The 70,580-nt window shown below is 37.6% G+C and overlaps 11 protein-coding genes across 11 annotated transcripts; 6 read left to right on the top strand and 5 right to left on the bottom strand.

The window, feature by feature from the left end:
- Positions 1-8,272: 8,272 nt before the first annotated feature.
- LOC128508554 (gamma-crystallin M2-like) lies at positions 8,273-9,039 on the top strand. The gene is made up of 3 exons (XM_053479917.1): positions 8,273-8,320; positions 8,397-8,642; positions 8,727-9,039. Exons 1-3 carry the CDS (start codon positions 8,306-8,308, stop codon positions 9,000-9,002), a joined length of 537 nt encoding a protein of 178 aa, XP_053335892.1. The 5' UTR covers positions 8,273-8,305; the 3' UTR covers positions 9,003-9,039.
- Positions 9,040-14,687: 5,648 nt separating this feature from the next.
- LOC128508553 (gamma-crystallin M2-like) lies at positions 14,688-15,525 on the top strand. Its single transcript, XM_053479916.1, has 3 exons — positions 14,688-14,756; positions 14,862-15,107; positions 15,192-15,525. The coding sequence occupies exons 1-3, from the start codon at positions 14,742-14,744 to the stop codon at positions 15,465-15,467; spliced, it is 537 nt and encodes a 178-aa protein (XP_053335891.1). The 5' UTR covers positions 14,688-14,741; the 3' UTR covers positions 15,468-15,525.
- A 2,416-nt stretch (positions 15,526-17,941) lies between these two features.
- Positions 17,942-18,761, top strand: LOC128508547 (gamma-crystallin M2-like). The gene is made up of 3 exons (XM_053479904.1): positions 17,942-18,009; positions 18,114-18,359; positions 18,451-18,761. Exons 1-3 carry the CDS (start codon positions 17,995-17,997, stop codon positions 18,724-18,726), a joined length of 537 nt encoding a protein of 178 aa, XP_053335879.1. The 5' UTR covers positions 17,942-17,994; the 3' UTR covers positions 18,727-18,761.
- Positions 18,762-22,081: 3,320 nt separating this feature from the next.
- LOC128508563 (gamma-crystallin M2-like) lies at positions 22,082-22,916 on the top strand. Its single transcript, XM_053479928.1, has 3 exons — positions 22,082-22,145; positions 22,250-22,495; positions 22,583-22,916. The coding sequence occupies exons 1-3, from the start codon at positions 22,131-22,133 to the stop codon at positions 22,856-22,858; spliced, it is 537 nt and encodes a 178-aa protein (XP_053335903.1). The 5' UTR covers positions 22,082-22,130; the 3' UTR covers positions 22,859-22,916.
- A 3,135-nt stretch (positions 22,917-26,051) lies between these two features.
- LOC128508555 (gamma-crystallin M2-like) lies at positions 26,052-26,886 on the top strand. Its single transcript, XM_053479918.1, has 3 exons — positions 26,052-26,119; positions 26,224-26,469; positions 26,554-26,886. Exons 1-3 carry the CDS (start codon positions 26,105-26,107, stop codon positions 26,827-26,829), a joined length of 537 nt encoding a protein of 178 aa, XP_053335893.1. The 5' UTR covers positions 26,052-26,104; the 3' UTR covers positions 26,830-26,886.
- Positions 26,887-33,982: 7,096 nt separating this feature from the next.
- Positions 33,983-34,834, top strand: LOC128508556 (gamma-crystallin M2-like). The gene is made up of 3 exons (XM_053479921.1): positions 33,983-34,069; positions 34,153-34,398; positions 34,495-34,834. The coding sequence occupies exons 1-3, from the start codon at positions 33,983-33,985 to the stop codon at positions 34,768-34,770; spliced, it is 609 nt and encodes a 202-aa protein (XP_053335896.1). The 3' UTR covers positions 34,771-34,834.
- Positions 34,835-36,888: 2,054 nt separating this feature from the next.
- Positions 36,889-37,684, bottom strand: LOC128508566 (gamma-crystallin M2-like). Its single transcript, XM_053479930.1, has 3 exons — positions 37,653-37,684; positions 37,321-37,566; positions 36,889-37,224 (listed from the first exon to the last, which is right to left on the bottom strand). Exons 1-3 carry the CDS (start codon positions 37,659-37,661, stop codon positions 36,949-36,951), a joined length of 531 nt encoding a protein of 176 aa, XP_053335905.1. The 5' UTR covers positions 37,662-37,684; the 3' UTR covers positions 36,889-36,948.
- A 4,118-nt stretch (positions 37,685-41,802) lies between these two features.
- Positions 41,803-42,614, bottom strand: LOC128508565 (gamma-crystallin M2-like). The gene is made up of 3 exons (XM_053479929.1): positions 42,591-42,614; positions 42,232-42,477; positions 41,803-42,135 (listed from the first exon to the last, which is right to left on the bottom strand). Exons 1-3 carry the CDS (start codon positions 42,597-42,599, stop codon positions 41,860-41,862), a joined length of 531 nt encoding a protein of 176 aa, XP_053335904.1. The 5' UTR covers positions 42,600-42,614; the 3' UTR covers positions 41,803-41,859.
- Positions 42,615-46,681: 4,067 nt separating this feature from the next.
- On the bottom strand, positions 46,682-47,473 carry LOC128508552 (gamma-crystallin M2-like). Its single transcript, XM_053479915.1, has 3 exons — positions 47,426-47,473; positions 47,059-47,304; positions 46,682-46,974 (listed from the first exon to the last, which is right to left on the bottom strand). Exons 1-3 carry the CDS (start codon positions 47,438-47,440, stop codon positions 46,699-46,701), a joined length of 537 nt encoding a protein of 178 aa, XP_053335890.1. The 5' UTR covers positions 47,441-47,473; the 3' UTR covers positions 46,682-46,698.
- Positions 47,474-51,454: 3,981 nt separating this feature from the next.
- LOC128508560 (gamma-crystallin M2-like) lies at positions 51,455-52,234 on the bottom strand. The gene is made up of 3 exons (XM_053479925.1): positions 52,171-52,234; positions 51,813-52,058; positions 51,455-51,733 (listed from the first exon to the last, which is right to left on the bottom strand). Exons 1-3 carry the CDS (start codon positions 52,177-52,179, stop codon positions 51,458-51,460), a joined length of 531 nt encoding a protein of 176 aa, XP_053335900.1. The 5' UTR covers positions 52,180-52,234; the 3' UTR covers positions 51,455-51,457.
- A 2,975-nt stretch (positions 52,235-55,209) lies between these two features.
- LOC128508551 (gamma-crystallin M2-like) lies at positions 55,210-56,028 on the bottom strand. The gene is made up of 3 exons (XM_053479914.1): positions 55,983-56,028; positions 55,652-55,897; positions 55,210-55,555 (listed from the first exon to the last, which is right to left on the bottom strand). The coding sequence occupies exons 1-3, from the start codon at positions 55,995-55,997 to the stop codon at positions 55,280-55,282; spliced, it is 537 nt and encodes a 178-aa protein (XP_053335889.1). The 5' UTR covers positions 55,998-56,028; the 3' UTR covers positions 55,210-55,279.
- Positions 56,029-70,580: the final 14,552 nt, after the last annotated feature.

Raw genomic sequence — 70,580 nt, 5'->3', positions numbered from 1 at the left:
TTTTTTTTTATGTGTTTTGAATGAGAATGATTTTTTGACATGTAAAAATACACTGTTAAACATGCTTCACTTTGGGGAAATCATTTAAAAAGTTGACACAAGAAACTTTTGTGTGTCTGTGTGTGTGTGTGTATAAATATATGTGTGGGTTTGCTGATGCGTGTGCATGCCTCTGAGTTGGTGTGTGTCTGTGCTGAAGGCGAAAGACCAATTATATCTGGCATGAGCCTGACAGAATTCACCTGAAAGAGAAAAAGCACACCTACTCTCCATCTGAGACGACTTTGAGCAGCGCGATCAGACGCACGAACGGTACGCACGCTCGCACACTTCAGAGGAGCGCACTCTTTTTAGTACACAGATATCATAACGCGCGCGCACACACATACGCACATCAGAGAGGCGTGAGGAAACACTTCTCCCATCATCCTGTCTCTGGTTAACACTGGCGCTGGGTGTGAGAGTGAAAGACATACATGCATACCTCCGAGACCATGGTCAAAACCATGCTGAATTTCAGCAAAATGCCTGGGTTGAAGATTAACATTAATGGAAATCTAAACAATGAAGATTAAGTACTCAAGGCAGGGCCGGAGCGATGCTTGGTTAAGAGTGTGTTAAAAAAAGTGCCTCCAAACCTACTCGATAAAAACGACTTTTTGCTTTCTAAAGCCCTACTGAAATAGGCAACCTACAAGCTTTTTTTAGTAACACAACATTTTGAAGGCGTCTAGTTCAGGAACATAAATTTTTCATGTGAACCAGCTTAGAGCCAATCATCAGCTTCGACTGAATCTACTGTACACAGACAAGCTGGACTGGAAGGTTTAACCATCAAGGTTTTATCTTGATGGAACAATCTATGAAAAAATCGGTTAAATTCAACTTAGCAACTCATTAGATGTTTTACTATGATATGTACTATAGTATGGTAATTCAGACCTACCATGATAGCCACCACATGACGTCCTAGTCACTATGGCACTTCAATGGGTACTGTGTTAGTACTACAGTGTGTACTGTACTACCATGATATGTTGAATATCATGGTACTGTACTTACTGGGGACCACAGTGTCTAACAAAGTTTACCAGGTATTTAAATATGGTCCTTTTGTACATGTTGTACCATATTGGTTATGTTAGGGCACCTACTGGTGTGGTATGGTACATACAGTTTATTATAATTTTTTAAAGTATCATAGTACGTGTTCCATAGTACTGTACTACTATTCATACAGTAGTAGAACCATGTGCCATACTATAGTACATACAGTACACTGTTGTTTTAAAGTTTGTACCATGGTAAAACCATGTACAGCAAAATACGATGGTGAAGGTACCACTGGACCATTCTAAAATGTCTTATGTGAAGATCTTTTAACTTGGGTTTTCCTGCAGGTTGAAGGATCTTGGAGATAACTTGAAAATTTGAGAATGGTAGATCTCAACCAGAAAACACACCAGTAGGAGCATTATAATAATGATGAAAAACAAACCAAAAATAAAAATTAATTAATTAATTAACTCGTCTTTACTGTTTATCCTATACAGGGTTGCAGGAAGACTGAAGCCTATCCCAGGAAACTTTAGGCCCAAGGCAGGGTGTATCCTGGCCAAGGTGCCAATTCAACACAGGGCACACATGCACAGACCACCCACTCATTCACACACTACACAGGCTAGTTAAAACCACTAATTAGCCTTGGACTGTTGGAGGAAACCGGAGTACCAGGTGCAAGACAGACCTGAGGTGAGAATTGAACCTTATACAGTACCTTGGGGGTGCAAGGCGACAAAAAGAAATAAAAGATCTGGAAATATAGAAAACATAGAACTAGAAAATAAGGAACTACTACTAGCAGTTTGATCTGCAAAATGATAAAGACATGGACATTGTCATGGTCAAGTCCTTTGTTGGGTTTTTGAGAAGTGAAGTGATGAGCAAGTCATTCAAAGCAAAGCTGTTTTAAGATATTTAGGATCTGATGCACTCTTTAAGTTTAAGTAAGGCATAGCATTTCAACGAAAAACATAAAGCAGAATATTGTGTAGCTTCCCCTTCTGCCTCCTGGGGCAGCTCTGGCCCCTTGGGGCATGACTTCACAAGACCTCTTGGGTGTGCTGTGGATTCTGGCATCAGGACCCTGGTAGCGGTTCCTTTGGGTGCTGTTACAGTAGGTATGGCTTCTGTGGATCAGACTTGTTTGTCCTGTGGATGCTTGATCGGATCGAGATCTACAGATTAGTGATGGGTCGTTCATGAACGATTTGTTCTTCTTGAACAAATCTTTAACAGGACTCAGATGAACGAGTCGTCTCGGAGAGTGATTCTCCAGTCGAGTCTCCAGTCGTTCCATTTTTAGACACGTGACTCCCATAGACGCTATGCGGTGCAATAGATTTAAAATAATGAAGGTGAGCTGCTCATTCTGTTTATTATAATATGTCCTTGCATTGTAATAATTCCATAATTGGAACTATAGCCAAAATGTGTGTATGTAGACGTATTAGTGGTTGAAAAGGCAACATTTCTATTTATTTCTGATCAAAAAAACGAAATGACTGAAAAAAGATTCGTTCATTTTGATGAACGAGATTCAAAGAACCGAGTCACTAAAACGATTCGAACTTCCCATCACTACAACAGATTGGGATTTGCCCGCTGGGCCTGTACCTTAATTTCACCTATGCCTGGATAAATTAGAATTCTCGTGACAAGTAAAAATCAGAACAACAACAACAACAAAATGTCCAGAGACCAAATTTGAACCTTACAGCCTTGTTTGCATAATTGCCAGCGATTGCATGCCAACAAATAGGTTTTAGAATTGAAAAGTAGATTAGGTTGTCCAAATGTCATTTTCAAGCACTACAAAGTGCGACCCTTATAACACAAAAATAGAGGGAATCCAGACGAGCTTAAAGAACGAATAATAATAAAACCTCACTTACTCATCGTCTATACGCTTCGTCCTGTATAAAAGGTCACGGTGGTGGACTTAGAGTATAAGGCAGGGTACACCTTAGACAGGGGGCCAATCAACTGCAGGGCACACACATACACACTCATTCACACATGATGAGCAACACCTAGCTGCATGTCTTTGGACTGTGGGAGGACCTACTGGAGAAACCGGAGGAAACCCACCAAACACAGGGAGAAAATGCAAACTCCATGCACACAGACTCCAAGGTGGGAATCAAACCTGGACCCTGGAGGTGCAAGGCAACAGTGCTAACCACTAAGCCACCATGCAACCGCAACGACACCTAACCAGATTTCACAAACCGTAATAAAAAATGCTAGAGGCCGAGCTGATATGAGGAAATCGAAACACTCTCTAGCTATTTCGGTGCAAAACGCTATAAATACAACCAACGTTACCTTTTACATGCAGTCTATTTATGGCGTATTTTAATCTTATCCTGTGCGTAGTGCTGCAAACCCCATTCAAGTCCAAGCACAAGATGCTGTGATCTATTTCTAGACAGAGCAAGGTGCTTTGCATGATGACATTCTTGTGTAACACACAAAACACATTCCCGCTCCGGATGCTGCCGATTCCTGTAGAATCGTGTCTCAGCTCTCTCCAATAAAATACAAATATAATTTTATTATTAAAAATTGAAAATAAAGGAGAGGTTTATTATTATTATTATTATTATTATTATTATTATTAATTTTTTTTAAATAAATAAAGTCAACTTTTAAGAGTTGGAGAATATTCGGGGAACCGTATGATCCCCCCCCCCCTCCCCCTCCTTAGGGTTTGTATTATGTAAGACAAAAGACAGTTATAAATCCCACAGCTGTCATGCTTTTGCGTTAAAAATAAAATGCTGGTTTGGACTGCTTTCTGATATTATATAAGGCGTATTTCATCCTCTTGCACAGCATTCAAATCAAACTTTTGTTTGCTATCACGCTATTTTTATTCCCATCCAATATATTGCATGTAGTGCCTAAGTTTCTGGAGGCGGAGGTGGAGGTGGAGGCGTGCGGCGTTGTGCTGCTGTTTCGTGTGCATTATTTTTCCATTAAAGAAATAGAAGTTGATCCAAAAGACACGCGAGCTAACAGATAGAAGAAGAAGAAGGAAAAAAAAGGTCTCTACACATGCCTCAAATACAGAAACACACCAATTTAATCATGTTTACTCTATTTGCTACAATAAATACACACACACACACACACACACACACACACTTGAATAACTCAGTCACTAAGCATGGGTCTTATTGATCCAAAGAGAAACATAATAAATTTACACCAGGATCAGCTGTGATGTATTTGCAACTAGCAGTCTCAGCTTGATCTTCTGACCTTACACACACACATACACACACAAACACACACACACACACACACTATTTATTGAATGCTGGTAGGAACAGGCTCTTCTCCAGCAGTTCCTCAGGGAATGCAGTGATTATCTTTAAGTCTCTTGGTGTAGCTGACTGCTGCCTCTCATCCGCTCTTAACACTCCTATGTCTCCACATGAAGACAGATGAGTGTGTTAAAACGGACAGTCAGACCACCTCGGGGGGAAAAAGCACCACTCGGGGAAGAGCTTAACTCACTTAACGCTCGACCTTGGTCGTTATGGAGCTAGCGGAAAAATGGGTCTCACATCTGAGGAGCTTTCATTGAGACATCTTTTTTTGTGTCCTGACAAACACACACACACACACACACACACTCAGAACCCATCGTGCTAACTCTCATCCAGCAATGTTTTGTCTTTCAGAGGCCATGAATGGATCCTGAGCCTGAGTTGTCTCTACACATACAAGTATACAAGCTTTAAGACAAGTTTTGGTGTTTCTGGAATAGGACCATGCCAATTTGTTGTCATCCATCTCCATCCAATTCAGCTTACAGGCTGCTCTGGGCTGTTTACTGTCACTGGACTACTCGATGAATGACAGAAGGCCTACCAAAATTCTATCAATAGTCTCACAAAATGAGTCTGACTAAGCCTAAGCGAATATGCAGACATATGGGAATCCTCCGGGTTTAAATAAATATGATGAAGGAAGTCTTTAATGTGAGGCGTTGACATATGGCTTTTCCTGTACTTACTTTGTCATATTAATGCAACGGGGTGTAAAGTAATTCCTTTAAAAAATGAGAGGTATTATTAGATTTTGTCACAAAATCTTTCATAGACCATAATGTAGTATACGATATAGTCGTCCAAAATTGTGCAATTTTACACATATTGGGCTAGGGGTAGCTCAGTGGTTAAGGCATTGGACTACGGTTCGAAAGATCCCAGGTTCAAACCCCACAACCACCAAGTTGCCACTGTTGGGCCCTTGAGCAAGGCCCTTAACCCTCAACTGCTCAGATGTGTAATGAGATAAAAATGTAAGCCTGGATAAAATAATGTAAATGTAAATATTGATAATCCCACAAGGCAGTTTTATGGACATATGAATGTAGATTTGGGTGTAAAATAGATGATAAGAGAAGGATGTAGATTTTAATTAATGATAAACAAGGAAGTGTACAGCAAAGAAAAACTCCCTAAAATGATGGGCTCATAAGAAATTTTACTAGGGTATGTACATTGTTTAATATGGTAAACTGTAGAACATACTGTAATATACTGTAGTAGAGTACTATAGCACTTGGGTACTATGGTAGGACTATGGAAAACACAGTGGATTACCATCATAAGTACTGTAAGTACCGTGGTCATACTATGGTTTGCACCACAATACTTATTGAAGTTGGTAGCCACTGTGGTACTTAATAAGTACCACGGGACTCAATAAACTATTGCGGTACCTAATGAGTACCATGGTATTCACCAAAGCATGTGTTGTGTTATAAATACATTATTACCATAATGGTACGTATGCATAAAATGTATACATTAGCATTTAAGAGTATCCTAGTAAATGTTCGAAACTATCAAACAGTGCATGGTAGAATAATTGACCATACTATAGTACATTTGTACTAGTACTGTTGTACGTACTGTGGTAGGACCGTGTACCATAGTGTGGCACATTGCTATTACTATATCAGCAAAAAAGTATCATGGTACTGTCAAAAATATATTGTTAGACATTTACCAATACATCCATCCAGCCATTCATCTAGGAACCTTTGTAGTCTAACTAGAGACCATGGGGACCAACGGCGATTACTATTGTAATTATTCCTATTGTATATATTCCCATTCCAATTCCATGGTAGGCATTTAACCTAATCTGCATGTATTTGGACTGTGGGAGGACACCAGAGTACCTGGAGGAAACCCACCAAGCATGAGGAGAACATGCAAACTCCATACACACACCCCAAGGTGGGAATCAAACTTAGACCCTGGAGGTGCAAGACCACAGGCCATGGTAACCACGACAACCATGGCACCTACTGTATACTATGGTAAAATGCTTATGGGGAACCATCCTCAAAAGAGAACACATCTTCTTCTGGAGGACTGTGGATAGTTAGATTATAAATGACTGTAGTAGACATGTAGAGGGATACTGATGATAAGGCGTGGTCATGTTCAGCATTAATATTTTGTGAATAAGAGTCCTGGAAGAAGAAGCACAGGGCAGTTTTCAAGGTCACAGAAGAGGCTAAGTCTAACAGTATCCCGATCAGATTATCCCCTGATGTAAGAGTTGTCTTGGGCATTGATTGTTTTATGGAGGAGGACTTGGTATACAAGTTGGATTGTCCACCGGAGCAGGAAGTCCATGCAGAAGTAGTCAAGCGAAAGGAAACACTGCAGTAAAAAAAAGTATGTCACGTTCGCGCTCAGCCCAACTACAGCCCAAATCGTTCAGCGATTATGTTGCATTTTCCTTCTCAATTCTCAACACTTTCACGTTTCACGATTATGCGTTTTTATTGTCAACCGAATGGAAGTGATTTACACACAAACAGTGTTATTACCTTTGAGTGAAAATGGTTCAATAAATATGTGCACGGTGTGCAAAGAAGACATTTAGTGCCCTTTTTTCTTAAAGAAATTGTGTCATGGGTAATAAACACAGTTTTAACACAGTTCCAGAAATCGACCATAACCTTAATTGCCATAATATTGTACATACTGAGGCCAATATATACATAATTAATAATCATTTAATTCTTCAATCCTTCATAGAATTATGGACTCGATTTTATAGAGGTAATATCTTGTAATTTTATCTGGTAATTATGGGTGTAAGAAGTACATATTACAATAGTCGTTCCGCATGCTTTGTAAATTACCTTGTATCGTGAGTAAAAGCTGATTCAACTAAACCGTGGATACGTATGTAGAGGTGGTGGCCAACAATTTCTTTTTAACCTGCAACCTTATGATATATGATATTTGTTTACTCAATTACTCACTCACCATCTGTACCATTGTAACCTGTATACAAGGTCGTGGGGGTCCTGCAGCCCATCCCAAGGTGGTGTATAACCTGGATGGGGCGACCAGATCATGATTTAGATTTTTTTTTTTTTTACACTTTACGTCTCCTAATAAAAAACCTCAGAACTTATCCGAAGGACTTACTGAAAGACCTGACATATCTCGAGGGGGAATAGAAGTTCCTGTGTTGCACTCTCTCGCATCATGCAGTTCTTATTTTAACCTCATGGAGAGAATGCTCTACACTATGTCCAAATAAATGCTGAGACATCTTGGTCCCTCAGCAGTCAATGCCAAAAGTTTCAGCAACCCCGATCTTTCTGTCAAATAATATTAAAGTTGTTGATGTGTGCTTTTCTTTTCCCCATGATACTGAAATGCTAGCCCATTTCATTATAAATATGTGCTAATCAGTTTTTTATGTTAATTAAACTGTAGGATTAGAAGATATTCTTAAGTTTGGATGTCATCATGTAAGTAAGATGTAAAAAAAAATAACAGTGGACAAAACTAAATATTGAGAAAAATTATTAAAAAGTGAATGTCATGCCATTGTCTTTTCATGCTTGTTTTAAAACTGCACATTGCGTAACTCATTAAAGCAATGCAAAGTACCAATGCAAAGCATGTACGTGTCTACAGCATGTAAAGACCAGCAAAAGTGTGATATAAACAGATCTATTGTGCTGCCGATGGGACCCATTCTATAGATTTCTAAAGGTCTATTTTTTTTAACCTGAAAATGTAATGAAAGGTCTTCAGCTCTCCAGAGGCATCTATGCTGGGATGCTTGGTCAGTAAATTTTACAATAGGAGTCCTGTCCCATTATTTAGTCCTGGTCAGGTACAGTATATATGGCAGAGTTAAACCATGCATGGTGGCAGTTCATCAGCTTAAACAAGAAAATACAGCCATCATGACTATGGGGAAGGTAACCATTAAAAATAGACTCTTTTTTTTTTCAAGCAATTTTGTCTGCCTCATTGTGATCTTCGTGTCCCAAACAGGTTATCTTCTACGAGGACAGGAACTTCATGGGGCGCTCCTATGAGTGCACCGGTGATTGTTCTGATATGCACTCTTACATGAGCCGCTGCCACTCCTGCAGGGTGGAGAGCGGATGCTGGATGGTCTTCGACCGCACCAACTTCATGGGAAACCAGTATTTCATGAGGAGGGGCGAGTACGCTGACTACATGAGCATGTGGGGCTGGGGCAACAACTGCATCAGGTCCTGCCGCATGATCCCCATGGTACGTTATTTATATAAATTATAAGCCTTTTTCAGGATACATAAATAGATCCAAAAATGACAGTGTTTTTGATTTCCCCAACAGTACAGAGGATCGTACAGAATGAAGGTCTATGAGAGGGAGAACTTCATGGGTCAGACGATGGACGTGATGGACGATTGTGATTCCTTCATGGATCGCTACCACTGGTCCAACAGCTTCATGTCCTGCAACGTGATGGACGGCCACTGGCTCATGTATGAGCATCCTCACTACAGAGGCAGGATGTGGTACTTCAGGCCTGGAGAGTACAGGAACTTCAGGGACTACGGTGGCATGAGGTTCATGAGCATGAGGCGCATCATGGACTCCTGGTATTAAAAGTAAACTGAGCAAAAAATGTACAGTATGTGTATGTATACACATTCTGAATAAAAAAAAATTGTAAATCAGTAAGGTGTGTCCTTTTCCTCCGCCCGCCACAAAGACATTATTATTATTTATTTAAAATATATTTACAATATAATATATATATATATATATATATATATATATATTTTTTTTTTTGGGAAACACCTTAATTGGTCTTAGATCAGACAATTATACGTACATTGATAATAAATGTCAACTGTAAGGCTGCAAAAAGTAAATGCAAACATTTTTCAAAATTGGACTTTTTTCTTTCATAAAAGAAACAAACAAAACATCAATAAAAACGTTGAAGCATGCAAACTTATGCTAACAAATATCACTTCATAAGCCTTTCATCTTTGTATGGTTATGCCTCCTATGACAATAGTAGTTTTCACAAATCTCCTACTGTACAGTATATACTGTACAGAATATTATAATAAAACTGTGCAAACTATTTGCGGGGATGTAAAATGAGTAATAGAACACATCAAGATGATTTTTGGAATTTTTGTCTGTGTGTTTGTTTGTTTGTTTGTGCACGCATCATGTAAAACTATTAAACAAATTATAATGTTTTTTTTTTTTTTTTTTTTACAGGTGTATTTGGTTAAGCTTAAGGTAACATGTAGGCTTTGTTTCATTGCAATCGGCCCACAGAAAGAGAAAAAATTCTACTTTTTTCAATTTTGATGAAAAACCTTTAAAAAATCTTTAGTTTATCCAGTATACCAATAATATGTTAATATTGGGTCAGCAACAATTTCACAGTTAAATAGCCATATATTCTATTATTATATATTATTAGCCTATATATATATTTTTATATTTTCTTAGCTTTTTAGCTTTGCAAATCCTATTTATAACTTTCTAAAATAAATTGTTGTTCTTAAATTTGTGGTTTTTAGAGATTTATTTAAAATGGCTACACTTATATAATAAAAATTAATATTAATATTAATACTCTGTGCTGAAAGCTCTTGTTAAGTTATAATAAAATGGATGTACTATACAGCAATGAAAAATATTAACAATAATCAATTAAATTTCTGTTTAAGATGGAACAATTAGATTTTTTAATTTATTTATTTTAGATAATTAATATTTTATAATTTACTGTACCACCAGGTAAATTATTGTAAAATAATATTTTTTTAGAAGCTTGATTAACATAATTGTTCACAATTCATTTATGCTAATTGTTTCAAACCACAAATTACTGTAATCTAACAGATAATCACTTTTTTTTATTAATATTTTGGGAAAGTAAAGATTTCTTAGAACTAACGCTGGGTTACTTGCTGATTTTTTTTTTTTTTTTTTTACAACAGATTTTCATAATCTTTCATATTTCCTTTTGTCCTTTACTGGTGTACGTACTGTACATGGTGGAAAACAAGTTGATGTTAGTTCAACAGTTGGAGAGAGCTTGAACAAACTAGCTTGAACATCATGGCTATAGGCAAGGTAACAGGAAAGATATTTGTAACCAGAGTACACTGGTACTGTGTTTCTGAATTATTAACCCTATGCATTTGTCTTTGTTTTTATTTCTAATTTGCCTTTGTTTTTGATGCACACCTCAATTGCAATCTAGCAGCAATAACTGTGATCACCAGAATAAAACGCCAATAGCTAAGCCAAAGGGCATAGTCCAATATCTTAATTTTAAATTTTTTTTATTTTTCAAGTTTTAACTTAGTAAAAAAAACCTAAAACTCCAGGTGAATTCCAATACAAATTAAAAACTTTTAGATAGTTCGTCTTTACCTAATCACTTCAGCACTTCAACAGATTTATGCTGCCTTTCCAAATCCAGTAAGCAGTCTAGACTCGCTGCTCTGAATGTTTATCTCACAGTGTGGCTTTCCATTCATCTTCTGATCGCAGCTTGCTCGGCCAGACCTTCATGCTGGGAATGAGTGTTACAGCTTTTGACTGTGAAATACCATGTTTCTGTGTTGCTTCTGGAAGCTTTTTTAGGTTCAAAGAGCAGAGGAATAAGGCGAAATGGTCTCAAATGCATGTTAAGGGCAGCAGCCTTTACTGAACCTAATAAGTACCTGGTATCAGGAGAATCAATACCTGGTGCACACATGCCTCATTTGCAGGTTATATAGCTGTGGCTAAAAGTTGGAGAATGAGACAAATATTAATTTTCCAAAAGTCTGTTGCTTTAGTGTTTTTATTTTTGTCAGATGTTACTATGGTAAATTGAAGTATAATTACAATCATTTCATAATCTTTAAATAAAATTTACATTATTAGTTGACAATCACATTAAGTTTGTGCAAAGAGTCAGAGCCTACAGTGGTGACACTTTTAAGCCTTTGGTCCTGTCTTATGACTACAGTAGTGCGGTTTTAGATTATTCATGCGTGAGGTTGCTTCTCAGCCAAGGGAGTGGGCTCACTCACAATATTGCCTAAGAACACAGCCATGAATAAGGAATGATACAAAAACATCCTCAGAGATCAACTTCCCCCAACCATTCAAGATCATTTTGGTGACCAACAATGCCTTTTCTGATGTGATGGCGCTCCTTGCCATGAGGCATAAGTTATAACTAAGTGGCTCAGGGAACAAAACTTCACAGAACTTGTGGTCAATTGTCAAGAGGCGGGTAGACAAACAAAAACCCACAAATTCTGACAAACTCCAAGCATCGATTATGCAAGAATGGGCTACCGTCAGTCAGGATGTGGCCAAGAAGTTGATTGACAGCACGCCAGGACAAATTGCAGAGGTCTTGAAAAAGAAGGGTCAACACTGCAGATATTGACTCTTTGCGTAAACTTGATGTAATTGTTAATAACAGCCAGTGACACTTGCGAAATGCTTGTAATTATATTTCAGTATACAAACCTGATTTCTAAAAAGTTGGGACACTAGAATGCAAAGAAGTGGGAGTTTCAAATTTCAATATTTTATTCAGGATAGAATATAGATAACATATCAAATGTTGAAAGTGAGACATTTTGAAATGTCATGCCAAATATTGGCTCATTTTGGATGTCATGCGAGCTACACATTCTAAAAAAGTTGGGACAGGTAACAATAAGATAAAAAAAGTTAAATGTACAGTACATATAAGAATTAGCTAAAGGACCAACTTCTTAGGTCAATTGGCAACATGATTGGGTATAAAAAGAGCCGCTCAGAGTGGCAGTGTCTGTTTAGACGAATCAAAATTTGAAGTTCTTTTTGGAAAACTGTAAAACCATGTCATCCGGACTAAAGAGAACAAGGACAACCCAAGTTGTTATCAGCGCTCAGTTCAGAAGCCTGCATCTCTGATGGTATGGGGTTGCATGAGTGCGTGTGGCATGGGCAGCTTACACATCTGGAAAGGCACCATCAATGCTGAAAGGTAAATCCAAGTTCTAGAACAACATATGCTCCCATCCAGACGTCGCCTCTTTCAGGGAAGACCTTGCACTTTCCAAAATAACAATGCCGGACCACATACTGCATCAACTACAACATCATGGCTGCGTAGGAGAAGGATCCGGCTACTAAAATGGCCAGGCTGCAGTCCAGATCTTTCACCCATAGAAAACGTTTGGGGCATCAAAACAAAGGAAGATGCGACAAAGAAGACCCCCCAGATGTTTGCAGACAGAGGTAAACATGGCCTTGTCCCAACTCTTTTAAAATGTGTTGATGCCATGAAATTTAAAATCAATCAGTTTAATTAGCTGAAACATTTCACCTCATCTATGTTGTATTCTGAATAAAATATTGAAATGTGAAAATTCCATATCATTGCATTCTGTTTTAATTCACAATTTGTACACTGTCTTAATTTTTTGGGAATCGGGTTTGTACCATAGTAACATCTGACAAAAAAATAAAATTAAAAATCTAAAAACGCTGAAGCTTTGTGAAAATTAATATTTGATTCATTTTTAAAACTTTTGGCCATGGCCGTACAGTCTACTGTTGTTAGTATGAATTTGACACGGTATCCATGCTAGTCTGCTGGTACATGTACAGTACAGTACCATGTGTGTGAATAATGTACTGCACGTATATTATGCATGTTATGGTAATGTCTGTACTATATCATACATGTGGTATAGTATGCATTAACATACAGAATACGATACAAACATACCATATTAGATACCTGGTAAACTTTTGTCGTCACCAAATGGTCCACACCAGTGTACTACTACAGTATGATACCCAAAAAAGTGTCGCAGTACCATGATGCCTACAGTTCTATACCAACCATTGTATATTATGGTACAGTATGTACTACAGTATAGTTTACCACAGAGTTTAAACTCTAGTATGTACTGTATAACAGCATCTATATTCCGCATCAGACACCAGTAGAAGTCTCAGATCCATTTTTCAATGTTAGAAAAGCATAAGCAGTTCACTCTTGAGGTCTGTCATGTGCAATCTGGCAATATCACTCTCCTTAATAAAGCTGTCATAGAGACAATTACAGCAAGCTGTTATTTCTTTAAAGAATCATTAGTTTCATATAGAAAAAAACAGACAAATCTGTCTTTTTTACCGCACTGACAGTTCTGATGTTGCATAAATCATGTCATTTTCTGGATAACAAATAATTTTGGCGTCTTCTTTTGTTCCTGAATTGTCTACATGACCAGGTGCCTCCACAGATTCTGTATCATTTCATTAATTTTGAGAGTCATCATTCAATTTATGCTTGTGAGAAGAAATGCTCCCTTATGTGATTCTTTTCACCCTCTTTTGGATTGTCTTACAATTCTGTAGCATTGGATAACAAGTAATTTTTCACAGATTTAAATAGTCTGAAATGAATCCATCCAGATACACATGAAAAATCCTATACGAAGCCGAGTTATGAAAAATGCTTGCACTAATTACTTGTTTGGTTTAAAGTCTGAGAACGCTAAACTCAGCATGTTATATGTTAGAAAAGTAAATGTACACATTTTTAGCTTTATTATGCACAAAGGAAAGTTAGTCTTACATGTTAGACTATTCAAGGCTGTTTTAGTATAAATTTATGAGGAATTATATATTGCCAATCAAGCCTCACTTTACAACTAAATGTAAGTAGTGACTTTTTATTCATGCGAAAGTTTAATTCTGAAATTTTTTACCAGATGCAAAGGTCGCTCGTTGATGATCTAAATAAGTCATAATAATAATGTCTATAGTAACTTCCACGAACTCTAAATACCCAGAATTTGACTGCTTGTTTTATGAGTGTGAAGTTCTATTTAAAAGTTCACCCCATTTATTTCCATTAGGCGAGGTACTATGTTAATTAGGTACTATGAAGATGAAATGTCTGAAATCAAAGCCAATAATGGACTTCAAAGAAATGAAAAGAGAAAATAGTAACGTTTAAGGCAAATGTAATAAAAACTCTTAAAATCACTGTAGGTCAATGAAGCTGCACAATGAGAAACCATAGGTAAAAAAAACTGAGTAACAAAGGTTAATAATATTTCTAAAAGATGATGATGAAACGCTGTATTACTAACAATACAATTCTAAAGTCTTCTGGAGACCATTACAATGAAATGTAGCAAAAGCTCTTTAAATCTGTATGGACCCAGTGTTCTCTCGTGCTTGCTCAGGAGTTTGCACAATAGTGCTCCCATATTCTTTGGTCCTGGCCCGGTATAAATACAAGAGTTAAAGCAGGCAGGATGTCAGTTCACCAGTTGGAAACAGCCTGAACAAACCAAACCAGTCATCATGACTATGGGAAAGGTAAGATTTGTTCAACATAAAATCTAATTTGAAATAAGTAAAAGCAATAAATAAAAAAACCGTGCAACTGGTTCTAACTTCTTGTGATCCTCGTGTCCCAAACAGGTTATCTTCTACGAGGACAGGAACTTCATGGGGCGCTCCTATGAGTGCACCGGTGATTGTTCCGATATGCACTCTTACATGAGCCGCTGCCACTCCTGCAGGGTGGAGAGCGGATGCTGGATGGTCTACGACCGCACCAACTTCATGGGAAACCAGTATTTTATGAGGAGGGGCGAGTACGCTGACTACATGAGCATGTGGGGCTGGGGCAACAACTACATCAGGTCCTGCCGCATGATCCCCATGGTACGTTATTTATATTAATTATAAGCCTTTTTCAGGATACATAAATAAATCCAAAAATGACAGTGTTTTTGATTTTCCCAACAGTACAGAGGATCGTACAGAATGAAGGTCTATGAGAGGGAGAACTTTATGGGTCAGACGATGGACGTGATGGACGACTGTGATTCCTTCATGGATCGCTACCACTGGTCCAACAGCTTCATGTCCTGCAATGTGATGGACGGCCACTGGCTCATGTATGAGCATCCTCACTACAGAGGCAGGATGTGGTACTTCAGGCCTGGAGAGTACAGGAACTTCAGGGACTACGGTGGCATGAGGTTCATGAGCATGAGGCGCATCATGGACTCCTGGTATTAAAAGTAAACTGAGCTGACGTGACAAACACATTTTAAATAAAATCCGTTAATTCAATAAAGTGTTTTGATTTCTTTCTTCTTTTAAAATGTATTACAATTAAATTTACGCATTTGAATGGAATAAAAACTAATTTATATTTTTAAAGCACATGTGACCCATGACATTTTAATGCATGTTGATTTTCTAGCTAAATTTTAGCTAAATTTTTCAAAGCAGGTTAAAAATAAACATAAATTGTAACTGAAAATAACTGGACAAATTAGTAAAATTAAAACATGTAAAAAAAAATTTTTTACACTTAATAATTTAATATTTCCCTGTTATTTTTATCTGGCATATTGAAATTTACATAGTTAATAAATGCGAAATTCTATCAAAGTAAAATGTATTAATTTTTAAATCCTTAACTGTAAAAAGCCCTTCTAATCCTAACCCAGTCTGCGATTGACAGAGGTCTCAATCCTATCCTATAATCCCATGTCTCTAAAACCTTAAAAACCTCTACACACAGAAACTCAACAGCATTCTGACTTATTTTATATTGGTGGTTTTATAATAATTAATTTGTTAATATGAAGTGAAAATTATTCTGATAATTCAGTTTTTGGTCCAAATTCAAACTTACTGCTAGAAAATGTTAACCAATCACAGCACAAAATGTACATAAGGAAAATACATTAAGGGTCTTCTCTAAACCTGAATAAAAAGTTTGATATTTTTCACTTACCTGATCATTATTAATATCATCAGTAATCATTTTATATTTACCTTTTAAAAAATTTTTAAATATTTAAAAATTTACATTCAATGTGAGAACAGACATGTTGCTGGAAAAATCTGGAAATTACTTTCATGGAAATATTGACTATGTTGGTGGATTTTTATTAAAAAAGTAATTAATGTAATATAATAGCTGCGACCCTGAAAGCAAGATAAAGTGGTATAGAAGATGAGTAAGTAAGTGAGTGAGTAATATAATAGTAATTATATTAATATAAATGTTTTTAGTACAAACAATACAATTAATGCAAATATAAAGTGACAATAAACACATAATTTGTATAACACATTTAACAAGTATAATTTCTGTCTTCACACACATCATCATGTAAATTCTTCAAACTAATAAAAAAAGAAAAATAGTAAGAAATTATTTAAGCCACAGATACTGAATCAGGGCATTTAATTAATTAATTTGAACAATTTATTCCCTAAGTGCCAATAAAAATAATAGATAAGCAGCTGATAGTAAAAATCAGTTAGTAAGGGAATAGTAAGGGCCTTTGCTCAAGAGCTCAATAAGAAGTCAAAATTATTTGCCAATTAAACCTTTAAGTTGACAAATATGATGGGAGTTTAAGTCAAACCAGGACTAATATTGTGCAGAATAACAGAATACAGTCATAAAAGTGAAAAATTCTATTTATTCCCCATATAATCCTTTGCTACAGCAATGCACTTACCCCAGTGTTTCACTGGTGCTTGGACACCATCAAGGTAGAAAGTTTTCTTATTACTCCGGAGCCATTGGACTGCCTGCTTCACATCTGAAATGCTGGTCCCCCAGGAACTCCTTTAATGGCCCAAACATGTGGAAATGACTTGAAGTGAGGGCAGGCCTGTACGGTGGATGTGGCAATAACGTTCAGCCGAGTCCCTGTAATGTGCATGTGGTGGTGGTGAATGATTGTGTGTACAGATCTAAATCTTTTCAATACAGTCAGGGGCAGGTCTAATACTGGGGATCTATTATTGTGAGCCCTGTATCATTTTCTCTCATTCAGCTGAAGCCACAGTGTTGGAATTGAGATGCATTTCTCTCTTACATTCTTTTAGGCTTGATTTTCTATTTATTTATTCTGGCAACACACTAAGAGTTCATTAGACCAGTCTTTAGTTTAAATATGGATGGACATAAGTGTGTGGTTTTAATGTTGTGATTCTTTAATGAAGAACTGTCAGAGCCCGCATGTTTACAGACAGAATTCCAGCACATACTGTAGAAGATAGTTTAATTCATTCTTATGAACAATGTGAAGTTTTATTTAAAAGTTCACCCCATTTATTCCCATTGGGAATACTATTTTAGAAAATCAAATGCCCGAAATTAAAACCAAAGATGAACTTGAAAGAATTTGAAAGTAATAATAGTAAGGTGTAAGAGAAATGTGTTACAAACTCTTAAAAAGACTGTAGGTCATTAAAATGACTCAATGAGAAACCATAAGTATAAAACAACTGAAAGAACAATTAAGCAAAAAGTGGTAACAATATTTCTAAAAGATGATGATGAAACGCTGTATTACTAACAATACAATTCTAAAGTCTTCTGGAGACCATTACAATGAAATGTAGCAAAAGCTCTTTAACTCTGTATGGACCCAGTGTTCTCTCGTGCTTGCTCAGGAGTTTGCACAATAGTGCTCCCATATTCTTTGGTCCTGGCCCGGTATAAATACAAGAGTTAAAGCAGGCAGGATGTCAGTTCACCAGTTGGAAACAGCCTGAACAAACCAAACCAGTCATCATGACTATGGGAAAGGTAAGATTTGTTCAACAAAAAAATTAATTTGGAATAAGTGGAAGCAATAAATGAAAAACCGTGCAACTGGTTTTAACTTCTTGTGATCCTCGTGTCCCAAACAGGTTATCTTCTACGAGGACAGGAACTTCATGGGGCGCTCCTATGAGTGCACCGGTGATTGTTCCGATATGCACTCTTACATGAGCCGCTGCCACTCCTGCAGGGTGGAGAGCGGATGCTGGATGGTCTACGACCGCACCAACTTCATGGGAAACCAGTATTTCATGAGGAGGGGCGAGTACGCTGACTACATGAGCATGTGGGGCTGGGGCAACAACTGCATCAGGTCCTGCCGCATGATCCCCATGGTACGGTGATAGATCTGTAATATCATTTCTGTCTTAATTCATGATAAATGGGGCATTTTCTTGTTAACTGACACTTAAATTTCCCCAACAGTACAGAGGATCGTACAGAATGAAGGTCTATGAGAGGGAGAACTTCATGGGTCAGACGATGGACGTGATGGACGACTGTGATTCCTTCATGGATCGCTACCACTGGTCCAACAGCTTCATGTCCTGCAACGTGATGGACGGCCACTGGCTCATGTATGAGCATCCTCACTACAGAGGCAGGATGTGGTACTTCAGGCCTGGAGAGTACAGAAACTTCAGGGACTACGGTGGCATGAGGTTCATGAGCATGAGGCGCATCATGGACTCCTGGTATTAAAAGTGAACTGGGCTAAAGTGACAAAAGCATTATAAATAAAATCAGTAAATTGAGTAAAGTGTTTTGAGTTCTTTCTTCTTTCAAAATGTATTACAAATAACACATTTGCACGATTTAATAAAAAATAAAATTCAAAACTGATTCATAATTTTTTAAAGTTTAGGAAAAAAATTAAACTCAAACTGCAGGAGATGTGACCCATAATGTGACCTTTGACCTATAAATGAATTTCAAATTTAAAAAATTTAAGCAAAATTCATAAAAGCAGGATAAAATCAAATGTGAATTGTAAATAACTAAATAAAACAAGTAAAAATTATCTTCTTCACACTTAATAATTTTAAAAATGTTCCTCTTCTGTTATCTGCCATATTAAGGAGTACATAATTAATAAATGTGAAATCCTGTCAAAGAAATATTTATCAATGTAAAAATTGTTAACTGTAAAAATAGAAGCCCGTATTTTGCTGTTTTATCATAATTTATTTGTTAATATTAAATAAAAAATATTCTGATAAGTCGGTTTCTGAACTTACTGGCAGAATAAAATCCCAATCACCTGCCTAGAAAAACAAGTAAATAAAATACATTAAGTGTCTGCTCGGAACCGACATAAAGGTTTTATATTTTTTATTTACATTCTTATTATTAATATAACTACTAGCATTTTATATTAACCTTGCAAAAAATCTTAAATATTTAAAATATCACAATCATAATGAGAACACAACATAACCTGCTGGAATTAATTTAGTTCATAAAAATAATTAATAGGATGGTGAGAAAAACTAATGTACATTAATACATTAAACACATTAAAGTGACGATAAATAAATTCTAAAATCACAAATTCTGTGACAAGTATAATTTCTGTCTTCCCACTCTACATTTTTCATACAAATAAAAAAAGGAAGAAATGATTACACAACACATATCAGGGCATTCAATTAATTAATTTGAACAATTTATTCACTGAAGTGCTTATGAAATTATAAAGAAGCAGCTGAGAATTATGGGCTTTAATCAGAGGCATATTTGTACTGCCTATCTAATTTATGTCAAAAAATCTGGTCTCCCAGGAACTCCTTTAAACATGTGGGAATGGCTTGGAGCAAGGTCAGCACTGTACGGGGGATGTGGCAATAACTCCCAGCAGGATTCCTGTAATGCAAGTGGTGTTGGTGAATGATTACGTTTTTACATGGACAGATGTGTCTCTTCTGCACGGTGGCGACAAGTTATCCGTTGATTGTTCACTGAATGTACAGTACATGGGGACGACTGTAGTGGGCTCCGAGCCACCTCGGCTTGGATAGTTTTTTATAAATGTACTGTACGACCTTCTTTAAAATGTTTGCAATGTTTAAATGACAAACATTGCAAAATGATGAAATGATGTAAAATTTCTGACATTTCCAAATAATAAAATAATTTTAATTTAAAAAAAAGGATAAAATTAAATATCTTTACAAATAGCAAATTAAGGAACGAGAAACACAAATTTCCTAATCTCCCTTTTTTATATAATATAAACCTTTCAAAATAAATACCTACAGTAGGTAACCTATGTATGTTTGAAGAGTGTAAACTATTTCCTGTGTACGATATACTGTATATTCAGTCGCCCTGCAAATGGTTCAGCAGATAGAAAATAACATTAGAACACGTACAGTACAAGAGTCTCATTTTACAATAAACTGTGTCCAGCAGAACAAATGTGAAAAACTTAGATTTTTTAGCCTCTAGTTTATTTGATAATTATAGATGTTAACATTGCAACATTAAATAAAACAACTACACTAATCGTGTTCCCTTCACTGTCATCTGAAGTCCATGCTATTTAAAATACTAACAATTTAGTTTGACGCCATTTACATTCTAATTTCCGAGCGGTCTGTTTTAAAGAGCGTGTGTGATCGTTATACCAAGGAGCAAGTTTCTTATCTCTAATCATTTAACTGGAGCTACATTATCTAAGCTATGACGAAGTGTTGACTCTAGATATTCGGTCGCTTGATCGAGTTCTGTGAAATCAGATGGCGATCCAATCAAAGTTGATAACTCTGGAAGATTATCGATAAAGCTCTGTGTGGTATTTGATGTGAATGTACGTTTAAGGCGGTAGCGCGGCGCTGTGCGTACATTATTACTATGAGATACTTTAATCGAGACAAGACAGTGATCTGATATAACTTCAGACTGTGGAATTGTAATTATGTTTCTTATACTCACTCCGAAGGATAATATTAAGTCCAAAGTGTGACCTGCTTTATGAGTGGGTCCTACTACACACTGATTTACTCCTACTGAGTCCAGTATGGACATAAATGCTGCTCTCAGAGGGTCTTCTGGATTCTCAAAATGAATATTAAAATCTCCAGCAATTAACGCTTTGTCTACGGAAACGACAAGGTTTGAAAGGAAATCTGCAAATTCACAGAGAAATTCAGAGTACGGCCCTGGAGGTCTGTAAATAATGATTAGCGGAATCGTCTGAGCTGACTTTATGTTACTAAAGAGAATTTCAAATGCATTAAATTTAAATCTGTGTTTTTGTACGATAATTATTAGTATCTTATTGTAAAGTAGATTATTTAATCTGGCACATACCTGTTCATAGCATCGCGTTTTATCGCTTAACATTTATATTTTACATATGGTGCAGGTTAAACCTCAGGCAGAGTTAAGTACGGCAAAAGTTTCATTAAATACTGTCCAGCCAGTTTTGCATGATGCTGTAACAAAATCTGTCTGGACAGACATACACACATACATTACAGACAGACAGACACCCAGGCAGAAAATTTACTGAGACTGGTTTTTGGTCTTAGAATGATATAATTACTGTAAATGGGTAAATTCTGATCAATGTACAGACAAAACCTTTCTTTTATTTCTGTAGATACAGATACTATTAACTCCTATTATATGTCAAACCTGGAGCCAGAGATGGATAGACATAAGTGTGTAGTCTCAATATTCTGATTCTTTAATGAAGAACTGTCAGAGTCCATGTTTACAAACAGAATTCCAGCACATAAACTCTTGTTACAAACTCTTAAAAAGACTGTAGGTCATTAAAACTTCTCAATGAGAAACCATAAGTATAAAACAACTAAAAGAACAATTAAGCAAAAAGTGGTAACAATATTTCTAAAACATGATGATGAAACGCTGTATTACTAACAATATAATTCTAAAGTCTTCTGGAGACCATTACACTGAAATGTAGCAAAAGCTCTTTAACTCTGTATGGACCCAGTGTTCTCTCGTGCTTGCTCAGGAGTTTGCACAATAGTGCTCCCATATTCTTTGGTCCTGGCCCGGTATAAATACAAGAGTTAAAGCAGGCAGGATGTCAGTTCACCAGTTGGAAACAGCCTGAACAAACCAAACCAGTCATCATGACTATGGGAAAGGTAAGATTTGTTCAACAAAAAAATTAATTTGGAATAAGTGGAAGCAATAAATGAAAAACCGTGCAACTGGTTCTAACTTCTTGTGATCCTCGTGTCTCAAACAGGTTATCTTCTACGAGGACAGGAACTTCATGGGGCGCTCCTATGAGTGCAACGGTGATTGTTCTGATATGCACTCTTACATGAGCCGCTGCCACTCCTGCAGGGTGGAGAGCGGATGCTGGATGGTCTACGACCGCACCAACTTCATGGGAAACCAGTATTTCATGAGGAGGGGCGAGTACGCTGACTACATGAGCATGTGGGGCTGGGGCAACAACTGCATCAGGTCCTGCCGCATGATCCCCATGGTACGGTGATAGATCTGCAGTATCATTTCTTAATTCATGATAAATGGGGCATTTTCTTGTTAACTGACACTTAAATTTCCCCAACAGTACAGAGGATCGTACAGAATGAAGGTCTATGAGAGGGAGAACTTCATGGGTCAGACGATGGACGTGATGGATGACTGTGATTCCTTCATGGATCGCTACCACTGGTCCAACAGCTTCATGTCCTGCAACGTGATGGACGGCCACTGGCTCATGTATGAGCATCCTCACTACAGAGGCAGGATGTGGTACTTCAGGCCTGGAGAGTACAGGAACTTCAGGGACTATGATGGCATGAGGTTCATGAGCATGAGGCGCATCATGGACTCCTGGTATTAAAAGTGAACTGGGCTAAAGTGACAAAAGCATTATAAATAAAATCAGTAAATTGAGTAAAGTGTTTTGAGTTCTTTCTTCTTCCAAAATGTATTACAAATAACACACTTGCACAATTGAATGGAAAAAAACATCTAAAACTGATTAATATTTTTAAAGCTTTAGGGAAAAAAATTTAAATCATGTTCAGATTTGAAACTCAAACTGCAGAAAATGTGACCTGTAATTGAATTTTAAATTTTAAAAATTTAAGCAAAATTAATAAAAGCAGGATAAAATCAAATGTGAATTGTAAATAACTAAATAAAACAAGTAAAAATTATCTTCTTCACACATAATAATTTAAAAATGTTCCTCTTCTGTTATCTGCCATATTAAGGAGTACATAATTAATAAATGTGAAATCCTGTCAAAGAAATATTTATCAATGTAAAAATTGTTAACTGTAAAAATAGTAGCCTGTTTTTTTGCGGTTTTATCTGTTAATACTAATTTAAAAAAATATTCTGATAAGTCAGTTTCTGGACTTACAGTACTGGCAGAATAAAATCCCAATCACCTGCCTAGAAAAACAAGTAAATAAAATATGTTAAGTGTCTGCTCGGAACGGACATAAAAGTTTGATATTTTTTATTTATGTTCTTATTATTAATATAATTACTAGCATTTTATATTTACCTTGCAAAAAATCTTAAATATTTAAAATATCACAATCATAATGAGAACACACAACATAACCTGCTGGAATGAATTTAGTTCATAAAAATAATTAATAGGATGGTGAGAAAAACTAATGTACATTAATACATTAAACACATTAAAGTGACAATAAATAAATTCTAAAATCGAATTCACAAATTCTGTGACAAGTATAATTTCTGTCTTCCCACTCTACATTCTTCATACAAATAAAAAAAGGAAGTAATGATTACACAACACATATCAGGGCATTCAATTAATTAATTTGAACAATTTATTCACTGAAGTGCTTATGAAATTATAAAGAAGCAGCTGAGAATTATGGGCTTTAAACAGAGGCATATTTGTACTGCCTATCTAATTTATGTCAAAAAATCTGGTCTCCCAGGAACTCCTTTAAACATGTGGGAATGGCTTGGAGCAAGGTCAGCACTGTACGGGGGATGTGGCAATAACTCCCAGCAGGATTCCTGTAATGCAAGTGGTGTTGGTGAATGATTACGTTTTTACATGGACAGATGTGTCTCTTCTGCACAGTGGTGACAAGTTATCCGTTGATTGTTCACTGAATGTACATGGGGACGACTGTAGTGGGCTCCGAGCCACCTCGGCTTGGATCGTTTTTTTATGAATGTACTGTATGACCTTCTTTAAAATGTTTGCAATGTTTAAATGACAAACATTGCAAAATGATGAAATGATGTAAAATTTCTGACATTTCCAAATAATAAAATAATTTCAATAAAATAAATGGATAAAATTAAATATCTTCACAAATAGCAAATTAAGGAACGAGAAACACAAATTTCCTAATCTCCCTTTTTTATATAATATAAACCTTTCAAAATAAATACCTACAGTAGGTAACCTATGTATGTTTGAAGAGTGTAAACTATTTCCTGTGTACGATATACTGTATATTCAGTCGCCCTGCAAATGGTTCAGCAGATAGAAAATAACATTAGAACACGTACAGTACAAGAGTCTCATTTTACAATAAACTGTGTCCAGCAGAACAAATGTGAAAAACTTAGATTTTTTAGCCTCTAGTTTATTTGATAATTATAGATGTTAACATTGCAACATTAAATAAAACAGCTGCACTAATCGTGTTCCCTTCACTGTCATCTAAAGTTTGTTTTTTTTTTCTCTATCCGCTATCTGCAGCATTTCTATGTGGTCATGTGACTACATGTGGTTATTGTTAGTGTGACTGATTGGTCAAATAAAGACATGTGATTAGTGTTGCTACATCTGATTGGTGAAACACAGTCATGTGGTACTGTAGATCCACCGGTTGCATTTCTCTGGCAAAAACAAAAAACATCTAATGTTTAGAATAAATGGTTAGAAAAGTAACAAGTCGAGTGTGGCTGAATGTAGTGGTGTAAGATTTCGCAAATGTACTCAAGTAAAAGTAAAAAGTATGGTGCAGTAAAACTACTCATAGAAATACAGAATTTTTTTTTTTTTTAAAGTTACTTAAATAAATGTAACTTGTTACTACCTACATCTGGTTAAAGCTAAAAATAAACTGATCAGCTTTAATGTAATCAGTGATATTATTATTTTACGGTGAAGCCCACAAACATGTCTTTTTGTACAGCAGAACTTTATGCCTAACTTATTAATAAAAATAAAAAAAATTTGTACGGATGAGTATCTTACGTCTTGTCTTTTTAAAGACAGTAATTTTGTAATGCAATTAGTTACTTTAAAAAGTAACGTCCTCCAGCACTGCTTATTAGTATCTTATGTAAAGTAGATTATTTAATCTGGCACATACCTGTTCATAGCATCGCGGTTCATCGCTTAACATTTAAGTTTTGCATATGGTGCAGGTTAAACTTCAGTCAGAATTAAGTACGGCAAAAGTTTCATTAAATTCTGTCCAGCCAGTTTTACGTGATGCTGTAACAAAATCTGTCTGGACAGACATTCACACATACATTACAGACAGACAGACACCCAGGCAGAACATTTTCTGATAATTGAAAGGGTGAATTCTGATCAATGTACAGACAAAACCTCTCTTTTATTTCTGTAGATACAGATACTATTAACTCCTATTATATGTCAAAACCTGGAGCCAGAGATGGATAGACATAAGTGTGTAGTCTCAATATTCTGATTCTTTAATAAAGAACTATCAGAGTCCATGTTTATAAACAGAATTCCAGCACATAAACTCTTGTTACAAACTCTTAAAAAGACTGTAGGTCATTAAAATGACTCAATGAGAAACCATAAGTATAAAACAACTGAAAGAACAATTAAGCAAAAAGTGGTAACAATATTTCTAAAAGATGATGATGAAACGCTGTATTACTAACAATACAATTCTAAAGTCTTCTGGAGACCATTACACTGAAATGTAGCAAAAGCTCTTTAACTCTGTATGGACCCAGTGTTCTCTCGTGCTTGCTCAGGAGTTTGCACAATAGTGCTCCCATATTCTTTGGTCCTGGCCCGGTATAAATACAAGAGTTAAAGCAGGCAGGATGTCAGTTCACCAGTTGGAAACAGCCTGAACAAACCAAACCAGTCATCATGACTATGGGAAAGGTAAGATTTGTTCAACAAAAAAATTAATTTGGAATAAGTGGAAGCAATAAATGAAAAACCGTGCAACTGGTTCTAACTTCTTGTGATCCTCGTGTCCCAAACAGGTTATCTTCTACGAGGACAGGAACTTCATGGGGCGCTCCTATGAGTGCACCGGTGATTGTTCCGATATGCACTCTTACATGAGCCGCTGCCACTCCTGCAGGGTAGAGAGCGGATGCTGGATGGTCTACGACCGCACCAACTTCATGGGAAACCAGTATTTCATGAGGAGGGGCGAGTACGCTGACTACATGAGCATGTGGGGCTGGGGCAACAACTGCATCAGGTCCTGCCGCATGATCCCCATGGTACGTCATTTATATAAATTATAAGCCTTTTTCAGGATACATAAATAGATCCAAAAATGACAGTGTTTTTGATTTCCCCAACAGTACAGAGGATCGTACAGAATGAAGGTCTATGAGAGGGAGAACTTCATGGGTCAGATGATGGACGTGATGGACGATTGTGATTCCTTCATGGATCGCTACCACTGGTCCAACAGCTTCATGTCCTGCAACGTGATGGACGGCCACTGGCTCATGTATGAGCATCCTCACTACAGAGGCAGGATGTGGTACTTCAGGCCTGGAGAGTACAGGAACTTCAGGGACTACGGTGGCATGAGGTTCATGAGCATGAGGCGCATCATGGACTCCTGGTATTAAAAACATAATGTTTCACTGATGTGACGAAAGCATTATAAATAAAATCAATAAAATTAAGTGAGGTGTTTTTCCTTCTAAGACATGCACTGCAGAATATATTACACATAACAAATGTGCACGATAGAATTGAACAGTTAGTTCATTTTAGTTAGTTAATTTATTTATATAGCACATTTAAAACAACTGATCGTTGACTAAAGTGCTTTACATAGCAAAGCCAAAAGAAGTAAAAAAAAATAATAATTCAAAAACACCAAAACTATCAAATTACCGATAAAAACCACTATAACACATGTTTAAAAGCTTCGGTAAACAAATACGTTTTTTAAGTTCGATTTAAAAATTTCAACACTGTGAGCTGAACGGACATGGAAAGGGAGCTTGTTCCATAGGGTGGGCCCAGACACAAAGCATGGTCGCCTCTCCTTCTTTATCGACTTTTCGGAATTGTAAGCAGAAGTTGATCAAAAGTGCTCTCTTTGGACAGTATGGGTAAACAGAATTCGATTCAGATTTTTAAAGCACACACAAAAAAAGAGAGGAAAGAAATTGTAAAATATTGTATATTTGACCCCAATTTGCAAAAGTCATGGACCATAATATTTTTAACATTTTTTTTTTATTTCAGCCAAATAAACAAAAACAGTTTAAAATATTAAAACTGTTTATAACTAAACAATTCATTAATCTGAATAAAATCTTTTAAATATTTTCTGCTACACAGCCTAACCACTACTATATCTAATACTACTACTACTATGTGAATGCTCTTTTATAACTGGCTTATAGTTATAAAAGAATTATGTTGTTCAACCAGTTGATAATATGCAAATTATCAAGTAAATTGAGTTTTCACACTTAATTAGTTAACATTTCTCTTTCCTTTTTCATATGGCAATTCAGGAAATATATATTTAATTAAAATATCATTTTGATGTAAAAAATTATGAACTGTAAACACCCCCCCCCAAAAAAAACCAAAAAAAAAACAGCGCTTTACATGTACATACGGGCATAACATTTATTCATTTAAACACTTGCTCTTCTTAAAACGAGCTTGCATTTGACAGAGGAGTCAATCCTGTCATAGAATCCCATGTCTCATTTTGAATATCTATATATGTTTCTATAATATTTTTACAATAACTTATTTTTTAATAAACTAAGACTGTATAATTATTTATTTACATATAAAGTACATGTACATTTTAAAATCTCATCTCTTTCGCAAGTTACCAACAAATTAGCAGTTGATTTTCAAGGATACACCCACTGAATGGTCACAGGAATAACTGCAGTGGGCTACCAAGCCGCCTCAGCCTCAGCTTGTCATTCATGGACATCGGCCTTCTTTAAAACATTAGCAATATTTAAATATTTTACCATGGCTAAGCGTCTCATCACCATACTATGCTTCATTCACAAGAAATCTCATCTCAAGTCCCGGTTTAACTTGAACGCCCCTTGTGAGTTCTAAATATTCCCAAGACACTAAATAGCAATTCTAGTACTAGGTATCTACTGTATTATTGTGGGCCCTGGATCAGTTTCTCTCATTCAGCCGAAGCAGTGCTAGAATTGAGATGCATTTGTCTGTTACATTGTTTTAGGCTTAATTTGTTCTGGCAACACACTTAAAGTTCATTAATTTATTAATTTATTAATTTATTCAATTTTATTTGTATAGCGCTTTTAATAGTTGACATTGTCCCAAAGCAGCTTTACACAATCAAAAGAATTATTTAAGTTTGTATGAAATGTGAATGTGTATGAATCAAAATTATAAGACTGTCTCTGATGAGCAAGCCGAGGACGACGGCAACAGTGGCAAGGAAAAACTTCCTGAGATGGCAATAGAAAGGAACCTTAAGAGGAACCAGACTCAACAGGGAACTCATCCTTATTTGGGTGAAAACAGATACAGTAGCAGGGATTGAGCTGCTTCATACTGTGTGAGACTGGAAGTTCAGTATAACAGGAGATGTGTTCAAGTTAAAATGGAGTCCAGTTCGTTCCTGGAGGCTCAGATAGACTGTAGGAAACTTCAGTTCTGAACTATCGAGCGACTAAAGTCACAAATCCTCAGAGAACAGCTGTCTGCATCAGTCGAGGACAGGAGGGTCTTCAAAGATAAAAAAGTGGAACCATCCCCAGTCACCACACACATCCCAGGCAGACCACGCGGGCATCCATGCGATGAGATCTCCAACCAGAAGCGGAGCACCTGGACGAGTCAGACAGCTCCAGGGGGCAGAGGGGGTCTGGATCACTGGCAGCTCAGGAGCGACATGTATAACTTGACAAAGAGATAGGTAGAGGAAGAAAGAAAGAAAGAAGAAGAGAGCAGAAGAGAAGGAGAGATGGCAGTTAGGTATGGTCACAGTCGAACAATGTATAATGTGAATGTATATTTAGTGCAGAGGGCAAGCAGGGACTCCATCAGGACTAACTATGACAGCGTAACTAAAAGGGAGAGCCAGAAGAAAACACAGACATGAGGGCTCCCTGAGATGTCACCTTACCGTCAACAAACCTGAGTGATCAATGAGACTGAGGAAGACAGCATCTAAACATACCAGTTCACCATAATACTCTACGCCCATGAGTCCCTCAGATCTGCTCCTTTACCTATGGCAAATCTATTTATAAAAATGCTTGGCTAAATAAATAGGTTTTTAGCCTGGACTTAAACACTGAGACTGTGTCTGAGTCCTGAACACTATTTGGAAGACTATTCCATAACTTTGGGGTTTTATAAGAAAAAGCTCTGCCCCCAGCTGTAGTTTTCATAATACGCGGTACTGACAAGCAGCCTGCATCCTGTGATCGAAGTAGGCGTGGCAGATCGTAAGACACTAGCAGTTTACTTATGGGCGCAAGACTATTTAATGCTTTATATGTCAAAAGTAGTATTTTAAAACCGATGTGAAATTTCACAGGGAGCCAATGAAGTGTGGATAAGATAGGGGTGATGTGCTCGTATCTTCTGGTTCTAGTGAGGACTTTCCCGTTACAATAGTCCAACCTAGAGGTGATAAAAGCATGAACTAGTTTTTCTGCATCATTTTGTGACAATACAGTATATGCTATCCTGGTAATATTATCTACATGTGCTTCACATGAAAGACTGGAATCTATAATCACACCGAGGTCTTTCATTCTTGCACCTGAACAGAAAGGCCATCTAAAGTTACAGTCTGATCAGAAGCTTACTTCTAGCTGCTTGTGGTCCTATGACTAGAACTTCTGTCTTATCAGGATTAAGCAGAAGGAAGTTAATTAGCATCCAATCTCTTATATCCTACACACATTGCTCAACTTTAGTAAACGGGGTTTTCTCATCTGATTTTGCTGAGACATATAACTGTGTGTCATCAGCATAACAATGAAAAACAATGTTTATTATCTGTATTACTTAAATTGTCTGGTTTCAAAGCCTGAATCTTTTGCCTAATATTTATGATTTTGTTATTGGAAAAGTTTATGAAATCCTCACCACTGTATGGTGTTGTTGATTTCTGCAGTGGTCTTGTTTTAAGTTAATTTAATTAATATTAAATCTAAAGTGTGACCTGGTTTATGAGTATGTCCTACTATACACTGATTTACTCCTACTGAGTCCAGTATGGACATAAATGCTGTTCTCAGGGGATCTTCTGGATTCTCAAAAAAATAAATATATTACATTTTCCAGCAATTAGCACTTTGTTTACAGAAGCAACAAGGTTTGAGAGGAAATCTGCAAATTTAGATTGACAATTAGTGGGATCTGACTTCATATTTATAGCTACACTTTTTATGTTACTATAGAGAGCTTCAAATGAATTACATTTAAACCTGTGTTTTTGTATGATAGACAAATTAATATTGTACTGTAAATAACTACGACTTCTTTACCAGTTAACCGAGGCTGGTGTACGAGGCTGTATCCAAGAGGACCAGCTATATTTAGAGCTACATACTAGCTCTCTTTAATCCAGGTTTCTGTTAAACAAAATATATCAAACTTCTGTTCTGTGATAGTTTAATTAACAATAACTGCTTTAGATGCGAAAGATCTAATATTTAACAGTCCTAGCTTCGGCTTAGAGGTGCCGGCTGCGCATTCAGTGTGTTTTGAAATTTTTGTCTCTATATTAATTAAATTACTAAAACAGACTTTCTGAGTCTTTCTAAATTTAGTTTTTAGCTCGGGAACAGACACATTCTCAATATGATGAACCCTAAATGACGACTCTATGCAGCTACAGTAGCAGATGGTTGGTTTAGCCTGTTTGTCTACTCCCTGTCCTGGGCTCTGAATTGTCACCAATTAACTAGGCCTCTTCTGAGACTATGAGCTATACTGCAAGTAATGAGAGCAGCACCTTCCCGAGTGGGATGGACACCGTCCCGCCCTAACAGGCCAGCTTTGCCCTCAAAGGTACTCCAATTGTCTATAAAGCCCACGTTGTTTTCGGAGCACCACCTGGACATCCAGCGGTTCAGCGAACATAACCTGCTGTAAGCTATGTCACCACGTCTCATTGGGATGGGACCAGATATTACTTCATCGGACATCACCTTCGCTAGTTTAAATACCTCTGTAAAGTTACTTTTTCTAACCTCTGACTGACAAAGACATATATCGTAAGCTCCAGCATGTATCACTATCTTAGAGAACCTATGCTGTTCTAGAGCCCTAATATTTTAAAAATTATGAATAGAATTCCAGCACATAGATGATAGTTATTAAAGTTTAATCCCTTCTCATGAGCACTGTTTAAGCCTGGCCTAATATGGCCGATACTTCAGGATATCCATAATTTTAGCATCATACTGGAAATGGATCTACTGTATAGGTGAGGCGAAAGTGACATAAGAACTGAGATTCCACCAACAGTACGATCCATAAGGTGACTGAAGGGAATAAAGGGCCAAACGGCAAGATAAATATGGAAAAGGAAAAGGGTGTAAATAAAGTGCAGGCTAACAGAAACTGGTATAGGTTAGGCTAGAAGCTAGAGAAGAGTCCTAGCACTAATAATAGAAACATATCCAATGTAACAGCCAGTAGCAGAAGTGGAGTCATTAACAAAGTTTTAAGGAGTTACTGACAGAGCCAGAAGCAGTGACTTAGAAGCCATGACTCATAACAGGACCATATGGAAGTAACAGTGCACCTTCCAAGATTAAAATTCCTAGGGTTTTAATCTTGGAATCCCTAACCCTAACCCTAGATTCTTGCCTAAGACATGAAATGATGTACGATTTTTAGGAATCTTGCTTCCTACCATATCAGTATGAAAGATGGTTTTGCCCACAAATTTCAATCAGAACAAAGAGCATAGCCATAGGTCTTGAGACAGATGCTGGTCATACTATCACAAACATGTTGGCAAGTAGGAATTTTCGAGGCCACTTCAGAATCATGGTACTTTTAGGTAATAGGAGGCTACATGGTTTTTGAAAGGACAGCAAACAAGGGTTTCTGGAGGCAACAGAGAAAACTTACGGAATGTACAGTAACAGAGCCTGTAACAGGTACCTCCAGGGTTATGGACTTTCACACAATTCTGTTAAAAATGCTTTGCAAAGTATTTGTCTCAATATCCTCCCCCCAAAGATGGTAATTTGGTTACTCCCAAATCTCCCCTACTGGGCTGTGAGGTAATAATAATCACTCTTCCTGCAATCTTATTTATTACAATTTATGTCTCGTGCTTTTCTGACTTCCTAAAAAGAATGATTTTTAGATAACGACATTAAGTAGGTGATGTGTGTTGTAAATGAAAAGGTCTGTGTTTAGCTCAGCTGTAGGCCAATGTGATGTCATTAGTAGGGCAGTCGGCCAAAACAAGGTATTGGTGCTTAATGATGTCTCACCTAAGTGAAAATGTTAATACTTAATGCTTCTTATCACCCGATCCATGCTATTCTTTATATTTCAGATAAAAAGAAACACATTTACCAAATGCAATTTCATGCACTTTTATGTAGTGTCAGTAACTTTTCTGAATTCAAATATTTCAATGATCTAAATTGTCATTCAGATGAAACTTGGCCAATCAAAATTTTACACAAAAAGACATCAACCTGAAAAAGTTATGGTAGTATTATTATAAAATGCAAAATTCGTAAGATATTGCACATAAATTTGACTCGGTTATGGACGCCACATTTTTTTTCGCGGGGGAAAACTCCTTATTTTGCATGAAATGTTATCATTTAAGCAACAATTTTTACCGGTCATATGCTTCTAAAAGCTTACACCAATTTTAGTATAAATACTATAAATACTTAGTATAAATACTAAGAAATATGAATAATTTGCATTTTGTTTTTTCATAATTATTATTGTTTGAAGCGAGACAGTATAATGATGAAAAATGTTCAATTTCTGGGGCACATATAAAATCATCTCAACTTAAAATTTTTAGGGAAGCAAGATTTGTCATTTTCATGTTGCATAAAATTTAGAAGTAACTTTTAGGCACATTCATTTTCTGTATTATATTTATAACAAAGAAAAAAAAATCAGCACCAATACAGTTTTTTGTCCGAGTTGCTTTTTTAAACAAAAACGCTCTCTGTTTCTTTTCTTTAAATGAACAATTACGGTGATTGGAATCCAACTCTATGCTCTTTACCTTTGCATGTGGTTACTGTATACTATATTAATTTGTATCGAGTGTAACTCAGGAGAGGATGGATTTGACTGAGCCTGGATCATCTAAACGTTCTTCCTCTTATTATTTAATAGACTTCTTGCTTCTGGAAGTTTTATTAGAAATTCTGGAGCGTTTTTTTTTTTTTCTTTACAATGAATGTTGTTGAAAGATACAAGTAAAAGTAAATTGAACATAAACAGTTTATATTACAAATACAAATCAATAAAAGATGGCTGGATTACATGTAATAAATGCCTAAGTACACTTCTAGTTCTTCTGTCTTCCATCTTTGTTGATTGCAGCCCATACACTATAATACTATAGCATATATACAATAACCATTCTCAGGCCCTCCAGAACGTGGTTCACTTTCAACTTTTCAACATATTTTCGAAGTGTTTGTGCCACACTTACAGTTTTCCATAGGACACTGTGGTGTGTTGCTTAGTCAGTATTTTTTTGACAATAGGAGGCACATGAACTTTAGTCCTGGTCAGGTATAAATGCAGGGGTTAAACCAGTCAAAACAGCAGTCGACCAGCAGAAAACAGCCTGGACAAACTAAATCTGCCAACATGACCATGGGAAAGGTAACCCAAAAAATTTTGACATTATTTTAATTTTCTTGAACAAATATCTTCACAGCTCATTTTAAAATTCATGCTTTACACAGGTTATCTTCTATGAGGACAGGAACTTCATGGGGCGCTCCTATGAGTGCACCGGTGATTGTTCCGATATGCACTCTTACATGAGCCGCTGCCACTCCTGCAGGGTGGAGAGCGGATGCTGGATGGTCTACGACCGCACCAACTTCATGGGAAACCAGTATTTCATGAGGAGGGGCGAGTATGCTGACTACATGAGCATGTGGGGCTGGGGCAACAACTGCATCAGGTCCTGCCGCATGATCCCCATGGTACGGTGATGGATATGTTATATCATTTCAGTCTTAATTCATGATATACTGTATGGTGCATTTTCTAGTTAACTGACACTTAAATTTTCCCAACAGTACAGAGGATCGTACAGAATGAAGGTCTATGAGAGGGAGAACTTCATGGGTCAGACGATGGACGTGATGGACGACTGTGATTCCTTCATGGATCGCTACAACTGGTCCAACAGCTTCATGTCCTGCAACGTGATGGACGGCCACTGGCTCATGTATGAGCATCCTCACTACAGAGGCAGGATGTGGTACTTCAGGCCTGGAGAGTACAGAAACTTCAGGGACTACGGTGGCATGAGGTTCATGAGCATGAGGCGCATCATGGACTCCTGGTATTAAAAGCATAATATTTTAATAATGTGACAAAAAGCAAATTTTGAATAAATTGTGCAATCAATTATTACATTGGTGGTTGAAATGTTTCTTCTCAAAAAATGAGTTCAATAAGATGGTCTTCAAAAGTATGTACTAATTTAGATGATCTATAGAGAGGTGACATTAAAGAAAAAAACCAAGGGGCTGTTATGATATAGTTTGAGTCTTTAAAATTTTTCTGGCATACCTGCAAAAGCATTTTCTTTTAAGCTTAGTAGTATGAGAGCATGCGGGTATGTACTTGCCACACAAAACTGTTCTGCTATAGATGTCCGTCCAGCTAGTGCCATAAAGAGAAGTAGAGTGAGCTATCAAATAACTTGGTCAGGGGGGTTTGTTATGCATGTGAAATTTATAGGCCAAATATTGCAACATATGGTCCATGTCCCATAATCCAATACCACCTAACACATACTTTAACTGAAAAAGGAAGTAATACGAAAAAAGTAACCCATAAGACCATTTGTATACAGGTATTGGGAACCACTGGTTGTTTGGAGTGGAACTATCAGATGAGATAATGACATTTTGCACTTTAAATTTCGACTATAAAATATTAAAGTTGATGCCATGTGCTTGCTTAATATCTAAATGAATAATTAAGTACTACTGCCTTTTTTAAATTAATTTGTTTAATGGATTAGATTTGAATACATAATTTGTGCAAATGAATGCAACAGAAATGTTAATGTTATATTTGTCAAAAACTAGAAAAAAGTGTTTCTTACAGTAAATGATTTTGTTGCAAACAAGTCCATTAGATTTCTTTTTTTTTAAAGGTCTGGCTTTATTATTTACAGTGGTACTTCCGCATAGGAATTTAATCCATTCTCAGAAATGCATTTTTTCCATAGGAAATAATGTAAATGCAGATAATCTATTCCAACCATCCAAAAATACTACTTATATTACCAATTTCCAACACTATAATCAGAGTTTTGCATATAAAACCAAACAAAATATTTATAAAAGACATGTAATGTAGTAAAAAGTAAAATAAATAAATAAATAAATAAATAAATAAATAGACATTAAACCTCACTTAACCTTCATTTACATTTCCTCTTGGCACCAGCTGACTTAAAAACGTAACTAAAAGTGGTGCAATTTTCTTCGTACTACCGTCCTTGCTAACATACTTGGACCTCATGTTGGCCTGTCTTTAATAAATCTTGCACAACATGCGAAAAAAATAAAACCACGAAAAATGTTAACTTGCGTTGCTTGGCTTTCCACTGATGCAAGCAAGTTTTGCTTCATGTACTGTATGTAGGCGCAAATTACTGTACCTGTAGCTGGCATTCAGTTTAGCTCAGTTTGTTCAAACATATGACAAAAATGCTTTTCATGCCGAGGCAAGTTTTTTTGCGCAAATCTTCAATTGTTAAGGTAAAAATCTGTGAGGCGGGGCATTCGTACCACTGAATTACAAATATATTGTAAGTGTTTATATACTGTAAATATAAACACACAAGTTCTACTGTATTTAATGAATCTGTTTAACACTAGAACTACCAGGTTTTTCTGACCCCTCCAGCCCTACCAGAGGTAGGCCAAATGGCCTCTTGGTTTTAAACTCACAACTTACTGTAATCACCGACAATTGACTCCCATTCATTTGTAAATGGGTGGCCGATTGGAATGTGTCACTCCCCTTCCCCCCACAAATGGAAGGGCAGAGTAAGAAAATCTTTGAAGGACGCTGGGAAACCATATTTAAATCGAAGAGGAGAACAAAAACCAGGGAAAAATCCACCTAAAGAGTTGAGTGGAAAAAGCGTATGTGTGATGTGATCTCTCTCTCTCTCTCTGAACACGCTGAGGAGCACTAAACGCCACAAAAACAGTTAACCTATCAAAATAAACCACATACCATAAATAATAATTTAAATGTACATAATGAAGGTCAAAGACAGGGAAGTATCCATTCACTTGCAAGAGAGTTCGGACTCTAACATGTCTTCAGGTGATGAGATGTGTGAGATGGGTTAGAAAGTAGAACTTTAATTACAATGTGCTTTATAATTGAGGAAAACACTTAAAGAATGATTTTGTGATTATTAATCATTTTATTTAAAAGTTTAATAATTGACAAAATTATACACAATTTGCTTTTTGTCACATTATTGAAACATTATGCTTTTAATACCAGGAGTCCATGATGCGCCTCATGCTCATGAACCTCATGCCATCATAGTCCCTGAAGTTCCTGTACTCTCCAGGCCTGAAGTACCACATCCTGCCTCTGTAGTGAGGATGTTCATACATGAGCCAGTGGCCGTCCATCACGTTGCAGGACATGAAGCTGTTGGACCAGTGGTAGCGATCCATGAAGGAATCACAGTCGTCCATCACGTCCATCGTCTGACCCATGAAGTTCTCCCTCTCATAGACCTTCATTCTGTACGATCCTCTGTACTGTTGGGGAAATTTAAGTGTCAGTTAACTAGAAAATGCACTATACAGTATATTATGAACTAAGATTGAAATGATACTGCAGATCCATCACCATACCATGGGGATCATGCGGCAGGACCTGATGCAGTTGTTGCCCCAGCCCCACATGCTCATGTAGTCAGCGTACTCGCCCCTCCTCATGAAATACTGGTTTCCCATGAAGTTGGTGCGGTCGTAGACCATCCAGCATCCGCTCTCTACCCTGCAGGAGTGGCAGCGGCTCATGTAAGAGTGCATATCGGAACAATCACCGGTGCACTCATAGGAGCGCCCCATGAAGTTCCTGTCCTCATAGAAGATAACCTGTTTGGGTAAAAGTAAAAATTTCAGAATTTTTAAAAGAACTGAAATTTAACCTGCCAGTATTTTTTAATTAAGCAAATATTTACCTTGGCCATTGTCTTGACAACTGTTGAGCTTCCAGCTGGTGAACTGCTACCATGTAGGGTTTGAACCTTGCTTTTATAACAGGCCAGGATCACGTGCTATGTGCCTCCCATTATGCAAACTCCTGACCAAGCAACATAGAACAAGAGGCGAATCAGTAGCATGAAAGCTTTTACTACATTTTCATGTGACATGTTCTCCAGAAATCTTTAGAACTTTCTTTTAGAAAGTGTCTTTTTAATTTTATACAATAAATATGTGGATGTTAAAACTGGCTGTTGTATTTGTTGAGAATGGTAATAAAAAGAGGGGTATATATATATACAAACACAGAGAGAGTATATTTATTATTTTGGTTGTTTTATTTTTATGCAAGACTTAGACTAAATGTATTGACAAGTTTGTTTTTCATTTGTCCTTATTTTGATAATGAGTTTCTAAGACAAATATACAATATAATGTACTGTGTAGTGCTATAAAAAATTGCCTTACCTGATATTTACATTTTTGTTGCATATTTGTCACACTTAAATGATTGAGATCTTTGAAATTGTAACACTACACAAAGAGTAAATGCAAACACAGTTGTTAAATAGTTATTTTATTTATTTAAAAAATAAAAGCTGTCCAAACCTACCTGGCCCCAGGTTAAAAAGTAATGGCTCCCATTGCTAAATCATGAATGAACTTTGATTAATTAACTTTTTTGGAAAGCTTGAGTTAAATTTCACTTGCCAATCAAAAATATACAAAGGATATCCAAGAGCTCAAAGAAAAAACCCAAATTAACATCTAAAGAACTGCAGGGCTAACTTGCCTCATTAAGGACATCAACGACAAGACAGACGCTAAGCAAATGATGAATTTAATGAAAACAAAATGAAGGTTTTGGACTAGCCTAATCAAAGTTTGGACTTTAATCTGAGACCCTTAAACATGCTGATCGCGCTTGAAAACCCTCTTACAGTATGTGAGTGAGTGAAAAAAGCTCTGCAAAGAGGAATAGGTCAAGATTCCTCCACACCAATGTGAAAGACTCATTGGCAGTTATCACCAACACTTGATTGCAGTTGTTGGCACCAAGGGTGGCACAACCAGTTATTAGGTTTAGGTATTTATTTAAGTATTTGATTACCCTGTGATTTTGCAAGTTCTTTTACTTAGAAATCATGGAGGGGTCTACAGTTTTCAGCATAGGTGCATTTCCACTGTGAGAGACAGAATCTAAAAAGAAAAATCCGGGAATTACATTGTATGATTTTTTTAAACAATTTATTTGTGAATTTCTGTGTCAACTTTGCAAGTATTTGATCACTTGCGTATCAGCCAGATTTCTGACCCTCAAAGACCTGTTATTCTGCTTCTAAATAGTCCAGCTACACTCTGCTCAGGATTCTAAATTAGTAACACCTGTTTGAGATCGTTAGCTGCCATAAAGACACCTGTGCACCCCACAATCAGCCAAAGTCTAAGTTGATACATGGGGTATCAATGATGCTAAGAATGATGAAGAATCAGCCCAGAACTACACGGGAGAAGCTGGTCAATGCCGTGAAGAGAGCTGGGACCATCGTTTCCAAGGCTACCATCAGTAATACACTAAGATGTCATGGTTTAAAATCTTGCATCGCACGGAAGCTTCCCATGCTTAAGTCAGCCCATGTCTAGGCCTGTCTGAAGTTTGCCAGGGACCATCTAGATGATCCTGAGGAGTCATGGGAGAAAGTCCTGTGGTCAGATGAGACCAAAGTAGAACTTTTTGGTCTTAACTCTATTCGCCGTGTTTGGAGGAAGAAAAATGATGAGTATCATCCCAATAATACCATACCTACAGTGAAGCATGGGGCTGGAAGCATTATGCTCTGGGGGTGTTTATCTGCACAGGGGACAGGACGACTGCAGTGTATTAAGGAGAGGATGAACGGGGCCATGTATTGTGACATATTGGGCAGAAAAACCTCCTTCCTGACACTGACCCAAAGCACACAGCCAGGTGGTTTGAGGGTCAGAAATCTGGCTGATAAGCAAGTGATCAAATACTTATTTGACACAGTAATTCACATATAAATTGTATAAAAAAAAAAGAAAGAAAATCATACAATGTGATTTCCGGATTTTTCTTTTAAGATTCCATTGCTCACAGTGGAAATGCACCTATGCTGAAAATTGTAAACCCTTCCATGATTTCTAAGTAAAAGAACATGCAAAATACTTGTTGGTGATCAAAAACTTATTGACCTCACTGTATATACAGTCAGGCTCATACATTTTAAAACAAAGATGAGCTTCTTTGGCATCTAGCTTCTGTACACTGCCTCATTACCCCTTTAAAACTTAAACGGCAAAGATCTGTGCTGGCAAAACAGCATAGGTTAATGGTGAAAAAAAATTAATATATAAAAAAACTGAAATATATACACTCACCTAAAGGATTATTAGGAACACCATACTAATCCGGTGTTTGACCCCCTTTCGCCTTCAGAACTGCCTTAATTCTATGTGGCATTGATTCAACAAGGTGCTGAAAGCATTCTTTAAAAAAATGTTGGCCCATATTAATAGGATAGCATCTTGCAGTTGATGGAGATTTGTGTGTTGCACATCCAGGGCATGAAGCTCCCGTTCCACCACATCCCAAAGATGCTCTATTGGGTTAAGATCTGGTGACTGTGGGGGCCATTTTAGTACAGTGAACTCATTGTCATGTCCAAGAAACCAATTTAAAATGATTCAAGCTTTGTGACATGGTGCATTATCTTGCTGGAAGTAGCCATCAGAGGATGGGTACATGATGGTCATAAAAGGATGGACATGATCAGAAACAATGCTTAGGTAGCCTGTGGCATTTAAACGATGCCCAATTGGCACTAAAGGGCCTAAAGTGTGCCAAGAAAACATCCCCCACACCATTACACCACCACCACCAGCCTGCACAGTGGTAACAAGGCATGATGGATCCATGTTCTCATTCTGTTTATGCCAAATTCTGACTCTACCATTTGAACGTATCAACAGAAATTGAGACTCATCAGACCAGGCAACATTTTTCCAGTCTTCAACTGTCCAATTTTGGTGAGGTCGTACAAATTGTAGCCTCTTTTTCCTATTTGTAGTGGAGATAAGTGGTACCCGGTGGGGTCTTCTGCTGTTGTAGCCCATCCGCCTCAAGGTTGTGCGTGTTGTGGCTTCACAAATGCTTTGCTGCATACCTCGGTTGTAACGAGTGGTTATTTCAGTCAAAGTTGCTCTTCTATCAGCTTGAATCAGTCGGCCCATTCTCCTCTGACCATGCCGCTCAAAATTGCTTAAATCACCTTTATTTCTCATTCTGACATTCAGTTTGGAGTTCAGGAGATTGTCTTGACCAGGACCACACCCCTAAATTCATTGAAGTAACTGCCATGTGATTGTTTAATTAGATAATTGCATTAATGAGAAATTGAACAGGTGTTCCTAATAATCCTTTAAGTGAGTATATACAGTATATTACCACTATATGGTGGCACAAAAATGTAAGATTCTCAAAATAACTTTTTTTTTTCTTTTTGTCATTGAAACAACTGAAAACCTTTAAATTACACAATCTGTGTAAATGTGTATCTGTGAAATTTGTGTGACCCATTTTTTTATTTTTTGCTCAGTTATGTTTGCATAGTTAAAATTAAGAAAAAATGTAATAAACTTCAGTTTATAATTGATAAGTGTTGCAATAACCATTCAGTTATTTTCATACACATCCCATTTCACAAAACCTAAAGGAGTAATTAGTGTAGCTACGTAGTAATCAGGAGGTTAGAGTATACAATAAGTATACAATGTCGAGGGGGCAGAAGGCTGCAAAGGGTCAACAACACATCCTCCTAAACCACACTATCTCAGCAAACTCAAAAAAAGGCCAACCTGGTGACCTCCACAGCACACACACATGCTTACAGACCAATGTGCTTTTGTCACTGCCTGGCTTTGAGAACATCATGCCTCTATGTTTCAAGAACCTTATATGTGCTCCATGATGATGTTATGTTTGCTTCACACAATAGCCTTGATACCATTGAGTCAGCTCTCATAAAAAAGGATTCTCTAAATTTCTTATACATTTTATAAAAAGTACAGAATGTTAATTCAGATGCAAAGATCAAAATACAAATGTGGTGATTGTTAAGGATTTTATTTAAATTTGCAAAGTTTCCACCAATACATTTAATGCTTTTAATACCAGGAGTCCATGATGCGCCTCATGCTCATGAACCTCATGCCATCATAGTCCCTGAAGTTCCTGTACTCTCCAGGCCTGAAGTACCACATCCTGCCTCTGTAGTGAGGATGCTCATACATGAGCCAGTGGCCGTCCATCACGTTGCAGGACATGAAGCTGTTGGACCAGTGGTAGCGATCCATGAAGGAATCACAGTCGTCCATCACGTCCATCGTCTGACCCATGAAGTTCTCCCTCTCATAGACCTTCATTCTGTACGATCCTCTGTACTGTTGGGGAAATTTAAGTGTCAGTTAACTAGAAAATGCACCATACAGTATATTATGAACTAAGATTGAAATGATATTACAGATCCATCACCGTACCATGGGGATCATGCGGCAGGACCTGATGTAGTTGTTGCCCCAGCCCCACATGCTCATGTAGTCAGCGTACTCGCCCCTCCTCATGAAATACTGGTTTCCCATGAAGTTGGTGCGGTCGTAGACCATCCAGCACCCGCTCTCCACCCTGCAGGAGTGGCAGCGGCTCATGTAAGAGTGCATATCGGAACAATCACCGGTGCACTCATAGGAGCGCCCCATGAAGTTCCTGTCCTCATAGAAGATAACCTGTTTGGATAGAAAACATTAATTTTACAGTTAGTTGTAGAGTAATGCAGTCCCCAGTGATTATTTTTTATTATATATATAAAATCTACTACTACAAGGATTTTTTTTCTTACCTTGAACATGATCACTTGCGTAGCTGTCAATACAGTGAGCTGGCATCCCGCTTGCTTTAACCCTTGCATTTATACCTGCCCAGGACCAAAGAGTCAGGGATTTCTATTGTAAAAACTCCTGACAAAGCAACACACCAGAGAAGGCCATAGAAACCTGAACAGCTTTGGATAAACTTCTATGGACTACTGTACATCCCATACTCCTCTGGAAGTTATTAGAATGGCTGTAGAAGTTAATACATCATGAACAAACTTGTAAACTTTTAAGCAGTGGATATACGTTTGCTTTCTAAAATAAATTTGCAAAATTGTGAGTTATTTGATTGTCTACAAACTGCAATTTGATGCAAATAAAAAAAAGTTAATTTCCATTTTACAAAACTAGAATAGCAGTTATCCAGTGTCTCAACTTTTAAGTCAACTAAGTGCTATTAGAAAAAAGACTTTACCAAAATAGTTCATAAATTTTGCTTTAATTTAATTTTGCATAAGATTTGTTCTTTGAAAGACATAATCAGTGTCAGAGTTTGTATTAAACTGAGTTCTGCTGGGCTCACTTCGAAAGACTCATGCAAAAAAAAAAAAAAATCTTAGAATAGTTTAAATAAATAAATAAATAAATGAAGTTTCAGTGATCTTTCATCTCTCATCTCTCAAAGCAAAATGTATGAATATTAAAATGTATTGTTCAAAAGCAGTTTTTCGACTCTCAGCAATATGCAAAAGTCTTTGTGTTTGGCTAATAATGTTTGCATCACCTACACAAACCTTTTGGGCATGAGATTTCTGCCATGATTCTTGCTCACTTAAGAAAATCTTGAGCAAATAGAATGGCCCAGAGTATTAAATATTAACATGTTTTATAATTAATAGAATTTTGTAAATCATGGTTAATATGCTCAATTATTGAGCACTGATTTAGACGGTTCTCCTTTTCCCATCTACTGGAACAAAAAGGAAATTATCCATAAAACTCACAAAAGATGCCAATTGCCAGTCAGGGGAATTGCTTTAAGAAGCTATTACTGTACTGTATGTGTATAACATTTCATATATTTTGACAATTTTTACAACAAAAAAAAGAAAAAGAAATGAAAGAAAGAATTTTATTCCAAACCAGTTAAAAAAGTGTGCAATTTATTGTATTTCAAACACATTAATTGCAAAAATACCAACAAAAAATGGTACCATTATTTAATAAAAAATAGTGTATTAAAAAGTTTTAATTGATGCACCACATATCTTGTTGCTTTCGCTGTGCGGCCTTCCTCAGACATCTCAATTAAGTATCCTGGCAGTAGAATTTGGTATCGATGGTCTGGCCCCAGGGGACAAGGCTGCAAATGTCAAAAAAGACGATGATCATGCACTTGGTCGAGTTTCGGAACTGCCTCGCCTTTCTCTGTCATGGAGATGATGGGCTTTTCCACGGGTAAGACTGTTGTTACACCCAAGTTTTTTGTCACCGGTAATGATCCTCGACATGAAGGACGGCTCATCCATGGCACACTGATGGAATTCTTCTCAGACTTCCACACAGAGTTTCACTGGCAAGTTCATGCACAAGTTGCCAAATGTTTTTTGACATTTTTGAAAGTTGAGCTCGTTGAACATCCTGCTGATTTCTTGTTGTCTTCCAGTGATGTTCTTCTGCTCTCGAAGAATGCGTGCAAGCTCGAATGACTCATTGTAGCAACGCCAGAAACTTGCCAAATCATGTCAAATGTTTATGTGGCAGATTTGATGTGCACTCTATTTTCTATCTTGTTGTCTATAATGAAATAGCAGACGTGGTAACGCACATGGTCTGAATACGTTGCACAGCTCCCGATGTCCGTACTGTAGGATGATGTCTTTTGGCACGCTGACTTATGAAGTTTGGTGCTTCCTATGACTGTAGGTGCAGCCTTGTGCATAAACAGCATAACAACATCATTCTTTATACAAATTATTAGAATTCAACTTGTAATATAAATATGTAAATTCTTTTTGTACTTATAATACATTAAAGATATACTTAAGGATCTGCACACGGGCAGAGAGTGCGAGTACCCTCTAGTTACAACTAAAACACATAGTTACAACTAAAAACACAAATAGGACTAAATTAGTACTTTCTAAAATAGCAAACTTCAAAGACACTAATTATTGGTCTGGCTGGAAGCAGAATTTTAATATTTTTAGCATACATACAGTACATACAAGCCAAAATCAATATTATGTTTTCATTTATTATTAAGCATTATACTGTACATGGGAAGGAAAGTGAAAAAAAAGGAATTATTCTGTTCCACCATTACTGTATGTTCCCCTGGATTTCTTTTCAATGCTAACACTCCATAGCAAATGTACAGTAGGACACCTGACACTGGAGTTCGGTCATGGCACAACCTGCGGTGCTGAGACGAGAACTGATTACTGGCACCTTCATTTTTATTATTTTTTTTTTATAAGACTGGGAATATGTGATTATATTTGCAGAAAAAAAAATGAAGGGTTCTGCTGAAAAATCTCCTCATATTACCACTACATCTTTTGGCAAGACTTTGCTATCAGGCAAGCCATACACCAAGGTGCTGCTGCCAGCAAGAGTCCTGACAGCATTTTCTTGTCCATGTAATACCTCTGTACTGACTACAGAAGATATAATGCAATAACTTAAGCAGATTTCTTTATTTTTCCTTAGAGACATTGGCTAGGATCTGCTTCCTACAGTATTTTACCAAAGAACATATTTTTTTTACAAGGACTTACAAATGACCTCGACCTCTTGTTCGACAAAAATCCTCTTTTCACAGTACTTTTGCGGTCATGCCTTTTTGGTCTACAGTAGAAATGGTTCCTCTATAAAGAAAGAAGTCTTTCTGGAAATAGTAATTGTGAGGCCTCTGTGAGCGAACTGGTGATGGATTTAGTTTAATTGGCCCCCGACACACTGTTAAATTGTAAAGTGTGCTTGTAAGATGCTTATCTTACAAGAAGTCTACCAAAGTGCTTACTAATTTGGAAAAGCAAGTCATTTACTATGTCTGTAAAGTCATTTAATACGTCTGTAACTTTTCTATGTTGCCCACAGGAAAGGTTTATTCATTCATTAACTAATGCAGATTCTTTATTATTCTTGAAATGGATATATTAACATTATAAAACAATTAGTAAATTATCTTAACTTTTATTTTACCATCAACATACTATATGTTTCAACCTTTTTGGTCCTAAAAAGACTCCACTCTATAATGTTTCAGCCAATTACGAACACCAAACTAGTGATCGTGAAACATATCTACAGTATCATGGTGATGCATTTACTTTTAATTAGACATTGAAAGTCTTAAAAACATGCTTACTTTACAGGAAATCGAGCAAAGTATAAGTGCGTACTAATTTGGGAATGCTTATCCAGCAGGGTCAGGTGTGGGCAGCTGATGTATAGTTGTTTGCCATTACTCACTTCCCCCTTGTCACATTTGGCATAGGTTGTCACAGTGTTTATGGGCTCGCTGCTCTGAAATGTTCATAAGGTGATGATAATGAGGTCATTTCCACTATCATTTCTTGAGAAGTTGAGAATTTGCAGACTATCCGCAATGATTCGAGGCATCCAAATTGAAGCCTCTGGATGGACTGCTGGCTTTGCAATATTTCGAGGGTTATTCTGGTTCAAACTCAATAGACCAGACAGCAGAAACTTGGAAACTTGCCATTAAAAGAAGCTGAGGAAGTTGGGCCAGGTGTGCACAACTATAATAGTCTTGTGTTTATATTTAGCCTTTTTAGGTACATACTTTTCAGACTCTATGACACAGGTGTCACCGAGAAAGGGTGCTGGTACTGCTCTTCATCTACCATATATAGCAATGAACAATTAAGGTGTAACCTGGGTCCGATTGGCTTCCCATTAACTTCGAAATAACTTATACTTAGACTTGTGTTCCTGGATCACAAATAAACTCAAAAACTTTATATATAATGTTAGACTGTAGATAAATGTTTTCAAATTATAAAAAAAAAAATTGAGTTTGGAAAGAAGGAAGTCTACACATCATTGTTTTTTTGTTTTTTTTAATTACTTTATTGTTAATTATTTTTTTATCGGATTACATTCCTTTTAATACCAGGAGTCCATGATGCGCCTCATGCTCATGAACCTCATGCCATCATAGTCCCTGAAGTTCCTGTACTCTCCAGGCCTGAAGTACCACATTCTGCCTTTGTAGTGAGGATGCTCATACATGAGCCAGTGGCCGTCCATCACGTTGCAGGACATGAAGCTGTTGGACCAGTGGTAGCGATCCATGAAGGAATCACAGTCGTCCATCACGTCCATCGTCTGACCCATGAAGTTCTCCCTCTCATAGACCTTCATTCTGTACGATCCTCTGTACTGTTGGGGAAATCAAAAACACTGTCATTTTTAAATTTATTTATGTATCCTGAAAAAGGCTTATAATTTATATAAATGACGTACCATGGGGATCATGCGGCAGGACCTGATGCAGTTGTTGCCCCAGCCCCACATGCTCATGTAATCAGCGTACTCGCCCCTCCTCATGAAATACTGGTTTCCCATGAAGTTGGTGCGGTCGTAGACCATCCAGCACCCGCTCTCCACCCTGCAGGAGTGGCAGCGGCTCATGTAAGAGTGCATATCGGAACAATCACCGGTGCACTCATAGGAGCGCCCCATGAAGTTCCTGTCCTCATAGAAGATAACCTGTTTGGGTGGAAAATACAGTATAACATTTTTAACTACTGAAGAAAATCACTTAACAGTAATCCAGTAGTTCACATAATGAAATATGTAATTCATGAATTGTTGAATCTGTAGTTCTTACCTTTCCCATGTTCATGGTGAGTGTTTTGGTTTGTCCAAGCTGTTTAACAACCAGTCTAGTTTAACCCCCTGCATATATATACACTGGACCAGGTCCACGATTTCTATTGTGAAAACTCCTGACCACTAACAAAGTTAAGAAGAGAATAGAGACCACGTCTCTATTCTGTGTAACACGTGTACACAGAACAGGTTTTAAAAAGGCTTTACATTGGCTAGAGTGAATGCACATGTATTTACACCATTCAGGCATTTTGGTCACAAAGTGGCTTTGTTTCTTTTGTATCTGTTCTGTTATCTTTTGGCAAAAAGACAAGACAAAGAGACAAGAGCATTGGGATCACAAATAGAATAATTTTGCAAATTTGGTAGCATGTTTCACATTATTCTATTAGGGCAGTAAAGTGTTAAGAAGTTGCTCTTTAAATATTAAATGATAGACAGTGACATTATGGATGCAGGTTCCTGTTTTGGTCATGACTTCGTGACATTTGAGCTAATCATGTGCAAGGGAAATAAAGGGCTGTAGGCGTCCAGGCTGCACTGCAAAATCACTAATTTAAATGGCTCTCCTGCTACCGTATTATGATGTTTTTCCATATAAAAAACATGTAAATAAATATACAACATATAAAGAACTTCTTTCTTTTCTTTCCTTTCTTTCTCTATAAAAAAAATCTAGAATACAAAGTATATACATAGAACACAACATAGTTTGTTTCTCTTAATTTTAAATAAAATGTGTACATTGTCAATCATGTCTTTGCATAATTTTGAAGAACTATACTTGATATGCATAGAGATGGATAGGAACTCTGGGTTTGTATTGATGACTGTGGATGATTGCTGGTATGGCAGCTTTTCAAAGGTGTCAAATAACATACATCATATATGAAGTGTGATCCATTGCTGGTGTGAGATTACTGTCAGTCCTATTAATAATGTACTGTATGGCTGCATATACTGTATGTAAATGATTTGACAACAAAATCCGATACATGAACTATTTATACATCCTTCTTTTCGAACCATTGAAATGCCATGTTTCTGAAAAAACAATGGCATTGATTCCTTCTGTCACATGATTAATGAAGCAAAACTACCAGCTTAAGTGAATGAAATAAACGATTGATGGAAGTAGAACCGAAGTTCGTTCGAATCTGCGGAAATTCGTATCATGAATGTTTGTAAGTCGAGGACTACCTGTACCATGCATACTATTATAAGGTGCTGTCTTTAATAACCAAAGTAAAAAATGAAATTGGTGGAAGAAGAGGCTGACAATGCCTGAATGCAACAATAGTTTAGTAGGAGTTTCCTTTTTTTTTTAATAATTAAAAAAATAAATAAAAACTCGGCCAACATATTCTTAAAAGTAAATTGCATAAATAATTTACAACAAACAACTGCAAGGTGAATATATCCAAGGTGAAAAAACTGCTGTAAGTGGATTTATGTCATAACACAGCCGGAGTCCGCCTCGAACTACCTAACCTTCAACACATCACAGGCTACAACAGTGGCCACCATGGACTACAATTCTCACCACTGCACTACACAGTCACATTCATATTCACCTGAGTTCCACTTATGCACACCTGTTACTAATCAGTCACACTCCATATAAAGAGACTCTAGACTCCTTTTAAGTATTTGCATAAATACTTGCTCATGTCCGACTTAACCAAGTCTTAGTTAACTCTCTAATTTGGATATTGTAGGTAATTTGGATATTTTTAGCATGTTCTGCTCCTTTTCTTTAGATTTTACCCATGATACTTTGCTTGCTCCTTAACCGACTTTCTGCCTGCCCTAATCTTCATTTGCTTTTGTCTAGGGCTTGCTTATAGCGTTTTGCGTAATTACACAAAATTCACTGATCTTCAATACCATGCACAAACTAAGTATTACACTTAATTACTTTAGTAATCTTGTAGCATATTAGGGCACTGGACTATGTATATAGTAGATACGAGATAATACTAGCTTTGTGTTTGACTTGGGAAATCCAAGACCTAATGAACTTTTTTTAATAATAAAATTGTAAATATTAGGCATTATATTGAGGCTTTGAAACCGAACAATGTAATTGATGCAGATGTTAATCTAGCCATGTCAGATCAGAACCTAGAATACTTTACTCCCCTTGAAGAGAATGAACTAATTTCACTCATTTCTTCTGCAAATTCAACAACCTGTATATTAGATCCTGTACCGACACATTTTCTTAAACAGATAGTACCAGCAATAACAGAACCCCTGTTGAGAATAATAAATTCTTCACTCAGCATTGGTTATGTTCCAAAATCTTTAAAATTAGCAGTTATTAAACCATTAATTAAGAAACCTGACCTCGACCCCTGTCAGCTGTCCAGTTACAGGCCAATATCAAACCTCCCCTTTATCTCTAAGATTCTGGAAAAGATAGTAGCGGAGCAGCTATGCTCATATCTTTATAGAAATAGCATACATGAACTGTATCAGTCAGGATTTAGGCTTCATCACAGTACAGAGACAGTGCTCGTTAAAGTAGTAAATGACATTCTATTGGCCTCTGATCAGGGTTGTGTAACTATGCTTGTATTACTCAACCTCAGTGCAGCTTTTGACACCATTGATCACGCTACTCTTGACATATAAAGCAATGGTCTCGCGCCGCAGTACCTGAGCAAACTGCTAGCGTCTTACGAACCGCCACGCCTACTTCGATCAAAGGATGCAGGCTGCTTGTCAGTACCGTGTATTATGAAAAATACAGCAGGGGGCAGAGCTTTTTCTTACAAAGCCCCCAAATTATGAAATAGTCTTCCAAATAGTGTTCAGGACACAGACACAGTCTCAGTGTTTAAGTCCAGGCTAAAAACCTATTTATTTAGCCAAGCATTTTTATAAATAGATTTGCCTTAGGTAAAGGAGCAGATCTGGGGGACTCATGGACGTAGAGTATTATGGTGAACTGGTATGTTTGGATGCTGTCTTCCTCACTCTCATTGATCACTCAGGTTTGCTGACGGTGAGGTGATTGTTTGCACATGTTGTTCCTGAGCTGCCAGTGATCCAGACTCCCTCTGCCCTCCGGACCTGTCTGACCCATCCTGGTGCCCCGCTTCTGGTTGAAGATCTCGTCACATGGATGCCCCGTTTGTCTCTCTGGGATGCGTCTCGTGTCTGGGGATGATTCTCTCTACCTAGAAGATGGTTCTGGCCTTAACTGGTGTTGGCAACTGTTTCTCTGGGGACTTGACAGTTCGATAGTTTAGGACTGGAACTTCCTACAAGTCTACGTGAGTCTTCAATAACTACTTGGACTCCATATTAACATCAATTAACATCAGCTATTAAAGCTGAACTGCCTGCCACCCTACACACTGTATAAATGCAGATCATCTGTGCATGAAGTTTGCATGTTCTCCCTGTGCTTGGTGGGTTTCATCTGGGTTCTCTGGTTTTCTCCCACAGTCCAAAGACATTCAGATTAGGCTAATTGGTGTTTTTTTAAAATTGTCCATAGTCTGTGAATGTGTGTGTGCATATAAATGTTGACCAAAGGGCCTACCATGGTCGTGCAAGATGGGAATAAATACAAAGGTCACCATTGGCCTCAACAGTCCCTAGTTGCACTACAGAGGCGTCTAGATTGATGGATGGAGTACTAGCTAAGATGAAAAGGCAGTACTGTATATACAAATCAAGGACAAACTCTATAGATTTTTTTTAAATTAGCTTGTTTACAGTATGAAATATTTTAATAGCTTATTAAGCGTTATGTACTGTACTACTGCCACAAAATATGCAAGACTTGTTTGCATTTATTTTTGTTTAAAAACTGTTTATTTTTACTCTAATATGATTTTTGGGTAAATATTTTCTATAATATTATTTTTACTCAACCAAGAAGCAAATTCCTGCATCTTTTCTACCTGTAGTTCCATAAGAAAACTGAAAACACTGAAAAAACACACATTAATGGAAAAAAATACAAAACACATAATTGGTGGTAATTTAATTATTTATTTTGAACGTTTTAGGTCTTTTAATACCAGGAGTCCATGATGCGCCTCATGCTCATGAACCTCATGCCATCATAGTCCCTGAAGTTCCTGTACTCTCCAGGCCTGAAGTACCACATCCTGCCTCTGTAGTGAGGATGCTCATACATGAGCCAGTGGCCGTCCATTACGTTGCAGGACATGAAGCTGTTGGACCAGTGGTAGCGATCCATGAAGGAATCACAGTCGTCCATCACGTCCATCGTCTGACCCATGAAGTTCTCCCTCTCATAGACCTTCATTCTGTACGATCCTCTGTACTGTTGGGAAAATAGCAAATATAGGGGTCAATTTCGTGCTAAACATGTTCCAAATGACACTGCAAATGTAATACCGTACCATGGGGATCATGCGGCAGGACCTGATGCAGTTGTTGCCCCAGCCCCACATGCTCATGTAGTCAGCGTACTCGCCCCTCCTCATGAAATACTGGTTTCCCATGAAGTTGGTGCGGTCGTAGACCATCCAGCATCCGCTCTCCACCCTGCAGGAGTGGCAGCGGCTCATGTAAGAGTGCATATCGGAACAATCACTGGTGCACTCATAGGAGCGCCCCATGAAGTTCCTGTCCTCGTAGAAGATAACCTGTTTAGATAAAAAGCTTTGCGATTACTTTAGGTTTAAAAGAAAAGGATCAATGCTTTTGCAATGGTCAACTACAAGAAATGATTTGCAATTAAACAAATGCAGTGTTTACCCTGCCCATGGTCCTGGTGACTGGTTTGACTTGCCCAAGCTGCTTCCAACTGGTGCACTACCAACCTGTCTGGTTTAACCCCTATATTTATACCTAACCAGAACCGAAAAAACTCTTGACCAGAAATAAAGAACAAAGGTGAACAAAAACTTGAAGAGCTTCGACTACGTTCCATGTGTTATAGTTTCTAGATGACTTAAAAATGGAACCACTGATAAGCTAAACCACATTTACCATTCAGCAGTCAGCTATTTTCATCATGACAGTCTATAGACATGCTTTTGTATGTTTGTGTCATGTGAATGCCCTGTACCTTTCTGCTCTCCATGCTTTTTTTTTTTTAGAAAGCCAGCTAAATAGTTGTCTAGAGACAAAAGTCCATTGTCAGTACAAGCAGAATGTTGTTATGTGATTTTAGTAGCATACTCCATTTAGTGGGCCTATATTCAAATGAGGCTTTGGGGTATTATGCAGCAGTTGCTCAGAAAAGCTTAAATAGACACTTCTGTGTGTCTAAATATATCTCTGTAACAGTTAAGCAATGTTTTAAAATGGTCTGATAAAGCAGGAGTACTACCACCACCATCAGTGTATCACATTTTGCTTTCTACATACTACCACACAGTGTGAGTCTTATAATATTCAGGCGGAGAAGATGTTATTTCAGGCAAGAAGAAACACTGTATGTGATTTTCTGTTTTAGCAAGACCAAGGAAAGTGAATCTTATTTATCTCACTACACACCTCGGCATCAACCACAGAAAATCAGTACATTGAGATAGAGAAAGCTCATTCTGTTAATCCACTGTGACCTGCTGTTGTGGTCCTACTCTCTCTCTCTTTTTCTCATTCTCTATAGTGCTTATCCTGTACAGGGAAGCCAAGAGCTTATCCAAGGGCACAATGCAGGGTGCATCCTGGACAGGGTGCCACTTGATCGCAGGGCACACAAGAACACACAAATGCACACATTATGGGCAATTTGGAAATGCCAATTAGAATACTTTTCATGTCTTCGGGCAGTGGGAGAAAACCCGAGCACCTGGAGGAAACCCACCAAGCATGGGGAGACCTGGAACTACATGCACAAAGAACCGAGGCAGGCATCATACCCGCGATCCTGGAGGTGCAAGGCCACAGTGCTAACCACTACTCCCCCATGCTCTTGGTACTAATCTAGGACACCTTAATTTGTTAAGGTTACTCATTGGTTAGGGTACTAACACCTCCTAAAATGTTTTTGCTCTGACCAATACTACGTCTCTAATGTCTTTTTTTCTTTTTTAACTCCGGGCAGAAGACATTAAAGGCATTTTCACATTAGGGTCGTGGGATTTGTTCCGAGAACATTTGACCCCAAAGTCTGGGTCATTTTGATCAGTGAGAACATAATCATTCCAGAGTCGGGAGCCATGTATGCTTAAGTGTGCTTGAAGAGGTGGTCTCTGGCACAGTACAACCTAATCGGATATGGATTGAATCAGATAAGGAATCCAACTGTACCCGAGCATGGAAATAGATCACTGTTTCAAAGCAACTGCACTGAGCCATTAATGTCCCATGAAATCTCCATGTACACCTAACACGCGCAAGTTCCTCCTTTGACCTACAAGTAGAAATGGACCCCCATGATGTTTTTTTTTCAAAAATATCAATAATATTAAGCATGACAGTTAACTTCCTTGTTCTCTTCTTTGCTTGTGTTTAATGGGGGCTCACAAACCAAGTAGGTGCATACTGCCACCTGCTGTATTGGAGTGTGTAAATATAAGGGCGTGCCCTGAGAACGGAGGACAAATATATATATATACTGTATATGAGCGCTGGAAGTGTTGAAAAAGGACCAATAGTTTCTGGACAAGGTACAAATCAATTGTGCCAAATGTGAAAACACCCTAAAACTGTAATTTACTGCTACCAAGTGTCTGTCAATTACTAGTACGGCAACTATTACATAAATCTTAAAACAAGCACTAGTTTTGATTTTATTATTATTATTATTATTTTTGCCTTTCTTGATTTGGAAGCTTCTATGGATGAAACAGAATCTTCTGCATACGCCACTAAATTGGATTGTTTAAAAAAAAAAGGTCAATATCAAAAGTTATTAATCCAGTTAGCTTTGAAGATTCTGGCTTTTTGGAACATCAGCTGTAAGTAAACAGCCATACATTTTGGTCTAAGTCGTTTCCCTGCAATTCCCTGATTAGCAATTAATAACCTAAATATTGCCTGAAGAGTAATTATTAGTCAGATTTGTGGGCACACTTCTGCTTTTAAACATGTGTTTGAAAAAGATCATTTTAAAGTATAATCTCAAGCAGAGTTTTATTTGTTTGTTTGTTTGTTTGTTTGTTTGTGTTTGTTTGTTTTAATAAACATGTCTTAAGATGTCTTGGTCAAAATATGATGAGTTAGTCTTTATCACTACCTGATTATACGGTGATACACTGTGGAATTATTTTGCACATTTACTTTTTTTTAAATAATTAATCAGCTTAAATAAGCTTTATTAACAATTTCTTATGTTGCAATTTTAAGCTATGTCTATTATGACTGTGCTCCACAGTGCATTCTTAAAAAAATATTTTTGGACATTCATACAGTACAGTGAAATTATTGGGAAGGAAAAAATACAGAATTGTCTATATTTTATATTTTAGATTGTATATTTGAAGTTCCTAAAGTTCTTGGAGAACCTTACGTTTCTGTACCCTCCAGGACATGATCCAGTAGTCATCTGTCACATGACAGGACATGCAGCCATTGGACCTGCAGTAGAAATCCATGATGGACTCTCCATCAGACTGATAGGATTTACAAAATGTTTAATAAACTAGTTCCTGAACAAATGTGTGCTTGTATTTAAAATATGTTTTCTAGTTGTTTTTGGTATAATAACATATTTGTCCCGTAAATGTATGCATTGGAAACATGACCATTTTATTTTGGTCAACTCAACTTTTTATTATTTTGGTTTGTTTAAGCACATCAACCTGGTGAATAAAAATTGTAAAAAAAGAAAAAAAAAATCAAATAGACATTTGGCAATTGTTAATGATTTTATTTACATTTGCAAAGGTTCCTTCAACAAATTTGATTGCCTCATTTAATACCAGGAGTCCATGATGCGCCTCATGCTCATGAACCTCATGCCACCGTAGTCCCTGAAGTTCCTGTACTCTCCAGGCCTGAAGTACCACATCCTGCCTCTGTAGTGAGGATGCTCATACATGAGCCAGTGGCCGTCCATCACGTTGCAGGACATGAAGCTGTTGGACCAGTGGTAGCGATCCATGAAGGAATCACAGTCGTCCATCACGTCCATCGTCTGACCCATGAAGTTCTCCCTCTCATAGACCTTCATTCTGTACGATCCTTTGTACTGTTGGGGAAATTTTGTGAAAGTATCGGTTAACTAGAAAATGCACCATGTATCATAAATTAAGACAGAAATGATACTGCAGATCCATCACCGTACCATGGGGATCATGCGGCAGGACCTGATGCAGTTGTTGCCCCAGCCCCACATGCTCATGTAGTCAGCGTACTCGCCCCTCCTCATGAAATACTGGTTTCCCATGAAGTTGGTGCGGTCGTAGACCATCCAGCATCCGCTTTCCACCCTGCAGGAGTGGCAGCGGCTCATGTAAGAGTGCATATCGGAACAATCACCGGTGCACTCATAGGAGCGCCCCATGAAGTTCCTGTCCTCGTAGAAGATAACCTGTTGGGATGATGAGTTTCAGAATCAGCAATGTATTCGCAAAATTAAATGCCATGAACCTAATCTGTCTTTTTAGTGTCTTTACCTTGCCCATAGTCATGATTACTGGCTCGGCTTGTCCAAACTGTATCCACTTGGGGAACTCATATCCTGGCTGGTTTAACTGTTGTTTTTATACCTGACCAGGACTAAAGAATACGGTATTTCTATAGAGAAGACTCATGAATATGCAGTCGAGCACAGAGGCCCAGAGTTTTGTGACATTTTCACATGACACACAAGACTTTTGAAAGGTTCCTATGGCAAGACAATAAAACTGCTGTACCTTGCTATTTTTGGTGAGTGAGTACTATAGACCTACCAGAGCCATTTTTTTGTTTGTCACTTCTCTTTTGTTAAACATACATAACAAAAAAAACAGTTCTAGACACTTTATTTAAACCTCAAACTCTGTATGTATTGCTTTATTTAAATATGTTTCCACTATATTGCCTTTTGCTTTTAAGTATTAAGCAGAATATTCGGTATTTAGTGTTGCTGTAATTGTCGTAAACTCCAAAAATATAGGCGATAAGACTGTATTAAATAACAAAAAAATTTAAAAAATGACACAAAACAATTCAAATTGTCAATTAAAACAAAATCGCAGACTATAGAACTTTCCCATATTTTGTTATCAACAGTAGGAATGTAAATAAATGGCCTTCCTCTACTTATTGTAATGAGTTAATGGATCTATAGTTTAAAAATTCAGCACCAGTGCTACAGCCGGGTCGACTCTTCACGGCCCCATGGACCCCAGGTCTCCCTGTCCTTTGCTGTCTCCCAGGATTTGCTCAAATTCATGCTTATTGCTTTATCTTTAACTGCTGAAATTGCATAGACGATTAGATTAATATGACTTTTCAGCTTCAAATTATTGAAGTCACAAATGCTCAACGGTCCACTTAAATCTGACTGAAGTGTAACTTTCACTTTGGCTCATAGAGTCTATGATGTGCCTAGCTTTCTTGAATAGCATGTCGCTCGTTTCCCTGAAGCTCTTTTATTATTCTTGTGGCTCTGCATGACTCCGAATGCCTCCATATGTCACTCTGTAGTGCACTGTAACTGAAATGATAGAAGATTTACCTTCAGGTCTTAAAACCAAAATCAAATCAATCAAATCATAGCTACAGTAGTGTATGATAATAGGGTAGATGACTTGGCAATGTTTTTATTAGAAATGTAAAGTTTTGTTCTACTTTTAGCTCAGACAATGGCTGCTGTAATTGTACTACTACTACTAATTCTAATAATAATAATAATAACAACAACAACAACAGTCGGCTCGGAGCCTAAGTGGTTAGCACTGTTGATTTGCAGCTCCAGGGTCAAGAGGTTAATTCCCTCCTTAGGGTGTTCTCCCCGTGCTTGGTGGGTTTCCTCCAGGTTTTTATTCCACAGACATAGATATGCAGATTAGTCTAATCGGCGTTTCCAAATTGCCTGCAGTGTGTGTGCCCTGGATAGGCTCTAGGTCCCCTGCGACTCTGTATACAGGATAAAGTAGTATAGATGATGAGAATTATTATTATTAGTATCATTATTATTATTACTGTATGTAACAAACTATTGGAGGCAGGTTGAAAATGGGTGAAATTAAATTCTTACCAGTACTATGTAGGCAAAAGGTGGGAAGAATAAACCATGGAAGTGGTGGGCAGTCCTTATGAAACTTATAAGATTTACTTTTTTTGCCACAAATTCCACTTTATTTACTAACTTTAGGGTTTCTTGTGTTAAAAAAAAAACTTTAGATTATCTCTATTTACAAGCTCTGTCCCCGTTTAGACACCTGGTAGTAGAATTCTCGATGGACAGTCTGGCCCCTGAAGACGAATTCATGATGCATATTGCAGAGAATGAAGACCACGAGCATGCACTCGGACATGTTGCCTTTGTCGGTTTTAGAGATGATGGGCTTTTCAACTTGTGAAGACTATGCTTCATCTCCTATACCCATACACCCAAGTTTCCTTCCTGGTAATGATCCTTGACATGCAGGACGGGGCATCCATGGCATGCTGACGGAATTCTTGGCAGACTTTGACGCATTGTTCCTTTTGCTCCTGGGTCAGCATGCACAAGTGGGCGAATAGTTTCCACATTTTCGGGAATTGAGTTTGTTGAAGGTCTACCTAATTGCTTATCATGTTCTTGATGCCCGCGTGCCACTCGAAACACTACAACTTACTCATTGCAGCGTTGCTGTAAACTTGTCCATAACGAAATAGCAGACATGGTGACGCATGTGGTCAGAATAGCACCAGTTGCAGAGCTCCCGATGTTCACAGGACGACGTCTTTTGGCACACTGACTTATAAAGGTTGATGCTCCCTGTGACTGTGCGTGCAGCCATGTGCTGCCGTCTGTTGGCGTGTTACAAAACTAGTCTTGAAACTTTTTGACACCCCATTGTAGGATTACATTGAAAGCTAGTGTGCTATGTAGGGTGTACAATCATTTGTTCCACACACTATGTAGTGTCCCTGATAAGGGTTAGAAAGAAATTTGGGATTCAGCCTTTCGTGAATAGAGAGAAGCAATTAGAAGCAATTATTAAGGAGACAAAATGATGCATAACATTATCAGTTGTGGGGGAGGGGGGGTTTGTTTATTTATTTTTTTGGTAAAAAAGTGCTTCTATGGCTGGTTTTGAATGTCGAGTTTGGCAGGCAGCTGCTTTTACCCCTTTTGCAGTATTGCGGACTGTATTGACTTTTTTCCACCCATTTCCCAGTGCTTTTATGCTCTATTATTTCCACAAGTAAAATGTATCTCGTCCAATCAAATTACTCGGACAGAAGCTGGAAAGACTATTGCCTTCCACCTCCAGGGTCCGGATTTGATTCCAGGCCAGGTACGATTCCTGTCTCTGTGTACGTGGAGTTTTCATGTTCTCCCTGTGCTTGGTGGGTTCTTTCTGGGTTCTCTGGTTTTCTCCCACAGTCCAAAGACCTGCAGATTAGGCTAATTGGTGTTCCTAAATTGCCCATAGTGTGTGGATTAATGTGTCTGAGTATGTGTACAAAATCATGGACGTCCTAGAATGGCCTTTTTGTCTTAGATGTCAATATTCGCTCTATCTCAACATGTTTTGGACACCATAATGAACATCCAACAGCTCCCTTTATGTCTGTCTCAATCACTCTGGCATTAAAGAGAGTATGAAAAAAAAATGACTCAAGATAGTTGAAAGAGGGAAAGCGTGGGAAACTACGCCTCACCCTCCAAATGTCTGATTCACTGATCTGGGTACTGATTTGGAAAAGCATATTCTTTCAGTCTTACAGTATGAAGCTAGATATACATAGATAATCTAATCTAGCAGCATCTAACTAAATAAATTTCGCATTACATCATATCTAGTGCGGTATATGCTAATTCCTGCTAGAATGTATTACAGTATACAGTACACAACTGTGGAGAGCAACTTTCGAAAAGTTAATTTAGTTTTTGCATGGCTCCATTATAAGGAAACAGAAATTCCATGTAAATACTGTACATCTTATTATAAAATCATCACCCATCATCCAGTATTTAGTTATATATATATATATATAGTTTTGCTTTCCTTGAGTACAATTGAACGCCGAATCTCCAACACAGTGTAACAGCTCCCTTGTCTCTACTATGTGCTATGTGCCAGAAATATCCCCACATCCAAACTTCCTCCCAGCACATCTAATGATGCAACAGCAGGAAAGCTGGAGAAAGTGACACCAGCTGCTCGTGGCAAGCACTTACAGCCTCTGATTAACAGCAATACATCATGTGTAGGGTTAGCGGGTTACCGATTTCCTTCCAGCTTACCATCTACACAGGACACATCGCTAATGGCCGCCTCTAATTGCTCATCCACTGAAGCAGGTTAGTGGGTTTTTTTTTTTCCTTTTTTTTATAGCCAGTGCTATTTATAGCTCGAGTCCTGACGAGTGTAAATATGTTCCCTGTTCTGACAAATAATCAATAACATAACAGGTGAACACACATTGACCTTGTCTGCTAGATTAAAACTGTGTACTGCCAAGCCCTAACTCACCAGGAAATCTTTGTTTACCCTACTGAGAGGCATAAGGGACACTTTTTCAGGTTTACACTGATAATATTGCCATTTTTAAAGATTTTTTTTTTTTGACAGTTGCAGCCTGAGCAGATTTTCAGGTGGCAGAGTGCACCTGATAAAATGTTGGCCCACTAAAACATGACATGAGAAGACCAAAAGGGTGGTTTCACACTAAAATTGATTTGTTGTTGGTTTGCTGTTTGGATCTTACTATTGGCAATTCTCTTATTCTATCTGGGCTTCAGAACGGTAATATGGACGCCATGTATTCAGTGGCTGGGAACTTAACCCAGGCCTTCTCCATGGCAGGCATGAATGCTACCATGAGCCACCAATACCAGTCCCAACTATTTAGACATTATTCATCCATCCATCCATCCATCCATCCATCCAACCATCCATCCATCCATCCATCAGTTTTCCATGCTGCTTTTCCAGTAGAGGGGGTTCTGGAGAATATCCCAGGAGCTCAGGACACATGGAAATGGTGCCAACTGATCACAAAGCACATGCACACACTCTTGCATGCAATAATTCACTACTGCAAGGGATGCTTAAATCCAGTGCTGGAGTGGAACAGTTTAGTGATTCAACTAATGTGTTAATTGTTAGGTTATTGGGTAGGGTGTATTTAAGTGTTGTTGGATTACAGTGGTGGACACAGAACTTGAGTTGAATTACTGTATCTCATTGTAGCGGAAATGTTTTATAGTGGGAAGGTGGCAATATTCAAATACTACACACCACTGTGGTTGGGTATATAGTGCAATGCTATGCACAAATATAGCGAAGTAGAAAGCATGTATGGGAAATCTGTACTTACTGTATGTAAGTATATGTACTTATAGTAATTAGTTACATTCTACCTCAAACTGTGGTGCATACAATACTGGCTTTACAGAACTGGGTTTGAACGACACCCTACACTATGGGAAATACCAGTCAGCCAATAATGCATGTTTTTGGGCTGCGGGGGGAAGCAGGAGGACTAAAACAACCATATAGTGGACACACAAACTGGACACAAGTTCGAACCCCCACCACGACATTGCTAAGCATTAAGGTTATTAATCTCATGGATTAATGCGTTTTCACCTATTTTAAGGAGAAAGAGCCCAAGGGTTCAATTCAAACCCTTATACTCAAACTTTATACTCCTAGTGTTCTATATTCTTTACTTTTAGTAATGCTTGTTCTTTTGAAATCATGCCAACAAATGCTTTTGTGTCTTGTTTAAGGTTCCTTGTGGCCAACACGAAAGCAGTTGATTTGTATCCAACTAACTCAGAAATGCCCTTCACTTCTTACATGTGAGTACAGAAGCATGATTTGACAGTTATGTAAATGTGTTAATGCAGCCTTCTCACTGATTATCTGGTGTTGAAAGCGTAACCCGAAAAGATCAAAAGTGTTGCTGTGTGTGCCAGAGAGATGCAGAGTCTATATACGTGTATGCTTAACTGCAGTAAAAAGGTGTTATATATGAGTGCTGGGAGTGCTTTCACAGTTACTACTGTTTCATCACTTTTCAGGATGAGTGAAAATCACCTACTGTATATAAGAGCTCAAACACACAGGCGCACATGTACGCGCATATCCCTCGGGCTGCCGTCATCTGAGTTTGGTGCTGTACTAGCCTCCGATCACACGGCTGGGTATTGAGTCATAGTCCACGAATAAACCCGCGACAACAATATGGTGTGAAAATTATTTCAACTTCACTGTATGGGTTTCTATGAAAATATGGACAGACTGTTTAAGCAGAGGTGGTATTGTGCCTTGGTGGTTAGCGCTGTTGCCTTGTACCTCTAGGTCCCAGGTTCGATTCTCGCCTCGGGTGGTGCGTTTCCTTACAGTGCTCCAGTTTCCGTCCAAAAGACATGCAGATTAGGCTAATTGGCGTTCCCGTATTGTGAGTTTGTGTGAGTGTGCCCTACGATAGATTGGCACCCATTGCAGGGTGTACCCCACCTCGTGACCTAAGTCTCTTGGGATAAGGATAGGCTCCAGGGCCCCTGTGACTCTGTACACAGGATAAAGCGATAACGTTGAGTAAGTGAGTGTTTAAGCATCCCTTTCTGGTCAAACGTATTTATTTTCGGTGCAGACGTAGCAGCTAAAGTTTTATGTTTTCACAAATGTTTTTTTTTCCCCCTAGTATTCGTCTGCCTGCAGTAACCTCCGACTCATTGTTTTTAGCATACGTCGCTCTTCGTCCTCTAACTAGCAATTATGTTTCATTCTTCTGCGCCAGTTAAACAGATATGGAGCGCTACAGTGGTCAGGAGTTAATTATCATGTTCCGGGTAATTACCATAATTGGAGTGCTGTATAAGGCGAAATAACAGTTTCCTTAAAACACGGCCCCTCTTCCAGGACATTCCCTTGCTCACAGTGCCATTAGTGCGTGTGTGTGAGATCTGCCTGAGAATTCAGTGTAGTACTATTAATTTGCTAATTGCTCAGTGAAAAGAGATGCACCACTGTAAATAGACAAATATTAATTTCTGCAAACAGCAGAAATGCCTTTTTTTTGTTTTGTTTTTTTGCTAAAAAATGAAATCGAAGCATTCCCGGACATTTAAAAGGTCTAGGGTTATCACACAGGGAATTGTCTAGCGCTGGATTGATTTAGCAGTGTATTACACCAATTTCTGACTTCACATTGGGTTGTACGTACGCACTCGTTGACTTGATAATTATTCCTGACACACAGGAGTATTTTTCGACCACGCAGCCACCCCTTGATACCGAGTGCAACAAAAAGCGAGGAATTAGCGAGAGACATGGCCAAGCATTTTCTTTCCATTTCTCTATAACTTTCAGTTCATCCCTTTTTCTCTCATTCTATTCAATCTGTTCTCTCCTTCGTCTGATGCCTTCAGGCTGATCCACTAATGTCGTTTCAGTGAGTGCACGGCCATTTCGGTATCGTCCTATCAGCTTTCTCTTTTCATCCGACCTCGTCTCTCTCTCTCTCCTACACTCCTCTCTTTCTCTATTGTCATGTCCTCCCGCTATTGTGAGGCTGAGATTAGAAGGACAGTGAGGTGTGGCGAGGGCAGAGTGGAATCTTATTTGGATTTGGCCGTGAATGGACACGGTGAGATTGCAGGAGATCCATCGGCTCTTTTTCGGGCTCCCTTGATGATTCCTGTCTTACTCTGTCACTGGTGTCTTGCCTTGCATCACAAAATACAGGTTTTGACAGGAGCAAACGGCAGCACAGCTTGTTATCGTGTTGGAGAAGATGCCTAACTGGGTGATCACGAAGAGGTGAAGTGACACATCTGAGTCAGTACAGATGTTCCACGGCATCAAGTTTACCATCAGGGGTAACTTTAGATTGGTCTGTTAACGAATCTGTACTTTTGGTTCAATCGGTTTTTATATATATGTGTTTTTTTTTTTTTAAGTGCAAGATTCTTTGCAAGAACTTAAGGTTAAAAAAATACACTTTTATCTGAAGAGACTTGCAATTGAGACGGAATACAAATGACCAGCTAAGACTTAACAACCTTCCTCAAAGATCAAACGGTAGTCTATCTTTCAATGGTTCTTGGATTCGAACTCAATCTTCCAATCAGAATGCAAACCACCAAGCCATGTCTTCCCTGATGGGTTACAAAACAGTACCATTCAGAATGCAAATGCTCATCACTAATGTAAGATCCTCAAAGGTACCTTTGCTACAGTATGCATTGTACCTTTCTCCTGGGAATGTCTTTAAAACGCAACTGAAACACAAATATAATTAGACCTCAAGACCACCTTTTATGTTGCGAATACATTCTTTTTTTTCACCTCAACCTCTACACGTACCTTATTCTGGGTAGAACATAATCACAGAGTTAATTAATGTCCGCACGTAGCTGGGTATTTTTAAAAACGGAGATTTTTCTTCTTTCTTACTTACTCACTCACTCATCTTCTATACCACTTAATCCTGTATTCAGCGTCGCTGGAGACCTGGAGCCTATCCCAGGAGATTAAGTAGTGGACAGGGTGCCAATCTTTTGCAGCACACACACATGATTTTTCTTTGTTTTTAAAAATAATTCTGTCCACACGACCTACAGTTTAAAATTAGTTTTTTCTACATGAAAATGCAAAGCGCTGTTAGGAGCCCCTTAATCAACAGAGGGCCAATCAGAAGCCCAGACAAAACGGCATCGCCGGTTGCGCTTGTCTGACCGGGTATCATCTGAAACCGCCGTCACTGTCTGCGATGTCTGTGTGTCGTCAGAGTTTTGTACAGTGTGTAGCAGAAGTGAGCTTAGTAGTACATTCAGGTCACTCTGTTCATTAACATAATGTGTAAGTAACTGTGTGTGTATGTATACGCGTGTAAAAAGTCCAGTACGCAACGTTAACACAGTCACTAGTTAACTGTACGTACGACCACCATTGCACAAAATATCTTCATAAACAAAGCTGACGTCAAAAATCAAGGAGACTGGCAACAGATAATCATCGGCACAAGGTGACGTTACAACCAGCCAAAATCTTGAAAATTAGTTCAAGCCTATCTAGGCTGAAAAGTTGTGCTAACTAGAATCAGCTGGTTTAGTTAATGGAAGGAACAAATATATAAAATTGGCTAAAACTAAGGAATGGTGAACTTCTGTAAATGATCTTCAGTAAGCAATCGAGCAGGAATGGATTGAGTAAGTGACTCCATGGTACTGCGAACATCTCTGCCGCATTCAGCATGTTTTGAAGTAAGAAGGATTTCAAACGAAATATTGATTGTTGTATAGCAATTTTGTTTCTGTAAAAGTTATTCTAATTAATTTGATGGTCATCATGGTCTCACTCTCTCATCATACAGAGTCTCGGCGAGCCTGGAGCCTATCCCAGGAGACTGAGGCATGAGATGGGGTACACCCTGGACAGGGTGCCAATCCATCGCAGGGCTCACACACATGCTAATTTACATACTATTGGCAATTTGGGGACACCCCTTAGTCTAATCTGCAATTCTTCGGACTGTGGGAGCAAACAGGAAAGCCTGGAGGAAACCCACCAAGCACGGTGAGAACATGCAAACTCCATGCACACAGATCCTTAGGTGGGAATCAAACCCCATTGGTGCAAGGCAACAATGTAAACCACTAAGCCACCATGCCGACTATCTTGGCCACCATTTCACAGTAGGCTCAGTGCAGATGTTAGTGCCTTAATGCCCCAGTGAGCATAACATGGGCAATAGTAACAAGGGGAAAACCTCCAGGATGAAGCTGCTAGAATAAGCCTCACCACTCCAGTCAGCACTGGGAATAATTATTTAGTTTTGTGAGACAGTCCAAGAAACTAAGGTTTCAATAGGAATTGGAAAATGTATGTCATGAGTGGAAGTATTATACTGTAGATTACAGGTTCTCAACCGTGGCCTGCCATACCCTTGTCTTACACACACCCAGTCCTATAAATATTCTAAAATATTCTTACAGCTCCTCTGGATATTACAATGCACAGTACAGGGAACCTGTGCTTTAGATACCCAAGACTGTCAGGGGTTTGGAGTCTAGACATAAATGAAATCTTTCCCTTAACAATAGATTGAAGCAATACATAAGCCTGCAGGCGAGGAACCACGAGAAAAATACCTGCACTGAACTAACAGAACAATCTACTGACCAGGAAACAAATGCCAGGAAACAAGGCTCTTAAATCATGGAACTAATTATGAACTAAGTAGAAGCACCTGAGACAAATAAAGAAGAGTAGCGAAAACTGGACTAATACTGAATGCAAGCATCAATATAAGATTTCCAAATGCAACAAAGGGTCCATCCTAAAGAGAGTCCTCAAATCGTTCTTAAGCAGCATTACACGTGGAAGGTATAAATAAGTACATTCACTTTGTTACAGTACGTTTTCATGTACTGTGCTTGTTTTATTAGTGGATATTTTGAACGTTCACTCCACCACATCCTACAACAAATATCTGTACTTTCTGCTTCACTACATTTGTATAATGCAGTTACTTTACATAATCAGAAAGGTTCGTAGTATAGTGGTACCTTAGTATAACTTTCCCATTGCGAAATTAATTTTCCCATAAGGAAATAATGTAAATGTAGATAATCCGTTTCAGCCACCCAAATATATCACCAATGTTACCAATGTAAATTAAGTTTAAAAAATTAAATAAATAGACATTAAACCTTACTGAACCTTAATTTATGGTTCCCCTTGGCACCGACTGCTTTAAAAACAAAACTGAAAGTGGCTCTCTTTTCTTCCTGCTAATTTCCTTGCTAACTCATGGTGCTACGTCTTCAATACATTTTGCCCAAAATGCACAAAAAAAAAATGTAAACTTGCTTTACTTGGATTTCCACTGACGCACACAAGTTTTGAACGGCTCCCGAATGTACTGTATGCTTAACTTAGTCGGCCCCGGTTCCCGAAAATCTTTCGTATATTGAGCTACCATTGTATTCAAATCAGTAATATCGCCACCTGCTGGCTATTTTACATAATTGTGTGATTTGCCTCCCACTGTAAAACACTCAATCATGTGGCAGGTGTTTGATATCAGAAGTGGAGGTGGTCAGAGTCAGACAGCGATTAAACCGGATATTCACAGGCTGGAAAAGAGAGAGAGAGAGAGAGAGAGAGAGAGAAGGAGAGAGAGATTTATTCTGTATGTTTGTTTTTATTTTAAGTAAAAAGGAATAAAAAACACCACTCTTAATAGTTCTGGATTTGTCCTCTTAAGCGAAAACAAGAAAAGGATTGTTGAAACAATCAAATCAAAGAAACACACACCTACACATACACACGACAACCTGTAAAATGAATGAGCCATTAGAAAAGCTGTCACTCTTCAGAAGAACTACTTAACTTCTAGTTTCTATCGCCGCTTAGCTGAAAAACCGTGACACCATATAATTCACCCCATTCTGCGTGCAATTCCACTTCTCGGGACTTTATAAGACGAAACTTCTAACGTTCCAACGCAGACGAGTCAACGTTCCTCCGGTTCAGCTGCAATGAAGGAAAGAAATCCTAAAACTGGGTTACATTGCCAATTCCCTTTGAGATCTGTTTGTCTCTAATGTTCAATTTTTAATCTGTTTATATTTAGCCTTGTCTCTTGCTTACTGAATTATGTATTTTCACCTCATGCAACAACTGCAGGGGGAAAAAAAAGTGGATAAACCATTCCTTTAGGGATGCTTTTGTGTCAACCACGCTAAAGGTAGATGCCAGCTAATTTAATTGAAAGGTTTTTAGGATGTTCAGGCAAACACTTTACTAATCTAGCTAATAAGCTACATTTGTTTTTCATGATCGTTATGGATTCAAAGGGGATTCACTACAATCAAATAAATAATTCTTCAAAAAAAGGCTTACTCTGGACTCAAACGAAACGAAATTTGTATCGATTCATAGATTAATAATTACCATGGAGACTTAGGAAGATCAATGTCAATGGCATTAACTGTGCTGGTATAATCTGTTTACTCGCACATTAAGCGGATGCAGAATAAATCATCTGGGGCATTACAAGAAAAAAAAATAATGTCAATGTATGCCTGTGGCCATATTCCTTTATATTTCCCAACACAAGACTATACGGCCAACACAGTATTGGTGTCGATTCTTTTCTTTTATTTTTTTTATGTTACATAAAATACAGAATACAGATTAAAATACTATAATACAGAAAATGTGCATGCCAAAGAAGCAACTGCTGATGTTAATGCAACATGGAAGGGATCAATCTTGCTTCCCTAAACATTTCAAGTTGCTAACTTAGAGAGATGATTTTATACAGTAATGTGCCCTAAAAATGGCAATTTTTTAGCTTTATACTGTCTCACAATAATAATAAAAAATGCAAATTATTATATTTCATATTTCTTTATGAATACTAACTAAAAATTGATTTAAGCTCTTAGAAGCATATGATATGTTGCTTAAATTAAAGCACTCTAGGGATTTTTCCTCTGTAGTGTCCCTAACCGTATTAAATTCATGTTGCAAAATCTTAAAGATTTAGCATTTTAGAATAAAACACTTTATTAGGTTTATGTCTTTTCATGTCAAATCTAAATTGGCCAAGTTTCATCTGAATAACAGTTAAGATTGTTGAAAGATATGATTTTTTTTAAGTTACAGATGAAATAGAAATAATTGCATGAAATAGTTTTAAGCAAATCTGTTTCTTTTTACCTGATAAAAATATATGTATGTATATGATCTTATGTGCAGTTCTTAGCACCATTTAAATGAGAGAATTGGGTTATAGTAGGGGTGGATTATATTTATATATACTGTATATATATATATATATATATATATATATATATATATATATATATATATATATATATATATATATATATATGATTTAAGCTAATTTTAGTTTATTTTAAATTAAATAAACAAATATGTTAAATTACAGCATATCCCCATTATAATGCCACCTAACAAGCAACAAGCAACAATGACCTTCCACGTTATAAACAAGTTGCTAAGAAGGCCAGTGATTGAAAGCGATAAGGCGATATAACAGCGTTTGTGATTAAATGTGTCCTTGAAGGCTTTACCTTGGAGTTACATGAAAAAAGGGAACACCAGGGACTTTTCCAAGATGAAATTTTACAAAAACTCTCCTCTAACTGGTGTAGAATATGATCACAAGAAAATGATTAGAAGAAATATTCAGATTATTGTACAGTATTCAAATTTTAAGGCTTCTATTGCCTAATAAGCTACAATCAAATCATGGTTTTAATTATTCTATGAGCATGTTCAGCGTATCAGAATTATATTTTTGATATAAATATATTTCTTTTAATCTTCAATTTTAAAGTACATGTTGTAAAATTAAAAGTCTTGAGCCACCCATTATTTTTGTATATTAAATTAATATGTATTGAATTTTAATTAAAAAGGCCAGGGTAGCTCAGTGCTTAAGGTGTTGGTTTACTGATAAAGGTCCCAGGTTCAAACCTCAGAAGCAACCTCATTTCCCCTCTCGTCTATTCCACCCACCCAGCATTCAGCATCACCAGTATACTCTACTAATCACCAGACGGATCATCTGTCATCAATTGCACCAGTTTCTCACTGGTTCATGTTTCGAATTGGATGTGTTTTTTTTTTTTTTTATGCTCAAATGATGCACAATTCACTGTGTGGCTTAACAAGCAAAAAACATTCCTCTGAAACTGCTTAGGTACAGGGACTAAAAAAAGTTTTTAAAAACTAAAAATGAGAGGCAAAAAAAAGTCCTTCAGGAGAACTATTCCTTTTATAAAAGGACAAGTCTGACTCTTTGGAAGCAAAATATAAAGAAATGATGGCTGGCTCAAGACTTTTACTCTTACATAAGAATTTATATATATATATATATATATATATATATATATATATATATATATATATATATATAAAAAAAATAACATGCATTTAGTTTCTCTATAACGTCTATGTTTTTATGTATCAGCAAAGCAAATCTCTTCAAAATACTCCAATGGTGATTGGTTTTTCATAATATTACCCAGAAATCAAAAGCAAAAATACAAGTCTAGGAATCTCAAATGATCAAGTGTTCAAATCTGTGAATAAAAATCCCCCCCGGTCACGTCTGCCATGTTGCACAATTGTGCCACTGTGCCATCATGTGGCAACGAGAGGTTTTCCGATGGACTGCTGATCTGAAATCAGCACTGACGCCGAGAAGGACACTGAGACGCGTTGGCAGATTTTAAATGGGAGACGCCGCAAGAGATGAGATCTGTCACTCGCATAATTTGATGTGAATCTCCACTACTTCCATTAATTTGGAATGTGTTTCCCCTGACAAAGACGTTTCCCTGATTTTTATTTGATTTTTTCCCTGACTCTTACTCCCTCTCTTCTTCTCGTCTGCGCACCCGTTTTCTGTTTTTCATCTCTGCCTTGCTTTCTGGATGTTCTTAATCCTATGCAAATCCTATGCGGCGGCAGCTGTCGCCAATTCCATATCACAGTCTTCGACAGTGCGACAGTAGGGGAAGAAAAAAAACCAAGACAAAAAGAGAGAAGGAGTGAGAAAAAAAAATGAAAACAGAAAAAAAGACATGCATGTGTGAGAACGAAGCCAGAGAAAGTTTCCTTTCTCTGTCTAGAAGGGTTGGCTCAGTCTCCCCCTCTTCCTCCCCCGCCCCTCCCAAACTGAAATATAAGCTGACTCGCACCGATGCCAGAGCGGACAGCGTGCTGTAAGATTTAATATCCAGTGGAGAATTCAGTCAATTAAAGCCCGGCCGTGAATAAAGTAATCAGCCTGACAGCATGAGCCCGAAACCTCAGCCAAGAAAGAAACACGGCATCGGAATAAACACACAGTGCTTTTATTGAGCTCTTAAATCGGATTGGTCAGAAGGTGATAATTTTCCATAACAGCGCAGCTTGGGCAGCAGTTTCACAGGTTTGTATTAATGCATCAATTTGTAATATGTTTCAATAAGTAGTGCTGATTACAGATAGATGAAAAAGATGAAAAACTATCAATTGCTTGATAAAATGTAACGATTGCAAATGTCAGCAATTTCTGCAATAACCGTATTGTCA

The sequence above is a fragment of the Clarias gariepinus genome, chromosome 20, assembly GCF_024256425.1.
Source record: "Clarias gariepinus isolate MV-2021 ecotype Netherlands chromosome 20, CGAR_prim_01v2, whole genome shotgun sequence".
NCBI classification, from domain to species: Eukaryota; Metazoa; Chordata; class Actinopteri; order Siluriformes; family Clariidae; genus Clarias; species Clarias gariepinus.
The sequence above is the reverse complement of the archived record's forward strand: the minus strand, read 5'-3'. Positions and strand labels throughout refer to the sequence as shown.

What these genes read in the sequence shown, in the direction of transcription:
- LOC128508555 (XM_053479918.1), top strand. An exon ending in CCTGCCGCATGATCCCCATG is followed by an intron (nt 26,470 to 26,553) that starts GTACGTCATTTA and finishes TTTCCCCAACAG; the next exon opens with TACAGAGGATCGTACAGAAT.
- LOC128508553 (XM_053479916.1), top strand. An exon ending in CCTGCCGCATGATCCCCATG is followed by an intron (nt 15,108 to 15,191) that starts GTACGTTATTTA and finishes TTTTCCCAACAG; the next exon opens with TACAGAGGATCGTACAGAAT.
- LOC128508552 (XM_053479915.1), bottom strand. An exon ending in CCTGCCGCATGATCCCCATG is followed by an intron (nt 46,975 to 47,058) that starts GTACGTCATTTA and finishes TTTCCCCAACAG; the next exon opens with TACAGAGGATCGTACAGAAT.
- LOC128508560 (XM_053479925.1), bottom strand. An exon ending in CCTGCCGCATGATCCCCATG is followed by an intron (nt 51,734 to 51,812) that starts GTACGGTATTAC and finishes TTTTCCCAACAG; the next exon opens with TACAGAGGATCGTACAGAAT.
- LOC128508556 (XM_053479921.1), top strand. Translation starts at nt 33,983, where the DNA reads ATGCAGGGGTTAAACCAGTCAAAACAGCAGTCGACCAGCAGAAAACAG. An exon ending in CCAACATGACCATGGGAAAG is followed by an intron (nt 34,070 to 34,152) that starts GTAACCCAAAAA and finishes TGCTTTACACAG; the next exon opens with GTTATCTTCTATGAGGACAG. An exon ending in CCTGCCGCATGATCCCCATG is followed by an intron (nt 34,399 to 34,494) that starts GTACGGTGATGG and finishes TTTTCCCAACAG; the next exon opens with TACAGAGGATCGTACAGAAT.
- LOC128508565 (XM_053479929.1), bottom strand. An exon ending in CCTGCCGCATGATCCCCATG is followed by an intron (nt 42,136 to 42,231) that starts GTACGGTGATGG and finishes TTTCCCCAACAG; the next exon opens with TACAGAGGATCGTACAGAAT.
- LOC128508547 (XM_053479904.1), top strand. An exon ending in CCTGCCGCATGATCCCCATG is followed by an intron (nt 18,360 to 18,450) that starts GTACGGTGATAG and finishes TTTCCCCAACAG; the next exon opens with TACAGAGGATCGTACAGAAT.
- LOC128508551 (XM_053479914.1), bottom strand. An exon ending in CCTGCCGCATGATCCCCATG is followed by an intron (nt 55,556 to 55,651) that starts GTACGGTGATGG and finishes TTTCCCCAACAG; the next exon opens with TACAAAGGATCGTACAGAAT.
- LOC128508566 (XM_053479930.1), bottom strand. An exon ending in CCTGCCGCATGATCCCCATG is followed by an intron (nt 37,225 to 37,320) that starts GTATGGTGATGG and finishes TTTCCCCAACAG; the next exon opens with TACAGAGGATCGTACAGAAT.
- LOC128508554 (XM_053479917.1), top strand. An exon ending in CCTGCCGCATGATCCCCATG is followed by an intron (nt 8,643 to 8,726) that starts GTACGTTATTTA and finishes TTTCCCCAACAG; the next exon opens with TACAGAGGATCGTACAGAAT.
- LOC128508563 (XM_053479928.1), top strand. An exon ending in CCTGCCGCATGATCCCCATG is followed by an intron (nt 22,496 to 22,582) that starts GTACGGTGATAG and finishes TTTCCCCAACAG; the next exon opens with TACAGAGGATCGTACAGAAT.